Raw genomic sequence first — 72089 nt, forward strand, 5'->3', positions numbered from 1 at the left:
TACTCGACCTGCTGAGGCTTTCAGTGTTCAGATCTGGAGAGAGGAACTCCAGATCTGTTTGTGTGGAGCTATCATGAACCACTTGGAGTTGCTGAACTCTGAGCAGGCGGATCCCTGCTGCCACAAAGACTGTGCTTTGCGTTACCATTTTGTTTTGTTTTCCTGTTTTTGCCCAGAGGGCCGTGTTTTCTCTTATGGACTCAATGTTGGTTTATGCCGCATTTTAATAAAACAAGAAATTTAAATAGACAGCGTACCTGTGTCTACCTCCGTGTGCAGCTGACTGAGCGATCTACCACAACCCCAAGAAACATTGTCAGTGTCTCAATAATTTGTCCCGTGGCTTTGAGCATCAATTACGGCTGACAACGACGTCTCCTGCTGTTCACAAGTGGAGTTATTGTCGCTGAGGCATGGCATCCCGCTCTTCTTGTAGGGCAGCCCTCACGGTCATTGCGGTTCTTGGGTACAGAGTTACGAGCCTCTACACCGCGATTCAGCTGACCCCACAGGTTTTGCATGGGATGGAGAAATTGCCGGCCGCTTCATTTGAGGTTCCCCCGTTCTCCAGCAGCTGTTCCCTATTGACGTGACCTCGATGAGCAGGAGCATTGTCATCCATGAAGATGAGATTAGGCCTGTGGTGGTGCTGGGCCACAATGACTGATTAATGATGTTATTCAGAAGTAGGGGCTCGTCACAAAGTGTAGGGCAGCTCTGTAGTGACTGGACACACCTGCCCACACTGTGACACCACCAAAGGCTCTTCTGGTGACAACAGTGGCTGATACATAGCGCTCTACTTCACGTCTCCAACATCATTGGTGGCCATCATTTCTGCTCAGCGTGAATAGACTTTCATCAGTGACCAGCACGGAGGCCACCGGTCCCTCGTCCAGCGTAGATGACACCTGTGCCTGGTGGTGCGGTCAGGTACCTTGCAGGTGGTGTTGCACGCAGACCACGCTGATGTAAGCAGTTTCGAACGCTCTGATGTGACACTTGGTGCCTCTCACCTCCCTTAAATGTCCCTGGAGTTGCGGCTTTCTTCATCCGGTTCTGAAGGGCATGGTTCACAATGAAGCGGTCAGTGGGGGATGTGGCAGAGGTCGTCCACTTCTCTGCCTTTCTGTGACTCTTTCAGTCTCTGTATCTTTGTTGCACCCCGCTGATGACTCTGACACTTTAAGCTCAGTGGCCTCTTCCGTCTGAGAACATCCTGCTTGAAGTCCTGCAATGGCAGGTACTGTTCCTCAATTGTCAGGTGTCGTCTTGGTCTCATGATGTCACAATGTGAACAGCAACGTGAGGAGGACGGTTTAATACCAATTCTAATTGACCCCCGAAATGTATGGGCCGATTCATGGATCAAACACCTGCTGTGAATTCTGCCATTAAGCTCCTTGATAGAGAACAGAAAGTTGTGCAAAAAGTCCTGAAACATTGAACAGTTGAATGTGTGCATCCAAGAGATGAGACACGTCACATTAAGTTCACCTGAAAAGGTCAGAGGGCAGTGTAGGGTCAACCTGAAATGTCACCCGAAAACCAAATATCTCAAACTTTTTGTAAGTAGTGTATATATACTAAGCTGTTCCCTTTTCCTAGAGCTCACTGTATGTCAACTAGACAGTCACTCCTGCTTCTCTCCCTCTCTTTCCCTTGTCTCTATCTTTGTCTCACTATCATAGGCGGATTATAATGAGGGCAATCCGGGCTACCGCCCGGGGCCCCGAGCCTGCGGGGGGCCCGCGGCTCCGGGCGGGGTGTCTAATGCCGGACTGCCCTCATTATATTTGCGGGCCGCCGTGGCACATACCGGTAGCAGTGGCGGGAGGGGGGGCCCCGGACCGCTCCACCAGCAGCGGCCGCCGCTACTTCTTCATCAGCCGGGCCAGCACTGCAGCAGTTAACTTCCCTGTGCTGGCTCGGCCGCGTCACTGCTAGGAGACACGACCCTGTGCGCGGCCGTGTCTCCTAGCTGTGACGTCACGCAGTGCGCGCCCGGCCTGCACTGCTGCAACGGAGAAGTCAGAGCAGGCAGGAGGAATGGAGCCGGGGGATGGGGAGTCTGTGTGTGTGTGTGTGTGCAGGCAGATATCATTGTGTGATGTCTGTTTATATGTATTTTTTTGTTCCAAATGTGTTTATGCGTGTATGTATGTATATGTCTGTATATGTTTGTGTGTGTGCGTGACTGCATGTGTGACTGCGTGCGGCCTCCTGCTGAGTATAGTTGGCGCCGTGCGGCCTCCTGCTGTCTCTGGGGAGGGCGCCGTGCGGCCTCCCACTATGTATAGATGGCGCCGTGCGGCCCCCTGCTGTGTATAGATGGCGCCGTGCGGCCTCCTGCTGTGTATAGATGGTGCCGTGCGGCCCCCTGCTGTGTATAGATGGCGCCGTGCAGCCCCCTGCTGTGTATAGATGGCGCCGTGCGGCCCCCTGCTGTGTATAGATGGCGCCGTGCGGCCCCCTGCTGTGTATAGATGGTGCCGTGCGGCCTTCTGCTGTGCATAGATGGCACCGTGCGGCCTCCCGCTGTGTATAGATGGCGCCGTGCGGCCTCCCACTGTGTATAGATGGCGCCATGCGGCCTCCCACTGTGTATAGATGGCGCCGTGCAGCCTCCTGCTGTGTATTGATGGCTACGTGTGCTCAATATTGAGTCATACAATTAATGTAAGGCTATGTGCCCACGATACAGAAATGTTCCGGATTTTTTTTGAGCGTTTCTGCATCTCCCTGGCAGAAAAAACGCATGCGGATTTACATGCGGATTGTACATGTGGATTGTGCATGCGGATTGTACGTGCGGATTGTGCGTGCGGACTGTACATGCGGATTGCACATGCGGATTGTGCATGCGGATTGTACATGCGGATTGTACATGGGTTTTTCCTGCCAGGGACATGCGGATGTGACGTGTTCTTCACTTGCATTTCCGCATGCGGGTTGTGATTTTAGCATCACTTGGAAAGTGCTTGACAACTTGGTCACACAATATAAATCCATACAACCGGCAAATATAGTGTGACCGAGAGAAAGGTAAAAAATAATAAATATATACTTACCTTCTGATGGCCTGACGATGTCAGCGGTCGCGTGACCCGTCACATGACTAAATGACGTCACGGCAGGTCCTTCAGTCCACCGCGAGCTGCCGGCAGCCAGGACGCATCGGATAAAGACACCGGGGGCCATCAGAAGGTAAGTATGATATTTATTTTTATTTATTCTTTTTTTACAGGTTCTATGGTACCCGGGTCCGGATGAGAGTCTCCTGTCCTCCACACCCCGGCACCATCCGCACATTGAACGCATGGATTCTGCATGTACAGATGCAGGGATGCGGATTCCATGCGATTCAATGCAAGTCAATGGCGGAGAAAACGCCGCGCTTCCGCAAAATAATTGGTAGTGCTGTGGATTTTTCCGCAATGATAATCCGCAGTATGTGCACAGCAGATGCGGATTATCATTGGGGAACATGGCAGACCTTCTACCAAGCGGTTTATAAGCGTTTCTGCAGCGGAATTGCCACACACAGCCTAAAAAAATATTATAATTAATATTGTGCCAAATTAATTTCACGTGAACTATCACATGATCTATCACAGGGGATCATGTGACATGTCACGTGATACAGCAGGGGTGTGTGTGGGGGGGGAGGGGGGCCTTGCTGCTCTTAATCCACCCCTGCTCACTATCATTTCCCCCTTTTTCTCGCTCTCTTTATCCTTCTTTCTCTTTTTCTCTCTCTCTTGGTCTCTTTATCATTTCCCTCTTTCTATCTTTTAATCTCTGTCTCTTTCTTCTGGCTTTTACACTCCACTTTTTTTCCCTCTCTCTTTCTGTTTTTCTCTCTCTTGTGCTATTTTTTGTCTCTTTGTTTCTCTCCACGTCTATTGCTTCCCTCTTCTTTCTGTCTCTTTCTCTCTATTGTTTCGCTATCTTTATGCACTCTCGTTTTTCATCTCTTTATCTCTCACATCTGCTCTCTTTCGCTCCTCTCCTCTCTCGTTTCCCTCATTCTCTATCTCTTTCGCTCCTCTCCTCTCTCGTTTCCCTCATTCTCTATCTCTTTCGCTCCTCTCCTCTCTCGTTTCCCTCATTCTCTATCTCTTTCGCTCCTCTCCTCTCTCGTTTCCCTCATTCTCTATCTCTTTCGCTCCTCTCCTCTCTCGTTTCCCTCATTCTCTATCTCTTTCGCTCCTCTCCTCTCTCGTTTCCCTCATTCTCTATCTCTTTCGCTCCTCTCCTCTCTCGTTTCCCTCATTCTCTATCTCTTTCGCTCCTCTCCTCTCTCGTTTCCCTCATTCTCTATCTCTTTCGCTCCTCTCCTCTCTCGTTTCCCTCATTCTCTATCTCTTTCGCTCCTCTCCTCTCTCGTTTCCCTCATTCTCTATCTCTTTCGCTCCTCTCCTCTCTCGTTTCCCTCATTCTCTATCTCTTTCGCTCCTCTCCTCTCTCGTTTCCCTCATTCTCTATCTCTTTCGCTCCTCTCCTCTCTCGTTTCCCTCATTCTCTATCTCTTTCGCTCCTCTCCTCTCTCGTTTCCCTCATTCTCTATCTCTTTCGCTCACTCTCCGCTCTCTCCCATTACTTCCCTCTCTCCTCCGGTCTCTCTTTATCTAGTTATAGATTACTTACCGCTTTCTATTCTCTCTCTTTAATTCTAGACATGAAAAGTTAAAAAAAACAACATTTGTTCTAGCAGAAGCTCCGAGATCTGTGTATCCTGATATAGAAATCTGATCAGCCCCATCAACACCAGCTCCACACTGATCGGCCCCATCACCACCCGCTCTACACTGATCAGACCCATCACCACCCGCTCCACACTGATCAGCCCCATCACCACCCGCTCCACACTGATCAGCCCCGTCACCACCCGCTCCACAATGATCAGCCCCGTCACCACCCGCTCCACACTGATCAGCCCCGTCACCACCCGCTCCACACTGATCAGCCCCGTCACCACCCGCTCCACACTGATCAGCCCCATCACCACCAGCTCCACACTGATCAGCCCCGTCACCACCCGCTCCACACTGATCAGCCCCATCACCACCCGCTCCACACTGATCAGCCCCGTCACCACCCGCTCCGCACTGATCAGCCCCATCACCACCCGCTCCAGAATGATCAGCCCCATCACCACCCGCTCCACACTGATCAGCCCCGTCACCACCCGCTCCACACTGATCAGCCCTATCACCACCCGCTCCACACTGATAAGCCTCATCACCACCCGCTCCACACTGATCAGCCCCATCACCACCTGCTCCACAATGATCAGCCCCATCACCACCGGCTCCACACTGATCAGCCCCATCACCACCCGCTCCACACTGATCAGCCCCATCACCACCCGCTCCACACTGATCAGCCCCATCACCACCCGCTCCACACTGATCAGCCCCATCACCACCAGCTCCACACTGATCAGCCCCATCACCACCCGCTCCACACTGATCAGCCCCATCACCACCCGCTCCACACTGATCAGCCCCGTCACCACCCGCTCCGCACTGATCAGCCCCATCACCACCCGCTCCAGAATGATCAGCCCCATCACCACCCGCTCCACACTGATCAGCCCCGTCACCACCCGCTCCACACTGATCAGCCCTATCACCACCCGCTCCACACTGATAAGCCTCATCACCACCAGCTCTACACTGATCAGCCCTATCACCACCCGCTCCACACTGATCAGCCCCATCACCACCTGCTCCACAATGATCAGCCCCATCACCACCCGCTCCACACTGATCAGCCCCATCACCACCCGCTCCACACTGATCAGCCCCATCACCACCCGCTCCACACTGATCAGCCCCATCACCACCCGCTCCACACTGATCAGCCCCATCACCACCCGCTCCACACTGATCAGCGCCATCACCACCCGCTCCACACTGATCAGCCCCATCACCACCCGCTCCACACTGATCAGCCCCATCACCACCCGCTCCACACTGATCAGCCCCATCACCACCCGCTCCACACTGATCAGCCCCATCACCACCCGCTCCACACTGATCAGCCCCATCACCACCCACTCCACACTGATCAGCCCCATCACCACCCGCTCCACACTGATCAGCTCCATCACCACCCGCTCCACACTGATCAGCCCCATCACCACCCGCTCCACACTGATCAGCTCCATCACCACCCGCTCCACACTGATCAGCCCCATCACCACCCGCTCCACACTGATCAGCCCCGTCACCACCCGCTCCACAATGATCAGCCCCGTCACCACCCGCTCCACACTGATCAGCCCCGTCACCACCCGCTCCACACTGATCAGCCCCGTCACCACCCGCTCCACACTGATCAGCCCCATCACCACCAGCTCCACACTGATCAGCCCCGTCACCACCCGCTCCACACTGATCAGCCCCATCACCACCCGCTCCACACTGATCAGCCCCGTCACCACCCGCTCCAGAATGATCAGCCCCATCACCACCCGCTCCACACTGATCAGCCCCGTCACCACCCGCTCCACACTGATCAGCCCTATCACCACCCGCTCCACACTGATAAGCCTCATCACCACCAGCTCTACACTGATCAGCCCTATCACCACCCGCTCCACACTGATCAGCCCCGTCACCACCCGCTCCGCACTGATCAGCCCCATCACCACCCGCTCCAGAATGATCAGCCCCATCACCACCCGCTCCACACTGATCAGCCCCGTCACCACCCGCTCCACACTGATCAGCCCTATCACCACCCGCTCCACACTGATAAGCCTCATCACCACCAGCTCTACACTGATCAGCCCTATCACCACCCGCTCCACACTGATCAGCCCCATCACCACCTGCTCCACAATGATCAGCCCCATCACCACCCGCTCCACACTGATCAGCCCCATCACCACCCGCTCCACACTGATCAGCCCCATCACCACCCGCTCCACACTGATCAGCCCCATCACCACCCGCTCCACACTGATCAGCCCCATCACCACCCGCTCCACACTGATCAGCGCCATCACCACCCGCTCCACACTGATCAGCCCCATCACCACCCGCTCCACACTGATCAGCCCCATCACCACCCGCTCCACACTGATCAGCCGCATCACCACCCGCTCCACACTGATCAGCCCCATCACCACCCGCTCCACACTGATCAGCCCCATCACCACCCGCTCCACACTGATCAGCCCCATCACCACCCACTCCACACTGATCAGCCCCATCACCACCCGCTCCACACTGATCAGCTCCATCACCACCCGCTCCACACTGATCAGCCCCATCACCACCCGCTCCACACTGATCAGCTCCATCACCACCCGCTCCACACTGATCAGCCCCATCACCACCCGCTCCACACTGATCAGCCCCATCACCACCCACTCCACACTGATAAGCCCCATCACCACCCGCTCCACACTGATCAGCCCCATCACCACCCGCTCCACACTGATCGGTCTCAGCTCCTCACTGATCGTTCCCAGCTCCTCACTGATCGCTCCCGGCTCCGCACTGATCGGTCTCAGCTCCTCACTGATCGTTCCCAGCTCCTCACTGATCGGTCTCGGCTCCGCACTGATCGCTCCCGGCTCCGCACTGATCGCTCCCGGCTCCGCACTGATCGCTCCCGGCTCCGCACTGATCGGTCTCAGCTCCGCACTGATCGGTCCCAGCTCCGCACTGATCGCTCCCAGCTCCTCACTGATTGCTCCCGGCTCCGCACTGATCGGTCTCAGCTCCTCACTGATCGTTCCCAGCTCCTCACTGATTGCTCCCGGCTCCGCACTGATCGGTCTCGGCTCCGCACTGATCGCTCCCGGCTCCGCACTGATCGCTCCCGGCTCCGCACTGATCGGTTTCGGCTCCGCACTGATCGGTCTCGGCTCCGCACTGATCGCTCCCGGCTCCGCACTGATCGGTTTCGGCTCCGCACTGATCGCTCCCGGCTCCGCACTGATCGGTTTCGGCTCCGCACTGATTGCTCCCGGCTCCTCACTGATCGGTCCCGGCTCCGCACTGATCGGTCTCGGCTCCTCACTGATCGCTCCCGGCTCCGCACTGATCGGTCTCGGCTCCGCACTGATCGCTCCCGGCTCCGCACTGATCGGTTTCGGCTCCGCACTGATCGGTCTCGGCTCCGCACTGATCGCTCCCGGCTCCGCACTGATCGGTCTCGGCTCCGCACTGATCGGTCTCGGCTCCGCACTGATCGCTCCCGGCTCCGCACTGATCGCTCCCAGCTCCTCACTGATCGCTCCCGGCTCCGCACTGATCGGTCTCGGCTCCGCACTGATCGCTCCCGGCTCCGCACTGATCGCTCCCGGCTCCGCACTGATCGCTCCCGGCTCCGCACTGATCGGTTTCGGCTCCGCACTGATCGCTCCCGGCTCCGCACTGATCGGTTTCGGCTCCGCACTGATTGCTCCCGGCTCCTCACTGATCGCTCCCGGCTCCTCACTGATCGGTCCCGGCTCCGCACTGATCGGTTTCGGCTCCGCACTGATCGGTCCCGGCTCCGCACTGATCGGTTTCGGCTCCGCACTGATCGGTCTCGGCTCCGCACTGATCGCTCCCGGCTCCGCACTGATCGGTCTCGGCTCCGCACTGATCGGTCTCGGCTCCGCACTGATCGCTCCCGGCTCCGCACTGATCGGTCTCGGCTCCGCACTGATCGGTCTCGGCTCCGCACTGATCGCTCCCGGCTCCGCACTGATCGCTCCCAGCTCCTCACTGATCGCTCCCGGCTCCGCACTGATCGGTCTCGGCTCCGCACTGATCGTTCCCGCCTCCGCACTGATCGCTCCCGGCTCCGCACTGATTGCTCCCGGCTCCGCACTGATCGGTCTCAGCTCCTCACTGATCGTTCCCAGCTCCTCACTGATTGCTCCCGGCTCCGCACTGATCGGTCTCGGCTCCGCACTGATCGCTCCCGGCTCCGCACTGATCGCTCCCGGCTCCGCACTGATCGGTTTCGGCTCCGCACTGATCGCTCCCGGCTCCGCACTGATCGGTTTCGGCTCCGCACTGATCGCTCCCGGCTCCGCACTGATCGGTTTCGGCTCCGCACTGATTGCTCCCGGCTCCTCACTGATCGGTCCCGGCTCCGCACTGATCGGTCTCGGCTCCTCACTGATCGCTCCCGGCTCCGCACTGATCGGTCTCGGCTCCGCACTGATCGCTCCCGGCTCCGCACTGATCGGTTTCGGCTCCGCACTGATCGGTCTCGGCTCCGCACTGATCGCTCCCGGCTCCGCACTGATCGGTCTCGGCTCCGCACTGATCGGTCTCGGCTCCGCACTGATCGCTCCCGGCTCCGCACTGATCGCTCCCGGCTCCGCACTGATCGGTCTCGGCTCCGCACTGATCGCTCCCGGCTCCGCACTGATCGCTCCCGGCTCCGCACTGATCGCTCCCGGCTCCGCACTGATCGGTTTCGGCTCCGCACTGATCGCTCCCGGCTCCGCACTGATCGGTTTCGGCTCCGCACTGATTGCTCCCGGCTCCTCACTGATCGCTCCCGGCTCCTCACTGATCGGTCCCGGCTCCGCACTGATCGGTTTCGGCTCCGCACTGATCGGTCCCGGCTCCGCACTGATCGGTTTCGGCTCCGCACTGATCGGTCTCGGCTCCGCACTGATCGGTTTCGGCTCCGCACTGATCGGTCTCGGCTCCGCACTGATCGCTCCCGGCTCCGCACTGATCGGTCTCGGCTCCGCACTGATCGGTCTCGGCTCCGCACTGATCGCTCCCGGCTCCGCACTGATCGCTCCCAGCTCCTCACTGATCGCTCCCGGCTCCGCACTGATCGGTCTCGGCTCCGCACTGATCGCTCCCGGCTCCGCACTGATCGCTCCCGGCTCCGCACTGATCGGTTTCGGCTCCGCACTGATCGCTCCCGGCTCCGCACTGATCGCTCCCGGCTCCGCACTGATCGGTCTCGGCTCCGCACTGATCGGTCTCGGCTCCGCACTGATCGGTCTCGGCTCCGCACTGATCGCTCCCGGCTCCGCACTGATCGCTCCCGGCTCCGCACTGATCGCTCCCGGCTCCGCACTGATCGGTCTCGGCTCCGCACTGATCGGTCTCGGCTCCGCACTGATCGCTCCCGGCTCCGCACTGATCGCTCCCGGCTCCGCACTGATCGGTCTCGGCTCCGCACTGATCGGTCTCGGCTCCGCACTGATCGCTCCCGGCTCCGCACTGATCGGTTTCGACTCCGCACTGATCGCTCCCGGCTCCGCACTGATCGGTCTCAGCTCCTCACTGATCGTTCCCAGCTCCTCACTGATCGCTCCCGGCTCCGCACTGATCGCTCCCGGCTCCTCACTGATCGGTCTCGGCTCCGCACTGATCGCTCCCGGCTCCGCACTGATCGCTCCCGGCTCCGCACTGATCGCTCCCGGCTCCGCACTGATCGGTCTCGGCTCCGCACTGATCGCTCCCGGCTCCGCACTGATCGCTCCCGGCTCCGCACTGATCGGTCTCGGCTCCGCACTGATCGCTCCCGGCTCCGCACTGATCGCTCCCGGCTCCGCACTGATCGCTCCCGGCTCCGCACTGATCGGTTTCGGCTCCGCACTGATCGCTCCCGGCTCCGCACTGATCGGTCTCGGCTCCGCACTGATCGGTTTCGGCTCCGCACTGATCGCTCCCGGCTCCGCACTGATCGCTCCCGGCTCCGCACTGATCGGTTTCGGCTCCGCACTGATCGCTCCCGGCTCCGCACTGATCGGTCTCGGCTCCGCACTGATCGTTCCCGCCTCCGCACTGATCGCTCCCGGCTCCGCACTGATCGCTCCCGGCTCCGCACTGATCGTTCCCGCCTCCGCACTGATCGCTCCCGGCTCCGCACTGATCGCTCCCGGCTCCGCACTGATCGCTCCCGGCTCCGCACTGATCGTTCCCGCCTCCGCACTGATCGCTCCCGGCTCCGCACTGATCGCTCCCGGCTCCGCACTGATCGCTCCCGGCTCCGCACATATCACACACCTGTGCTCCCCCTTCCATCCTCTCTGAGACTCTACCAGGGCAGTGGGCGGGGCGGGGGGCGGGACAGTTGTCATAGTGATAATCATGTGACAGAAGCAGGAAGTGAAGAGACAAAACCTTAAAGGTAAGTGACAGAGAGAGGGAGAAAGTGACAGCGGAGAGGGTGGAGACCGAGACAGCTCCAGAGACCGCAGGAGAGAGAGAGCGAGACAGCTCCAGAGACCGCAGGAGAGAGAGAGCGAGACAGCTCCAGAGACCGCAGGAGAGAGAGAGCGAGACAGCTCCAGAGACCGCAGGAGAGAGAGAGCGAGACAGCTCCAGAGACCGCAGGAGAGAGACCGAGACAGCTCCAGAGACCGCAGGAGAGAGACCGAGACAGCTCCAGAGACCGCAGGAGAGAGACCGAGACAGCTCCAGAGACCGCAGGAGAGAGAGAGCGAGACAGCTCCAGAGACCGCAGGAGAGAGACCGAGACAGCTCCAGAGACCGCAGGAGAGAGAGAGCGAGACAGCTCCAGAGACCGCAGGAGAGAGACCGAGACAGCTCCAGAGACCGCAGGAGAGAGAGAGCGAGACAGCTCCAGAGACCGCAGGAGAGAGACCGAGACAGCTCCAGAGACCGCAGGAGAGAGACCGAGACAGCTCCAGAGACCGCAGGAGAGAGAGAGCGAGACAGCTCCAGAGACCGCAGGAGAGAGAGAGCGAGACAGCTCCAGAGACCGCAGGAGAGAGACCGAGACAGCTCCAGAGACCGCAGGAGAGAGAGAGCGAGACAGCTCCAGAGACCGCAGGAGAGAGAGAGCGAGACAGCTCCAGAGACCGCAGGAGAGAGAGAGCGAGACAGCTCCAGAGACCGCAGGAGAGAGAGAGCGAGACAGCTCCAGAGACCGCAGGAGAGAGAGAGCGAGACAGCTCCAGAGACCGCAGGAGAGAGACCGAGACAGCTCCAGAGACCGCAGGAGAGAGACCGAGACAGCTCCAGAGACCGCAGGAGAGAGAGAGCGAGACAGCTCCAGAGACCGCAGGAGAGAGACCGAGACAGCTCCAGAGACCGCAGGAGAGAGACCGAGACAGCTCCAGAGACCGCAGGAGAGAGACCGAGACAGCTCCAGAGACCGCAGGAGAGAGAGAGCGAGACAGCTCCAGAGACCGCAGGAGAGAGAGAGCGAGACAGCTCCAGAGACCGCAGGAGAGAGAGAGCGAGACAGCTCCAGAGACCGCAGGAGAGAGAGGGCGAGACAGCTCCAGAGACCGCAGGAGAGAGAGAGCGAGACAGCTCCAGAGACCGCAGGAGAGAGAGAGCGAGACAGCTCCAGAGACCGCAGGAGAGAGAGAGCGAGACAGCTCCAGAGACCGCAGGAGAGAGAGAGCGAGACAGCTCCAGAGACCGCAGGAGAGAGAGAGCGAGACAGCTCCAGAGACCGCAGGAGAGAGAGAGCGAGACAGCTCCAGAGACCGCAGGAGAGAGAGAGCGAGACAGCTCCAGAGACCGCAGGAGAGAGAGACCGAGACAGCTCCAGAGACCGCAGGAGAGGAAGCGAGAGATCTTACAGGATACATTAGAGTTAGTTGTAACTAGAAATTGCAGAAAAGAAAGTGGGTTAGTTTTCAATGTTTTAGGAATCAAAAAATAAAGACCGTTACGTAACAACCATTGACGCGCGTGGCTTGAGGCCATATAACCGGCCCCGTTGACGCGCGTGGCTTGAGGCCATATAACCGGCCCCGTTGACGCGCGTGGCTTGAGGCCATATAACCGGCCCCGTTGACGCGCGTGGCTTGAGGCCATATAACCGGCCCCGTTGACGCGCGTGGCTTGAGGCCATATAACCGGCCCCGTTGACGCGCGTGGCTTGAGGCCATATAACCGGCCCCGTTGACGCGCGTGGCTTGAGGCCATATAACCGGCCCCGTTGACGCGCGTGGCTTGAGGCCATATAACCGGCCCCGTTGACGCGCGTGGCTTGAGGCCATATAACCGGCCCCGTTGACGCGCGTGGCTTGAGGCCATATAACCGGCCCCGTTGACGCGCGTGGCTTGAGGCCATATAACCGGCCCCGTTGACGCGCGTGGCTTGAGGCCATATAACCGGCCCCGTTGACGCGCGTGGCTTGAGGCCATATAACCGGCCCCGTTGACGCGCGTGGCTTGAGGCCATATAACCGGCCCCGTTGACGCGCGTGGCTTGAGGCCATATAACCGGCCCCGTTGACGCGCGTGGCTTGAGGCCATATAACCGGCCCCGTTGACGCGCGTGGCTTGAGGCCATATAACCGGCCCCGTTGACGCGCGTGGCTTGAGGCCATATAACCGGCCCCGTTGACGCGCGTGGCTTGAGGCCATATAACCGGCCCCGTTGACGCGCGTGGCTTGAGGCCATATAACCGGCCCCGTTGACGCGCGTGGCTTGAGGCCATATAACCGGCCCCGTTGACGCGCGTGGCTTGAGGCCATATAACCGGCCCCGTTGACGCGCGTGAATTGAGACCATATAACCAGTCATGCCCTTAATTGTAATATGCCTTTGCCTTTTTGGTTCGCAAATAAGTCTCAGAGATATCCCACCACATCTAAGATGTAAAAACAGTGAAGGTCGAGTTGGTGATTCCATATTTTTTCATATTTTTATAAGTTGTAACAATGTAACAGAAATTCAATTACATAGACTGAAGGATAAATGGAGTCATTGAATCTTAACAAAAGGGGAACGGGAAAGTAGAGGTAGAAGGGGGGAGAGGAGAAGAGAGGGGTGAAGGGGGGAGAGGAGAAGAGAGGGGGTGAAGGGTGGAGAGGGGGTGAAGGGGGGAGAGGAGAAGAGAGGGGGTGAAGGGGGGAGAGGGGGTGAAGGGGGGAGAGGAGAAGAGAGGGGGTGAAGGGGGGAGAGGAGAAGAGAGGGGGTGAAGGGTGGAGAGGGGGTGAAGGGGGGAGAGGAGAAGAGAGGGGGTGAAGGGTGGAGAGGGGGTGAAGGGGGGAGAGGAGAAGAGAGGGGGTGAAGGGGGGAGAGGGGGTGAAGGGGGGAGAGGAGAAGAGAGGGGGTGAAGGGGGGAGAGGAGAAGAGAGGGGGTGAAGGGTGGAGAGGGGGTGAAGGGGGGAGAGGAGAAGAGAGGGGGTGAAGGGTGGAGAGGGGGTGAAGGGGGGAGAGGAGAAGAGAGGGGGTGAAGGGTGGAGAGGGGGTGAAGGGGGGAGAGGAGAAGAGAGGGGGTGAAGGGGGGAGAGGAGAAGAGAGGGGGTGAAGGGGGGAGAGGAGAAGAGAGGGGGTGAAGGGTGGAGAGGGGGTGAAGGGGGGAGAGGAGAAGAGAGGGGGTGAAGGGGGGAGAGGAGAAGAGAGGGGGTGAAGGGTGGAGAGGGGGTGAAGGGGGGAGAGGAGAAGAGAGGGGGTGAAGGGGGGAGAGGAGAAGAGAGGGGGTGAAGGGTGGAGAGGAGAAGAGAGGGGGTGAAGGGGGAAGGCGGTCCATGAGTAATATAAATAGATCTTAATACTTAGAGTTATTGACAAAGTGATTAAGGATAGAAAATGATCGGAGTTCCTGTAGGACTGCTGAGGATTCCAGACACGATGGAAGATTCTGGAGAGATACTGCTGCCAATTCTTCGGTATAATTGATCTATTTTGAGGATCAGTTGTTTCTTGTTTGGGATGTTTGACGTACGCCAAAGAGGGGGAATAAGAAGTTTGCCCGCTATTAGCACGAAGGAAGCCATTTTAGATAAGACTATTTCCTAAATTTACCCATCAAAAGTTCTTATCCCCTGAATATTATCTGAGCTGCTACACGCACATAAAGTTTGGGACACAATTTTTCAAAATTCTTGTATAATCTGGCAAGACCACCATAAGTGAAGATAGGATCCCTTACTCTTTTCTCCAGCAGAGATCTGGTGAGGTGGGGATCCATTTGTGGGTTTGGACAGGCGTGGTGGTGTACCAATGAGAAATTATTTTGTAAGAGTCTTCTTGGGTTTTAACGCACTATGAGGGGCCGGGCAATTATTTATATATATATTCAATTTGAGGTTCGGTGAAGGAGGAACCTAAATCTTCTTCCCATTTCATCAAGAAGGCTCTTCTCGGAGAGGATATGATAGAAGGATATGATAGAGGGATGAGAGCGCTTTTCCAGGGATTCTTGTCTGTGAACATATGGTTTCGTAAGCTGTGAGCGCTCTAGTGGGACCCCCGTTAATCATGACTTGGCGTATTGTCTTCTTCGACGTTTCGTAGTGAATGAAGTTGGACATTGTGGGCAAAGCTTTCATTTCTTGAAAGGAAACAAAGGCAGCTTCATTAAACTAATGGTCAATTAAGGGAGATTTATCGGTGGACCTGTCCACGCCGGTCAATGTGGTTTTCACAGTAAGTCAGGTAGCCGGGCTAGTGGAGCGGGGGTCCGGGAGAGAAAGTCCGCTACTGATTTCCAACAATTAACCGGGTGAGGAAGTCTCTAATACACTAGAATACCTTTCGAGTGGTGGGGGAGGAGAGGATGATTGACGGCAGTGGCGGAGGGGACATATGTTCTTCTATAGAGATAGGGTTTCTCTCTTGGTTTCCTGATCCACTGGATAGTTCTAGAAAGTATGGCGGCTAGGTAATAATTATGAATATTGGGGGCTCCCATACCGCCTAGCCTCTTAGGAAGCGAAAGGATATGCGACCGAAGCCTCGGACGGTGCTTGCTCCATATGTAGTTACAAATGTTTTTGGTAGTGAGATAATTATAAAGTATTCTATTACCTAAGTTCATTTCATTATTCCAAATGTTACCTAAGTGTTTCCTGCCCGTCCAGGAAAGATATGGGGTCCTCCACTTTTTGGTATGGTCTGCGATTGATGTAAGACGTGGTTTATAACTCAGATTGAATACATTGTTATCTAGACATTAAGATAAGTACATCCTATAAGTGATATCTTTGTCTGGCCAAGTGAAGGGGAATTGATTTTTAAGGCGAGCTAAGGTGCGCGGGTCCATGTACTCCTAGGCGTTTCTTACGTCAAAGTTTGGAGGCTTTAACAGCGAAAGTTCTTTTCTGTTGTAATTCCAGCTTCTGTATCTCTTCATAGAGACTTTGTGTGATCTTTTTGCGTTGTTTAAAGAAAGTGGGTTAGGATCCAGCAGCAGATCCTTAGGGATCTAAAGAGAGTCTGATCACCCCAGGATTCAGAGAGAGTGAGACCAAGGGATCCAGAGATTACATCCTGTAATAAAGAGATGGACACCAGAAGAGACAGAGACCACAGGATCTCGAGAACCAGAGAGACGCTACGGGATCCAGAAGAAGAGATCACAAGACCTAGAGAAAAATAGACAGCCACAAGATCTAGAGAGAGAGCTCACCGGATCTAGAGAGAGAGAGAGAGAGACCTCACCAGATCTAGAGAGAGAGAGAGAGAGAGCTCACCGGATCTAGAGAGAGAGAGAGAGAGAGCTCACCGGATCTAGAGAGAGAGAGAGAGACCTCGCCGGATCTAGAGAGAGAGAGAGAGAGACCTCACCGGATCTAGAGAGAGAGAGAGAGAGAGCTCACCGGATCTAGAGAGAGAGAGAGAGAGAGCTCACCGGATCTAGAGAGAGAGAGAGACCTCACCGGATCTAGAGAGAGAGAGAGAGACCTCGCCGGATCTAGAGAGAGAGAGAGAGAGCTCACCGGATCTAGAGAGAGAGAGAGAGAGACCTCACCGGATCTAGAGAGAGAGAGAGAGAGAGAGCTCACCGGATCTAGAGAGAGAGAGAGAGAGCTCACCGGATCTAGAGAGAGAGAGAGACCTCACCGGATCTAGAGAGAGAGAGAGAGACCTCGCCGGATCTAGAGAGAGAGAGAGAGACCTCGCCGGATCTAGAGAGAGAGAGAGAGACCTCGCCGGATCTAGAGAGAGAGAGAGAGACCTAACCGGATCTAGAGAGAGAGAGACCAAGGGATCCAGAGATTATTACAGGATGTAAAGAGATGGACACCAGAAGAGACAGAGACCACAGGATCTCGAGAACCAGAGAGACGCTACGGGATCCAGAAGCAGAGATCACAAGACCTAGAGAAAAATAGACAGCCACAAGATCTAGAGAGAGAGCTCGCCGGATCTAGAGAGAGAGAGAGAAAGAGAGACCTCGCCAGATCTAGAGAGAGAGAGAGAGAGACCTCGCCGGATCTAGAGAGAGAGAGAGAGAGACCTTGCCAGATCTAGAGAGAGAGAGAGAGACCTCACCAGATCTAGAGAGAGAGAGAGAGAGCTCGCCGGATGTAGAGAGAGAGAGACCTCGCCGGATCTAGAGAGAGAGACCTTGCCAAATCTAGAGAGAGAGAGACATCGACGGATCTAGAGAGAGAGAGAGACCTCGCCGGATCTAGAGAGAGAAACCTCGCCAAATCTAGAGAGAGTCATACCACAGGATCCAAAAGCAGAGAGCACAGTATGTAGAGAGAATAGGATCACCAGATCTAGAGAGGCTACGGGATTTGCAGGGAGAGTCACACACCACAGGATCCAGAAAGAAAATGAGAGGACAACGGTTCTAGAGAGAGGGGCGTCATAGGATCTAGAGAGAGAGAGACCGCGGGATTCAGAGAATTACACAGACTAAAAGATCATGAGAAAGAAAGACACAGGATCACGAGAGAGAAAGAGACATCCCATGATCTAGAAAGACAGAAATAACAATCCAGAGAGTACAGAGACTGCAGTAGGACTGGAGACCGTCGTGACTGCTGCCAAATATTCTGCTGACAAAGCGACAGCTCAGATCAAAGGTCACCGTTCTGTTTTTTTACCTTGCAGAGGCAGTCGGGGATTGTTGCACACCATAGTGTCTTTTACGTCCACGTATCTCTGTCGTCCTGGTGTCTCTGCCATCCTGGTCTCTCCTACATCCAGGTGTCTCTCCTACGTCCAGGTGTCTCTCCGACGTCCAGGTGTCTCTCCTACGTCCAGGTGTCTCTCCGACGTCCAGGTGTCTCTCCGACGTCCAGGTGTCTCTCCGACGTCCAGGTGTCTCTCCGACGTCCAGGTGTCTCTCCGACGTCCAGGTGTCTCTCCGACGTCCAGGTGTCTCTCCGACGTCCAGGTGTCTCTCCGACGTCCAGGTGTCTCTCCGACGTCCAGGTGTGGTGCGGAGCAGAATGGGGGAGAAGAGGATCCTGTGTGTTGGACTCGTCTGTCTGGATATCATTAATGTAGTGGATCAATATCCAGAGGAGGATACAGACACCAGGTAAGAGCCCCCCCCACCCCAGTCACCAGGTGAGATGTATGTACAGGTGAGATACGGGGGAGGATGAGATGTATGTACAGGTGATGAGATACGGGGGAGGATGAGATGTATGTACAGGTAAGATACGGGGGAGGGTGAGATACGGGGAGGGTGAGATACGGGGAGGATGAGATGTATGTACAGGTGAGATACGGGGGAGGGTGAGATGTATGTACAGGTGAGATACGGGGGAGGATGAGATGTATGTACAGGTGAGATACGGGGGAGGGTGAGATGTATGTACAGGTGAGATACGGGGGAGGGTGAGATGTATGTACAGGTGAGATACGGGGGAGGGTGAGATGCATGTACAGGTGAGATACGGGGGAGGGTGAGATGTATGTACAGGTGAGATACGGGGGAGGGTGAGATGTATGTACAGGTGAGATACGGGGGAGGGTGAGATGCATGTACAGGTGAGATACGGGGGAGGGTGAGATGTATGTACAGGTGAGATACGGGGGAGGGTGAGATGTATGTACAGGTGAGATACGGGGGAGGATGAGTTGTATGTACAGGTGAGATACGGGGGAGGATGAGTTGTATGTACAGGTGAGATACGGGGGAGGGTGAGATGTATGTACAGGTGATGAGATACGGGGAAGGATGAGATGTATGTACAGGTGATGAGATACGGGGAAGGATGAGATGTATGTACAGGTGATGAGATACGGGGGAGGGTGAGATGTATGTACAGGTGAGATACGGGGGAGGGTGAGATACGGGGAGGGTGAGATACGGGGAGGATGAGATGTATGTACAGGTGATGAGATACGGGGGAGGGTGAGATGTATGTACAGGTGAGATACGGGGGAGGGTGAGATACGGGGAGGGTGAGATACGGGGGAGGATGAGATGTATGTACAGGTAAGATACGGGGGAGGGTGAGATACGGGGAGGGTGAGATACGGGGAGGATGAGATGTATGTACAGGTGAGATACGGGGGAGGGTGAGATGTATGTACAGGTGAGATACGGGGAAGGATGAGATGTATGTACAGGTGATGAGATACGGGGGAGGGTGAGATGTATGTACAGGTGAGATACGGGGGAGGGTGAGATACGGGGAGGGTGAGATACGGGGAGGATGAGATGTATGTACAGGTGAGATACGGGGGAGGGTGAGATGTATGTACAGGTGAGATACGGGGAAGGATGAGATGTATGTACAGGTGATGAGATACGGGGGAGGGTGAGATGTATGTACAGGTGAGATACGGGGGAGGGTGAGATACGGGGAGGGTGAGATACGGGGAGGATGAGATGTATGTACAGGTGAGATACGGGGGAGGGTGAGATGTATGTACAGGTGAGATACGGGGGAGGGTGAGATGTATGTACAGGTGAGATACGGGGGAGGGTGAGATACGGGGAGGGTGAGATACGGGGAGGATGAGATGTATGTACAGGTGAGATACGGGGGAGGGTGAGATGTATGTACAGGTGAGATACGGGGAAGGATGAGATGTATGTACAGGTGATGAGATACGGGGGAGGGTGAGATGTATGTACAGGTGAGATACGGGGGAGGGTGAGATACGGGGAGGGTGAGATACGGGGAGGATGAGATGTATGTACAGGTGATGAGATACGGGGGAGGGTGAGATGTATGTACAGGTGAGATACGGGGGAGGATGAGATGTATGTACAGGTGAGATACGGGGGAGGGTGAGATGTATGTACAGGTGATGAGATACGGGGGAGGATGAGATGTATGTACAGGTAAGATACGGGGAAGGATGAGATGTATGTACAGGTGAGATACGGGGGAGGATGAGATACGGGGGAGGATGAGATGTATGTACAGGTGAGATACGGGGGAGGATGAGATGTATGTACAGGTAAGATACGGGGGAGGGTGAGATACGGGGAGGGTGAGATACGGGGAGGGTGAGATACGGGGAGGGTGAGATACGGGGAGGGTGAGATACGGGGAGGGTGAGATGTATGTACAGGTGAGATACGGGGGAGGGTGAGATGTATGTACAGGTGATGAGATACGGGGGAGGATGAGATGTATGTACAGGTGAGATACGGGGGAGGGTGAGATGTATGTACAGGTGAGATACGGGGGAGGGTGAGATGTATGTACAGGTGATGAGATACGGGGGAGGATGAGATGTATGTACAGGTAAGATACGGGGAGGGTGAGATACGGGGAGGGTGAGATGTATGTACAGGTGATGAGATACATCTCATCCTCCCCCGTATCTCATCACCTGTACATACATCTCATCCTCCCCGTATCTCACCCTCCCCGTATCTCACCCTCCCCCGTATCTTACCTGTACATACATCTCATCCTCCCCCGTATCTCATCACCTGTACATACATCTCAGCCTCCCCGTATCTCACCCTCCCCGTATCTCACCCTCCCCCGTATCTTACCTGTACATACATCTCATCCTCCCCCGTATCTCATCACCTGTACATACATCTCACCCTCCCCCGTATCTCATCACCTGTACATACATCTCATCCTCCCCGTATCTCACCCTCCCCGTATCTCACCCTCCCCCGTATCTCATCACCTGTACATACATCTCACCCTCCCCCGTATCTCATCACCTGTACATACATCTCATCCTCCCCGTATCTCACCCTCCCCGTATCTCACCCTCCCCCGTATCTCACCTGTACATACATCTCACCCTCCCCCGTATCTCACCTGTACATACATCTCACCCTCCCCCGTATCTCACCTGTACATACATCTCATCCTCCCCCGTATCTCATCCTCCCCCGTATCTCACCTGTACATACATCTCATCCTCCCCGTATCTCATCCTCCCCCGTATCTCACCTGTACATACATCTCATCCTCCCCCGTATCTCACCCTCCCCCGTATGTACAGGTGAGATACGGGGGAGGATGAGATGTATGTACAGGTAAGATACGGGGGAGGGTGAGATACGGGGGAGGGTGAGATTCACCCTCCCCGTATCTCACCCTCCCCCGTATCTCACCCTCCCCCGTATCTTACCTGTACATACATCTCATCCTCCCCCGTATCTCACCTGTACATACGGGGGAGGGTGAGATACGGGGGAGGATGAGATGTATGTACAGGTGAGATACGGGGGAGGATGAGATACGGGGAGGATGAGATGTATGTACAGGTGAGATACGGGGGAGGATGAGATACGGGGGAGGATGAGATGTATGTACAGGTGAGATACGGGGGAGGGTGAGATGTATGTACAGGTAAGATACGGGGGAGGGTGAGATACGGGGAGGGTGAGATACGGGGGAGGGTGAGATACGGGGAGGGTGAGATACGGGGGAGGGTGAGATACGGGGAGGGTGAGATACGGGGGAGGGTGAGATACGGGGAGGGTGAGATACGGGGGAGGGTGAGATACGGGGAGGGTGAGATACGGGGGAGGGTGAGATGTATGTACAGGTGATGAGATACGGGGGAGGATGAGATGTATGTACAGGTGAGATACGGGGGAGGATGAGATGTATGTACAGGTAAGATACGGGGGAGGGTGAGATACGGGGGAGGATGAGATGTATGTACAGGTGAGATACGGGGGAGGATGAGATACGGGGGAGGATGAGATGTATGTACAGGTGAGATACGGGGGAGGGTGAGATGTATGTACAGGTAAGATACGGGGGAGGGTGAGATACGGGGAGGGTGAGATACGGGGGAGGGTGAGATACGGGGAGGGTGAGATACGGGGGAGGGTGAGATACGGGGAGGGTGAGATACGGGGGAGGGTGAGATACGGGGAGGGTGAGATACGGGGGAGGGTGAGATACGGGGAGGGTGAGATACGGGGGAGGGTGAGATGTATGTACAGGTGATGAGATACGGGGGAGGATGAGATGTATGTACAGGTGAGATACGGGGGAGGATGAGATGTATGTACAGGTAAGATACGGGGGAGGGTGAGATACGGGGGAGGATGAGATGTATGTACAGGTGAGATACGGGGGAGGATGAGATACGGGGGAGGATGAGATGTATGTACAGGTGAGATACGGGGGAGGATGAGATGTATGTACAGGTAAGATACGGGGGAGGATGAGATACGGGGGAGGATGAGATGTATGTACAGGTGAGATACGGGGGAGGATGAGATGTATGTACAGGTGAGATACGGGGGAGGATGAGATGTATGTACAGGTAAGATACGGGGGAGGGTGAGATACGGGGAGGGTGAGATACGGGGGAGGGTGAGATACGGGGAGGGTGAGATACGGGGAGGGTGAGATGTATGTACAGGTGAGATACGGGGGAGGGTGAGATGTATGTACAGGTGAGATACGGGGGAGGGTGAGATGTATGTACAGGTGAGATACGGGGGAGGATGAGATGTATGTACAGGTAAGATACGGGGGAGGGTGAGATACGGGGAGGGTGAGATACGGGGGAGGGTGAGATACGGGGGAGGGTGAGATGTATGTACAGGTGAGATACGGGGGAGGGTGAGATGTATGTACAGGTGATGAGATACGGGGGAGGATGAGATGTATGTACAGGTGAGATACGGGGGAGGGTGAGATGTATGTACAGGTGAGATACGGGGGAGGGTGAGATGTATGTACAGGTGAGATACGGGGGAGGGTGAGATGTATGTACAGGTGATGAGATACGGGGGAGGATGAGATGTATGTACAGGTAAGATACGGGGAGGGTGAGATACGGGGAGGGTGAGATGTATGTACAGGTGATGAGATACATCTCATCCTCCCCCGTATCTCATCACCTGTACATACATCTCATCCTCCCCGTATCTCACCCTCCCCGTATCTCACCCTCCCCCGTATCTTACCTGTACATACATCTCATCCTCCCCCGTATCTCATCACCTGTACATACATCTCATCCTCCCCGTATCTCACCCTCCCCGTATCTCACCCTCCCCCGTATCTCACCTGTACATACATCTCACCCTCCCCCGTATCTCACCTGTACATACATCTCATCCTCCCCCGTATCTCACCCTCCCCCGTATCTCACCTGTACATACTTCTCATCCTCCCCCGTATCTCACCTGTACATACATCTCACCCTCCCCCGTATCTCACCTGTACATACATCTCATCCTCCCCCGTATCTCACCTGTACATACATCTCATCCTCCCCCGTATCTCACCTGTACATACATCTCACCCTCCCCCGTATCTCACCTGTACATACATCTCATCCTCCCCCGTATCTCACCTGTACATACATCTCACCCTCCCCCGTATCTCACCTGTACATACATCTCACCCTCCCCCGTATCTCACCTGTACATACATCTCATCCTCCCCCGTATGTACAGGTGATGAGATACGGGGGAGGGTGAGATACGGGGGAGGATGAGATGTATGTACAGGTGATGAGATACGGGGGAGGATGAGATGTATGTACAGGTGATGAGATACGGGGGAGGGTGAGATGTATGTACAGGTGAGATACGGGGGAGGGTGAGATACGGGGGAGGGTGAGATACGGGGAGGGTGAGATGTATGTACAGGTGAGATACGGGGGAGGGTGAGATACAGGGAGGGTGAGATGTATGTACAGGTGAGATACGGGGGAGGGTGAGATACGGGGAGGGTGAGATGTATGTACAGGTGAGATACGGGGGAGGGTGAGATACGGGGGAGGGTGAGATACAGGGAGGGTGAGATGTATGTACAGGTGAGATACGGGGGAGGGTGAGATACGGGGAGGGTGAGATGTATGTACAGGTGAGATACGGGGGAGGGTGAGATACGGGGAGGGTGAGATTCGGGGAGGGTGAGATGTATGTACAGGTGAGATACGGGGGAGGGTGAGATGTATGTACAGGTGATGAGATACGGGGGAGGCTGAGATGTATGTACAGGTGAGATACGGGGGAGGATGAGATGTATGTACAGGTAAGATACGGGGGAGGGTGAGATACGGGGAGGGTGAGATGTATGTACAGGTGAGATACGGGGGAGGGTGAGATACGGGGAGGGTGAGATGTATGTACAGGTGAGATACGGGGGAGGGTGAGATACGGGGAGGGTGAGATGTATGTACAGGTGAGATACGGGGGAGGGTGAGATACGGGGGAGGATGAGATGTATGTACAGGTAAGATACGGGGGAGGGTGAGATACGGGGAGGGTGAGATGTATGTACAGGTGAGATACGGGGGAGGGTGAGATGTATGTACAGGTGAGATACGGGGGAGGATGAGATGTATGTACAGGTAAGATACGGGGGAGGGTGAGATACGGGGAGGGTGAGATACGGGGGAGGGTGAGATACGGGGGAGGGTGAGATACGGGGAGGGTGAGATGTATGTACAGGTGAGATATGGGGGAGGATGAGATGTATGTACAGGTAAGATACGGGGGAGGGTGAGATGTATGTACAGGTGAGATATGGGGGAGGATGAGATGTATGTACAGGTAAGATACGGGGGAGGGTGAGATGTATGTACAGGTAAGATACGGGGGAGGGTGAGATACGGGGAGGGTGAGATGTATGTACAGGTGAGATACGGGGAGGGTGAGATGTATGTACAGGTAAGATACGGGGGAGGGTGAGATACGGGGGAGGATGAGATGTATGTACAGGTAAGATACGGGGGAGGGTGAGATACGGGGAGGGTGAGATACGGGGGAGGGTGAGATACGGGGGAGGGTGAGATACGGGGGAGGATGAGATGTATGTACAGGTAAGATACGGGGGAGGGTGAGATACGGGGAGGGTGAGATACGGGGGAGGGTGAGATACGGGGGAGGGTGAGATACGGGGGAGGATGAGATGTATGTACAGGTGAGATACGGGGGAGGATGAGATGTATGTACAGGTGAGATACGGGGGAGGATGAGATGTATGTACAGGTGAGATACGGGGGAGGGTGAGATGTATGTACAGGTGAGATACGGGGGAGGATGAGAAGTATGTACAGGTGAGATACGGGGGAGGGTGAGATACGGGGGAGGATGAGATGTATGTACAGGTGAGATACGGGGGAGGATGAGATGTATGTACAGGTAAGATACGGGGGAGGGTGAGATACGGGGAGGGTGAGATGTATGTACAGGTAAGATACGGGGGAGGGTGAGATGTATGTACAGGTAAGATACGGGGGAGGGTGAGATACGGGGGAGGATGAGATGTATGTACAGGTAAGATACGGGGGAGGGTGAGATGTATGTACAGGTAAGATACGGGGGAGGGTGAGATACGGGGGAGGATGAGATGTATGTACAGGTAAGATACGGGGGAGGGTGAGATACGGGGGAGGATGAGATGTATGTACAGGTGAGATACGGGGAAGGGTGAGATGTATGTACAGGTGAGATACGGGGGAGGATGAGATGTATGTACAGGTGATGAGATACGGGGGAGGATGAGATGTATGTACAGGTGATGAGATACGGGGGAGGGTGAGATGTATGTACAGGTGAGATACGGGGGAGGGTGAGATACGGGGGAGGGTGAGATACGGGGGAGGGTGAGATACGGGGAGGGTGAGATGTATGTACAGGTGAGATACGGGGGAGGGTGAGATACAGGGAGGGTGAGATGTATGTACAGGTGAGATACGGGGGAGGGTGAGATACGGGGAGGGTGAGATGTATGTACAGGTGAGATACGGGGGAGGGTGAGATACGGGGAGGGTGAGATTCGGGGAGGGTGAGATGTATGTACAGGTGAGATACGGGGGAGGGTGAGATACGGGGGAGGGTGAGATACGGGGGAGGGTGAGATACGGGGGAGGGTGAGATACGGGGGAGGATGAGATGTATGTACAGGTGAGATACGGGGGAGGATGAGATGTATGTACAGGTGAGATACGGGGGAGGATGAGATGTATGTACAGGTGAGATACGGGGGAGGATGAGAAGTATGTACAGGTGAGATACGGGGGAGGGTGAGATGGATGTACAGGTGAGATACGGGGGAGGATGAGAAGTATGTACAGGTGAGATACGGGGGAGGATGAGATGTATGTACAGGTGAGATACGGGGGAGGGTGAGATGTATGTACAGGTGAGATACGGGGGAGGATGAGAAGTATGTACAGGTGAGATACGGGGGAGGGTGAGATACGGGGGAGGGTGAGATGTATGTACAGGTGAGATACGGGGGAGGGTGAGATGTATGTACAGGTAAGATACGGGGGAGGGTGAGATACGGGGGAGGATGAGATGTATGTACAGGTGAGATACGGGGGAGGATGAGATGTATGTACAGGTGAGATACGGGGAAGGATGAGATGTATGTACAGGTGATGAGATACGGGGGAGGATGAGATGTATGTACAGGTAAGATACGGGGGAGGGTGAGATGTATGTACAGGTGAGATATGGGGGAGGATGAGATGTATGTACAGGTAAGATACGGGGGAGGGTGAGATGTATGTACAGGTAAGATACGGGGGAGGGTGAGATACGGGGAGGGTGAGATGTATGTACAGGTAAGATACGGGGAAGGATGAGATGTATGTACAGGTAAGATACGGGGGAGGGTGAGATACGGGGGAGGGTGAGATGTATGTACAGGTGAGATACGGGGAAGGATGAGATGTATGTACAGGTGATGAGATACGGGGGAGGGTGAGATGTATGTACAGGTAAGATACGGGGGAGGGTGAGATACGGGGGAGGGTGAGATGTATGTACAGGTGATGAGATACGGGGGAGGGTGAGATGTATGTACACGTAAGATACGGGGGAGGATGAGATACGGGGAGGGTGAGATGTATGTACAGGTGAGATACGGGGGAGGGTGAGATACGGGGAGGGTGAGATGTATGTACAGGTGAGATACGGGGGAGGATGAGATGTATGTACAGGTGAGATACGGGGGAGGGTGAGATGTATGTACAGGTGAGATACGGGGGAGGATGAGATGTATGTACAGGTGAGATACGGGGGAGGATGAGATGTATGTACAGGTGAGATACGGGGGAGGATGAGATGTATGTACAGGTGAGATACGGGGGAGGATGAGATGTATGTACAGGTGAGATACGGGGGAGGATGAGATGTATGTACAGGTGAGATACGGGGAAGGATGAGATGTATGTACAGGTGATGAGATACGGGGGAGGATGAGATGTATGTACAGGTGAGATACGGGGGAGGGTGAGATGTATGTACAGGTGAGATACGGGGGAGGATGAGATGTATGTACAGGTGAGATACGGGGGAGGGTGAGATGTATGTACAGGTGAGATACGGGGGAGGGTGAGATGGATGTACAGGTGAGATACGGGGGAGGATGAGATGTATGTACAGGTGAGATACGGGGGAGGGTGAGATACGGGGGAGGATGAGATACGGGGAGGGTGAGATGTATGTACAGGTGAGATACGGGGGAGGATGAGATGTATGTACAGGTGAGATACGGGGAAGGATGAGATGTATGTACAGGTGATGAGATACGGGGGAGGATGAGATGTATGTACAGGTGAGATACGGGGGAGGGTGAGATGTATGTACAGGTGAGATACGGGGGAGGATGAGATGTATGTACAGGTGAGATACGGGGGAGGATGAGATGTATGTACAGGTGAGATACGGGGAAGGATGAGATGTATGTACAGGTGATGAGATACGGGGGAGGATGAGATGTATGTACAGGTGAGATACGGGGGAGGGTGAGATGTATGTACAGGTGAGATACGGGGGAGGATGAGATGTATGTACAGGTGAGATACGGGGGAGGGTGAGATGTATGTACAGGTGAGATACGGGGGAGGGTGAGATGGATGTACAGGTGAGATACGGGGGAGGATGAGATGTATGTACAGGTGAGATACGGGGGAGGGTGAGATACGGGGGAGGATGAGATACGGGGAGGGTGAGATGTATGTACAGGTGAGATACGGGGGAGGATGAGATGTATGTACAGGTGAGATACGGGGAAGGATGAGATGTATGTACAGGTGAGATACGGGGAAGGATGAGATGTATGTACAGGTGAGATACGGGGAAGGATGAGATGTATGTACAGGTGAGATACGGGGAAGGATGAGATGTATGTACAGGTGAGATACGGGGAAGGATGAGATGTATGTACAGGTGAGATACGGGGGAGGGTGAGATACGGGGGAGGATGAGATACGGGGAGGGTGAGATGTATGTACAGGTGAGATACGGGGAAGGATGAGATGTATGTACAGGTGAGATACGGGGAAGGATGAGATGTATGTACAGGTGAGATACGGGGGAGGATGAGATGTATGTACAGGTAAGATACGGGGGAGGGTGAGATACGGGGAGGGTGAGATGTATGTACAGGTGAGATACGGGGGAGGGTGAGATGTATGTACAGGTGAGATACGGGGGAGGGTGAGATGTATGTACAGGTGAGATACGGGGGAGGCTGAGATGTATGTACAGGTGAGATACGGGGGAGGATGAGATGTATGTACAGGTAAGATACGGGGGAGGGTGAGATACGGGGAGGGTGAGATGTATGTACAGGTGAGATACGGGGGAGGGTGAGATACGGGGAGGGTGAGATGTATGTACAGGTGAGATACGGGGGAGGGTGAGATGTATGTACAGGTGAGATACGGGGGAGGATGAGATGTATGTACAGGTAAGATACGGGGGAGGGTGAGATACGGGGAGGGTGAGATACGGGGGAGGGTGAGATACGGGGGAGGGTGAGATACGGGGGAGGATGAGATGTATGTACAGGTGAGATACGGGGAAGGATGAGATGTATGTACAGGTAAGATACGGGGGAGGGTGAGATACGGGGAGGGTGAGATACGGGGGAGGGTGAGATACGGGGGAGGATGAGATGTATGTACAGGTGAGATACGGGGAAGGATGAGATGTATGTACAGGTAAGATACGGGGGAGGGTGAGATACGGGGAGGGTGAGATACGGGGGAGGGTGAGATACGGGGAGGGTGAGATACGGGGGAGGGTGAGATACGGGGAGGGTGAGATACGGGGAGGGTGAGATACGGGGGAGGGTGAGATACGGGGAGGGTGAGATACGGGGGAGGGTGAGATACGGGGAGGGTGAGATACGGGGAGGGTGAGATACGGGGAGGGTGAGATGTATGTACAGGTGAGATACGGGGGAGGATGAGATGTATGTACAGGTAAGATACGGGGGAGGGTGAGATACGGGGAAGGATGAGATGTATGTACAGGTGAGATACGGGGAGGGTGAGATACGGGGGAGGGTGAGATACGGGGAGGGTGAGATACGGGGAGGGTGAGATGTATGTACAGGTGAGATACGGGGGAGGATGAGATACGGGGAGGGTGAGATACGGGGGAGGGTAAGATACGGGGGAGGGTGAGATACGGGGAGGGTGAGATGTATGTACAGGTGAGATACGGGGGAGGGTGAGATGTATGTACAGGTAAGATACGGGGGAGGGTGAGATACGGGGGAGGGTGAGATACGGGGGAGGGTGAGATACGGGGGAGGGTGAGATGTATGTACAGGTGAGATACGGGGAAGGATGAGATGTATGTACAGGTGAGATACGGGGAAGGATGAGATGTATGTACAGGTGAGATACGGGGAAGGATGAGATGTATGTACAGGTGAGATACGGGGGAGGGTGAGATGTATGTACAGGTGAGATACGGGGGAGGATGAGATGTATGTACAGGTGAGATACGGGGAAGGATGAGATGTATGTACAGGTAAGATACGGGGGAGGGTGAGATACGGGGGAGGGTGAGATACGGGGGAGGGTGAGATGTATGTACAGGTGAGATACGGGGGAGGGTGAGATACGGGGAGGGTGAGATACGGGGGAGGGTGAGATACGGGGGAGGGTGAGATACGGGGGAGGGTGAGATACGGGGAGGGTGAGATGTATGTACAGGTGAGATACGGGGGAGGGTGAGATACGGGGAGGGTGAGATGTATGTACAGGTAAGATACGGGGGAGGGTGAGATACGGGGGAGGGTGAGATACGGGGGAGGGTGAGATACGGGGGAGGGTGAGATGTATGTACAGGTGAGATACGGGGAAGGATGAGATGTATGTACAGGTGAGATACGGGGAAGGATGAGATGTATGTACAGGTGAGATACGGGGAAGGATGAGATGTATGTACAGGTGAGATACGGGGGAGGGTGAGATGTATGTACAGGTGAGATACGGGGGAGGATGAGATGTATGTACAGGTGAGATACGGGGAAGGATGAGATGTATGTACAGGTAAGATACGGGGGAGGGTGAGATACGGGGGAGGGTGAGATACGGGGGAGGGTGAGATGTATGTACAGGTGAGATACGGGGGAGGGTGAGATACGGGGAGGGTGAGATACGGGGAAGGATGAGATGTATGTACAGGTGAGATACGGGGAAGGATGAGATGTATGTACAGGTGAGATACGGGGAAGGATGAGATGTATGTACAGGTGAGATACAGGGGAGGGTGAGATGTATGTACAGGTGAGATGTATGTACAGGTGATGAGATACGGGGGAGGATGAGATGTATGTACAGGTGAGATACGGGGGAGGGTGAGATGTATGTACAGGTGAGATACGGGGGAGGGTGAGATGTATGTACAGGTGAGATACGGGGGAGGGTGAGATGTATGTACAGGTGAGATACGGGGGAGGATGAGATGTATGTACAGGTGAGATACGGGGGAGGGTGAGATGTATGTACAGGTGAGATACGGGGGAGGGTGAGATGTATGTACAGGTGAGATACGGGGGAGGATGAGATGTATGTACAGGTGAGATGTATGTACAGGTGAGATACAGGGGAGGGTGAGATGTATGTACAGGTGAGATGTATGTACAGGTGATGAGATACGGGGGAGGATGAGATGTATGTACAGGTGAGATACAGGGGAGGGTGAGATGTATGTACAGGTGAGATGTATGTACAGGTGATGAGATACGGGGGAGGATGAGATGTATGTACAGGTGAGATACGGGGGAGGGTGAGATGTATGTACAGGTGAGATACGGGGGAGGATGAGATGTATGTACAGGTGAGATACGGGGGAGGATGAGATGTATGTACAGGTGAGATGTATGTACAGGTGAGATACGGGGGAGGATGAGATGTATGTACAGGTGAGATACGGGGGAGGATGAGATGTATGTACAGGTGAGATGTATGTACAGGTGAGATACGGGGGAGGGTGAGATGTATGTACAGGTGAGATGTATGTACAGGTGATGAGATACGGGGGAGGGTGAGATGCATGTACAGGTGAGATACGGGGGAGTATGAGATACGGGGGAGGATGAGATGTATGTACAGGTAAGATACGGGGGAGGGTGAGAGACGGGGGAGGATGAGATGTATGTACAGGTGAGATACGGGGGAGGGTGAGATACGGGGGAGGGTGAGATGTATGTACAGGTGAGATACGGGGGAGGATGAGATGCATGTACAGGTGAGATACGGGGGAGGGTGAGATGTATGTACAGGTGATGAGATACGGGGGAGGGTGAGATGCATGTACAGGTGAGATACGGGGGAGGATGAGATGTATGTACAGGTGAGATACGGGGGAGGATGAGATGCATGTACAGGTGAGATACGGGGGAGGGTGAGATGTATGTACAGGTGATGAGATACGGGGGAGGGTGAGATGCATGTACAGGTGAGATACGGGGGAGGGTGAGATGTATGTACAGGTGAGATACGAGGGAGGATGAGATGCATGTACAGGTGAGATACGGGGGAGGGTGAGATGTATGTACAGGTGATGAGATACGGGGGAGGGTGAGATGCATGTACAGGTGAGATACGGGGGAGGATGAGATGTATGTACAGGTGAGATACGGGGGAGGGTGAGATACGGGGAAGGATGAGATGTATGTACAGGTGAGATACGGGGAAGGATGAGATGTATGTACAGGTGAGATACGGGGAAGGGTGAGATGTATGTACAGGTGAGATACGGGGGAGGATGAGATGTATGTACAGGTGATGAGATACGGGGGAGGGTGAGATGTATGTACAGGTGAGATACGGGGAAGGATGAGATGTATGTACAGGTGAGATACGGGGAAGGGTGAGATGTATGTACAGGTGAGATACGGGGGAGGATGAGATGTATGTACAGGTGATGAGATACGGGGGAGGGTGAGATGTATGTACAGGTGAGATACGGGGGAGGATGAGATGTATGTACAGGTGAGATGTATGTACAGGTGAGATACGGGGGAGGATGAGATGTATGTACAGGTGATGAGATACGGGGGAGGGTGAGATACGGGGGAGGGTGAGATGTATGTACAGGTGAGATGTATGTACAGGTGAGATACGGGGGAGGATGAGATGTATGTACAGGTGAGATGTATGTACAGGTGAGATACGGGGGAGGATGAGATGTATGTACAGGTGATGAGATACGGGGGAGGGTGAGATACGGGGGAGGGTGAGATGTATGTACAGGTGATGAGATACGGGGGAGGGTGAGATGCATGTACAGGTGAGATACGGGGGAGGATGAGATGTATGTACAGGTGAGATACGGGGGAGGATGAGATGTATGTACAGGTGAGATACGGGGAAGGGTGAGATGTATGTACAGGTGAGATACGGGGGAGGATGAGATGTATGTACAGGTGAGATACGGGGAAGGGTGAGATGTATGTACAGGTGAGATACGGGGGAGGATGAGATGTATGTACAGGTGAGATGTATGTACAGGTGAGATACGGGGGAGGATGAGATGTATGTACAGGTGAGATACGGGGGAGGATGAGATGCATGTACAGGTGAGATACGGGGGAGGGTGAGATGTATGTACAGGTGATGAGATACGGGGGAGGGTGAGATGCATGTACAGGTGAGATACGGGGGAGGGTGAGATGTATGTACAGGTGAGATACGGGGGAGGATGAGATGCATGTACAGGTGAGATACGGGGGAGGGTGAGATGTATGTACAGGTGATGAGATACGGGGGAGGGTGAGATGCATGTACAGGTGAGATACGGGGGAGGATGAGATGTATGTACAGGTGATGAGATACGGGGGAGGGTGAGATGTATGTACAGGTGAGATACGGGGGAGGGTGAGATGTATGTGCAGGTGAGATACGGGGGAGGGTGAGATGTATGTACAGGTGAGATATGGGGGAGGATGAGATGTATGTACAGGTGATGAGATACGGGGGAGGGTGAGATGTATGTACAGGTGAGATACGGGGGAGGGGGAGATGCATGTACAGGTGAGATACGGGGGAGGATGAGATGCATGTACAGGTGAGATACGGGGGAGGGTGAGATGTATGTACAGGTGATGAGATACGGGGGAGGGTGAGATGTATGTACAGGTGATGAGATATGGGGGAGGATGAGATGTATGTACAGGTGATGAGATACGGGGGAGGGTGAGATGTATGTACAGGTGAGATACGGGGGAGGGGGAGATGCATGTACAGGTGAGATACGGGGGAGGATGAGATACGGGGGAGGATGAGATACGGGGGAGGATGAGATGTATGTACAGGTGAGATACGGGGGAGGGTGAGAGGTATGTACAGGTGAGATACGGGGGAGGATGAGATACGGGGGAGGATGAGATGTATGTACAGGTGAGATACGGGGGAGGGTGAGAGGTATGTACAGGTGAGATACGGGGGAGGATGAGATGTATGTACAGGTGAGATACGGGGGAGGGGGAGATGCATGTACAGGTGAGATACGGGGGAGGATGAGATGTATGTACAGGTGAGATACGGGGGAGGATGAGATGCATGTACAGGTGAGATACGGGGGAGGATGAGATGTATGTACAGGTGAGATACGGGGGAGGATGAGATGTATGTACAGGTGAGATACGGGGGAGTATGAGATACGGGGGAGGGTGAGATGTATGTACAGGTGAGATACGGGGGAGGGGGAGATGCATGTACAGGTGAGATACGGGGGAGGGTGAGATGTATGTACAGGTGATGAGATACGGGGGAGGGTGAGATGCATGTACAGGTGAGATACGGGGGAGGGTGAGATGTATGTACAGGTGATGAGATACGGGGGAGGGTGAGATGTATGTACAGGTGAGATACGGGGGAGGATGAGATGTATGTACAGGTGAGATGTATGTACAGGTGAGATACGGGGGAGGATGAGATGTATGTACAGGTGAGATACGGGGGAGGATGAGATGTATGTACAGGTGAGATACGGGGGAGGGTGAGATGTATGTACAGGTGATGAGATACGGGGGAGGATGAGATGTATGTACAGGTGAGATACGGGGGAGGATGAGATGTATGTACAGGTGAGATACGGGGGAGGATGAGATGTATGTACAGGTGATGAGATATGGGGGAGGGTGAGATGTATGTACAGGTGAGATACGGGGGAGGATGAGATACGGGGGAGGATGAGATGTATGTACAGGTGAGATACGGGGGAGGGTGAGAGGTATGTACAGGTGAGATACGGGGGAGGATGAGATACGGGGGAGGATGAGATGTATGTACAGGTGAGATACGGGGGAGGGTGAGAGGTATGTACAGGTGAGATACGGGGGAGGATGAGATGTATGTACAGGTGAGATACGGGGGAGGATGAGATGTATGTACAGGTGAGATGTATGTACAGGTGAGATACGGGGGAGGATGAGATGTATGTACAGGTGAGATACGGGGGAGGATGAGATGTATGTACAGGTGAGATACGGGGGAGGATGAGATGTATGTACAGGTGAGATACGGGGGAGGATGAGATGTATGTACAGATGAGATACGGGGAAGGATGAGTTGTATGTACAGGTGAGATACGGGGAAGGATGAGTTGTATGTACAGGTGAGATACGGGGGAGGATGAGATGTATGTACAGGTGAGATACGGGGGAGGATGAGTTGTATGTACAGGTGAGATACGGGGGAGGATGAGATGTATGTACAGGTGAGATACGGGGAAGGGTGAGATGTATGTACAGGTGAGATACGGGGGAGGATGAGATGTATGTACAGGTGAGATACGGGGGAGGATGAGATGTATGTACAGGTGAGATACGGGGGAGGATGAGATGTATGTACAGGTGAGATACGGGGGAGGATGAGATGTATGTACAGGTGAGATACGGGGGAGGATGAGATGTATGTACAGGTGATGAGATACGGGGGAGGGTGAGATGTATGTACAGGTGAGATACGGGGGAGGATGACATGTATGTACAGGTGAGATACGGGGGAGGATGAGTTGTATGTACAGGTGAGATACGGGGGAGGATGAGATGTATGTACAGGTGAGATACGGGGAAGGGTGAGATGTATGTACAGGTGAGATACGGGGGAGGATGAGTTGTATGTACAGGTGAGATACGGGGGAGGATGAGATGTATGTACAGGTGAGATACGGCGAAGGGTGAGATGTATGTACAGGTGAGATATGGGGGAGGATGAGATGTATGTACAGGTGAGATACGGGGGAGGATGAGTTGTATGTACAGGTGAGATATGGGGGAGGATGAGATGTATGTACAGGTGAGATACGGGGAAGGGTGAGATGTATGTACAGGTGAGATATGGGGGAGGATGAGATGTATGTACAGGTGAGATACGGGGGAGGATGAGTTGTATGTACAGGTGAGATACGGGGGAGGATGAGATGTATGTACAGGTGAGATACGGGGAAGGGTGAGATGTATGTACAGGTGAGATACGGGGGAGGATGAGATGTATGTACAGGTGAGATGTATGTACAGGTGAGATACGGGGGAGGATGACATGTATGTACAGGTGAGATACGGGGGAGGATGAGATGTATGTACAGGTGAGATACGGGGGAGGATGAGATGTATGTACAGGTGAGATACGGGGGAGGATGAGATGTATGTACAGGTGATGAGATATGGGGGAGGGTGAGATGTATGTACAGGTGAGATACGGGGGAGGGTGAGATGTATGTACAGGTGAGATACGGGGGAGGATGAGATGTATGTACAGGTGAGATACGGGGGAGGATGAGATGTATGTACAGGTGAGATACGGGGGAGGATGAGATATATGTACAGGTGAGATACGGGGGAGGATGAGATGTATGTACAGGTGATGAGATACGGGGGAGGGTGAGATGTATGTACAGGTGAGATACGGGGGAGGATGAGATGCATGTACAGGTGAGATACGGGGGAGGATGAGATGTATGTACAGGTGAGATACGGGGGAGGATGAGATGTATGTACAGGTGAGATGTATGTACAGGTGAGATACGGGGGAGGATGAGATGTATGTACAGGTGAGATACGGAGGAGGATGAGATACGGGGGAGGATGAGATGTATGTACAGGTGAGATACGGGGGAGGATGAGATACGGGGAAGGATGAGATGTATGTACATGAGATACGGGGGAGGATGAGATGTATGTACAGGTGAGATACGGGGGAGGGTGAGATTTGGAGGAGGGTGAGATGTATGTACAGGTGAGATACGGGGGAGGGTGAGATGTATGTACAGGTGATGAGATACGGGGGAGGATGAGATGTATGTACAGGTGAGATACGGGGGAGGATGAGATGTATGTACAGGTGAGATACGGGGGAGGGTGAGATGTATGTACAGGTGAGATACGGGGGAGGGTGAGATGCATGTACAGGTGAGATACGGGGGAGGGTGAGATGTATGTACAGGTGAGATACGGGGGAGGATGAGTTGTATGTACAGGTGAGATACGGGGGAGGATGAGATGTATGTACAGGTGATGAGATACGGGGGAGGATGAGATGTATGTACAGGTGATGAGATACGGGGGAGGATGAGATATATGTACAGGTGAGATACGGGGGAGGATGAGATGTATGTACAGGTGAGATACGGGGGAGGGTGAGATGTATGTACAGGTGAGATACGGGGGAGGGTGAGATGTATGTACAGGTGAGATACGGGGAAGGATGAGTTGTATGTACAGGTGAGATATGGGGGAGGGTGAGATGCGGGGGAGGATGAGATGTATGTACAGGTGAGATACAGGGGAGGATGAGATACGGGGGAGGATGAGATGTATTTACAGGTGAGATACGGGGGAGGGTGAGATTTGGAGGAGGGTGAGATGTATGTACAGGTGAGATACGGGGGAGGGTGAGATGTATGTACAGGTGATGAGATACGGGGGAGGATGAGATGTATGTACAGGTGAGATACGGGGGAGGATGAGATGTATGTACAGGTGAGATACGGGGGAGGGTGAGATGTATGTACAGGTGAGATACGGGGGAGGGTGAGATGTATGTACAGGTGAGATACGGGGGAGGATGAGTTGTATGTACAGGTGAGATACGGGGGAGGATGAGATGTATGTACAGGTGATGAGATACGGGGGAGGATGAGATGTATGTACAGGTGATGAGATACGGGGGAGGATGAGATATATGTACAGGTGAGATACGGGGGAGGATGAGATGTATGTACAGGTGAGATACGGGGGAGGGTGAGATGTATGTACAGGTGAGATACGGGGGAGGATGAGATGTATGTACAGGTGAGATACGGGGAAGGATGAGTTGTATGTACAGGTGAGATACGGGGAAGGATGAGATGTATGTACAGGTGAGATACGGGGGAGGATGAGATGTATGTACAGGTAAGATACGGGGGAGGGTGAGATACGGGGGAGGGTGAGATGTATGTACAGGTGAGATACGGGGAAGGGTGAGATGTATGTACAGGTGAGATACGGGGGAGGATGAGATGTATGTACAGGTGAGATACGGGGGAGGGTGAGATGTATGTACAGGTGAGATACGGGGAAGGGTGAGATGTATGTACAGGTGAGATACGGGGGAGGGTGAGATGTATGTACAGGTGAGATACGGGGGAGGGTGAGATGTATGTACAGGTGAGATACGGGGAAGGGTGAGATGTATGTACAGGTGAGATACGGGGGAGGATGAGTTGTATGTACAGGTGAGATACGGGGGAGGGCGAGATGTATGTACAGGTGAGATACGGGGGAGGGTGAGATGTATGTACAGGTGAGATACGGGGGAGGGTGAGATGTATGTACAGGTGAGATACGGGGGAGGGGGTGGGGGAGTTGTATGTACAGGTGAGATACGGGGGAGTGTGAGATGTATGTACAGGTGAGATACGGGGGAGGGTGAGATGTATGTACAGGTGAGGTACGGGGGAGGATGAGATGTATGTACAGGTGAGATACGGGGGAGGGGGAGATGTATGTACAGGTGAGATACGGGGGAGGATGAGATGTATGTACAGGTGATATACGGGGGAGGGTGAGATGTATGTACAGGTGAGATACGGGGAGGGTGAGATGTCTGTACAGGTGAGATACGGGGGAGGGGGAGGGTGAGATGTATGTACAGGTGAGATATGGGGGAGGATGAGATGTATGTACAGGTGATGAGATATGGGGGAGGGTGAGATGTATGTACAGGTGAGATACGGGGGAGGGTGAGATGTATGTACAGGTGAGATACGGGGGAGGATGAGATGTATGTACAGGTGAGATACGGGGGAGGATGAGATGTATGTACAGGTGATGAGATACGGGGGAGGGTGAGATGTATGTACAGGTGAGATACGGGGGAGGATGAGATGCATGTACAGGTGAGATACGGGGGAGGATGAGATGTATGTACAGGTGAGATACGGGGGAGGATGAGATGTATGTACAGGTGAGATGTATGTACAGGTGAGATACGGGGGAGGATGAGATGTATGTACAGGTGAGATACGGGGGAGGATGAGATACGGGGAGGATGAGATGTATGTACAGGTGAGATACGGGGGAGGATGAGATACGGGGGAGGATGAGATGTATGTACATGAGATACGGGGGAGGATGAGATGTATGTACAGGTGAGATACGGGGGAGGGTGAGATTTTGAGGAGGGTGAGATGTATGTACAGGTGAGATACGGGGGAGGGTGAGATGTATGTACAGGTGATGAGATATGGGGGAGGATGAGATGTATGTACAGGTGAGATACGGGGGAGGGTGAGATTTGGAGGAGGGTGAGATGTATGTACAGGTGAGATACGGGGGAGGGTGAGATGTATGTACAGGTGATGAGATACGGGGAGGATGAGATGTATGTACAGGTGAGATACGGGGGAGGATGAGATGTATGTACAGGTGAGATACGGGGGAGAGTAAGATGTATGTACAGGTGAGATACGGGGGAGGGTGAGATACGGGGGAGGGTGAGATGTATGTACAAGTGAGATACGGGGGAGGATGAGTTGTATGTACAGGTGAGATACGGGGGAGGATGAGATGTATGTACAGGTGATGAGATACGGGGGAGGATGAGATGTATGTACAGGTGATGAGATACGGGGGAGGATGAGATATATGTACAGGTGAGATACGGGGGAGGATGAGATGTATGTACAGGTGAGATACGGGGGAGGGTGAGATGTATGTACAGGTGAGATACGGGGGAGGATGAGATGTATGTACAGGTGAGATACGGGGAAGGATGAGTTGTATGTACAGGTGAGATATGGGGGAGGATGAGATGTATGTACAGGTGAGATACGGGGGAGGATGAGTTGTATGTACAGGTGAGATACGGGGGAGGGTGAGATGTATGTACAGGTGAGATATGGGGGAGGGGGAGATGTATGTACAGGTGAGATACGGGGGAGGGTGAGATGTATGTACAGGTGAGATACGGGGGAGGGTGAGATGTATGTACAGGTGAGATACGGGGGAGGGCGAGATGTATGTACAGGTGAGATACGGGGGAGGGTGAGATGTATGTACAGGTGAGATACGGGGGAGGGTGAGATGTATGTACAGGTGAGATACGGGGGAGGGGGTGGGGGAGATGTATGTACAGGTGAGATACGGGGGAGGGTGAGATGTATGTACAGGTGAGATACGGGGGAGGATGAGATGTATGTACAGGTGAGATACGGGGGAGGATGAGATGTATGTACAGGTGAGATACGGGGGAGGATGAGATGTATGTACAAGTGAGATACGGGGGAGGATGAGTTGTATGTACAGGTGAGATACGGGGGAGGGTGAGATGTATGTACAGGTGAGATACGGGGGAGGGGGAGATGTATGTACAGGTGAGATACGGGGGAGGGTGAGATGTATGTACAGGTGAGATACGGGGGAGGGTGAGATGTATGTACAGGTGAGATACGGGGGAGGGCGAGATGTATGTACAGGTGAGATACGGGGGAGGGTGAGATGTATGTACAGGTGAGATACGGGGGAGGGTGAGATGTATGTACAGGTGAGATACGGGGGAGGGGGTGGGGGAGATGTATGTACAGGTGAGATACGGGGGAGGGTGAGATGTATGTACAGGTGAGATACGGGGGAGGGTGAGATGTATGTACAGGTGAGATACGGGGGAGGATGAGATGTATGTACAGGTGAGATACGGGGGAGGATGAGATGTATGTACAGGTGAGATACGGGGGAGGGGGAGGGTGAGATGTATGTACAGGTGAGATACGGGGGAGGATGAGATGTATGTACAGGTGAGATAAGGGGGAGGGTGAGATGTATGTACAGGTGAGATACGGGGAGGGTGAGATGTCTGTACAGGTGAGATACGGGGGAGGGGGAGGGTGAGATGTATGTACAGGTGAGATACGGGGGAGGGTGAGATGTATGTACAGGTGAGATACGGGGGAGGATGAGATGTATGTACAGGTGAGATACGGGGGAGGATGAGATGTATGTACAGGTGATGAGATACGGGGGAGGGTGAGATGTATGTACAGGTGAGATACGGGGGGAGGGTGAGATGTATGTACAGGTGAGATACGGGGGAGGGTGAGATGTATGTACAGGTGAGATACGGGGAAGGATGAGATGTATGTACAGGTGATGAGATACGGGGGAGGGTGAAATGTATGTACAGGTGAGATACGGGGGAGGGTGAAATGTATGTACAGGTGAGATACGGGGAAGGATGAGATGTATGTACAGGTGATGAGATACGGGGGAGGGTGAAATGTATGTACAGGTGAGATACGGGGGAGGATGAGATGTATGTACAGGTGAGATACGGGGGAGGATGAGATGTATGTACAGGTGAGATACGGGGGAGGGTGAGATGTATGTACAGGTGAGATACGGGGGAGGGTGAGATGTATGTACAGGTGAGATACGGGGGAGGATGAGATGTATGTACAGGTGAGATACGGGGAGGGTGAGATGTATGTACAGGTGAGATACGGGGGAGGGTGAGATGTATGTACAGGTGAGATACGGGGAGGATGAGATGTATGTACAGGTGAGATACGGGGGAGGATGAGATGTATGTACAGGTGATGAAATACGGGGGAGGGTGAGATGTATGTACAGGTGAGATACGGGGGAGGATGAGATGTATGTACAGGTGATGAGATACGGGGGAGGATGAGATGTATGTACAGGTGATGAGATACGGGGGAGGGTGAGATGTATGTACAGGTGATGAGATACGGGGGAGGATGAGATGTATGTACAGGTGATGAGATACGGGGGAGGATGAGATGTATGTACAGGTGATGAGATACGGGGGAGGGTGAGATGTATGTACAGGTGAGGAACTCGGCCTTTCGTGTGAGTCTCGTGCATGTGGGGATTTTCTGCTTGTGCCCCCCGTGCCCCCCGCTCATCCTGTGTCTTTCTGGCAGGTGCCTGTCTCAGCGCTGGCAGCGAGGCGGTAATGCCTCCAACTCGTGTACTGTGCTGTCCCTGCTGGGGGCCCCCTGCGCCTTCATGGGCTCTTTGGCCCCTGGCTACATCGCAGAGTAAGTACTAGACATCTGTGGGGCGGTGGGTACAGATGAGAGTTGGACAGGGCCTCCATAGCCAGCCGTGGCCCAGAGGAGAATCGGGCAGGGACTTGGGCCACCACGCTGATTCAGGAGTGGGTGGGTGTATTCTGCAGATATGGATACGGCCGCTCAGTCACCCCCAGGAGCCCCGGCTCAGACTTCACAGCGGGGTCTCTGGACACCGGGGACGCCGGACAGCGGACACCGAAAACTCCTTTCTCCGTTTTTCTGTGGATCAAAGAAAGCAGACGTTTACCTAAGCCACTCCATTTCCCCCCCAGCCTCCTGGGCATCGGCCTCTGTCCCCCCCAGCCTCCTGGGCATCGGCCTCTGTCCCCCCCCCAGCCTCCTGGGCATCGGCCTCTGTCCACCCCAGGCTCCTGGGCATCTGCCTCTGTCCCCCCAGCCTCCTGGGCATCGGCCTCTGTCCCCCCCAGCCTCCTGGGCATCGGCCTCTGTCCCCCCCAGCCTCCTGGGCATCGGCCTCTGTCCCCCCAGCCTCCTGGGCATCGGCCTCTGTCCCTCCTGGGCATCGGCCTCTGTCCCCCCCAGCCTCCTGGGCATCGGCCTCTGTCCCCCCCAGCCTCCTGGACATCGGCCTCTGTCCCCCCCAGCCTCCTGGGCATCGGCCTCTGTCCCCCCCAGCCTCCTGGGCATCGGCCTCTGTCCCCCCAGCCTCCTGGGCATCGGCCTCTGTCCCCCCAGCCTCCTGGGCATCGGCCTCTGTCCCCCCAGCTTCCTGGGCATCGGCCTCTGTCCCCCCCAGCTTCCTGGGCATCGGCCTCTGTCCCCCCCCAGCTTCCTGGGCATCGGCCTCTGTCCCCCCCAGCTTACTGGGCATCGGCCTCTGTCCCCCCCAGCTTACTGGGCATCGGCCTCTGTCCCCCCCAGCTTACTGGGCATCGGCCTCTGTCCCCCCCAGCTTCCTGGGCATCGGCCTCTGTCCCCCCCAGCTTCCTGGGCATCAGCCTCTGTCCCCCTCAGCCTCCTGGGGATCGGCCTCTGTCCCCCCAGCCTCCTGGGCATCGGCCTCTGTCCCCCCCAGCCTCCTGGGCATCGGCCTCTGTCCCCCCCAGGCTCCTGGGCATCGGCCTCTGTCCCCCCCAGCCTCCTGGGCATCGGCCTCTGTCCCCCCCAGCCTCCTGGGCATCGGCCTCTGTCCCCCCCCAGCCTCCTGGGCATCGGCCTCTGTCCCCCCCCAGCCTCCTGGGCATCGGCCTCTGTCCCCCCCAGCCTCCTGGTCATCGGCCTCTGTCCCCCCCAGCCTCCTGGGCATCGGCCTCTGTCCCCCCCAGCCTCCTGGGCATCGGCCTCTGTCTCCCCCAGCCTCCTGGGCATCGGCCTCTGTCTCCCCCAGCCTCCTGGGCATCGGCCTCTGTCTCCCCCAGCCTCCTGGGCATCGGCCTCTGTCTCCCCCAGCCTCCTGGGCATCGGCCTCTGTCTCCCCCAGCCTCCTGGGCATCGGCCTCTGTCTCCCCCAGCCTCCTGGGCATCGGCCTCTGTCTCCCCCAGCCTCCTGGGCATCGGCCTCTGTCTCCCCCAGCCTCCTGGGCATCGGCCTCTGTCTCCCCCAGCCTCCTGGGCATCGGCCTCCGTCCCCCCCAGCCTCCTGGGCATCGGCCTCCACCCCCCCCCCAGCCTCCTGGGCATCGGCCTCCACCCCCCCCCAGCCTCCTGGGCATCGGCCTCCATCCCCCCATACTCCTGGGCATCGGCCTCCGTCCCCTCAGACTCCTGTTGTCGGCCCCACCTCTTGTGTCCACTGCCTTGGAACAGAAATACATCTGGAAACAATGAAGTCTGATTATTTCTTTTGGAAGTTGAAAGAGAATCCTCCATTTTAATCTGAAGGCTTAAAGGCTGAATCAGTGGAGCAGCCTCATGTTTATTCCTCCGTACACTTCTCCCACTCCATCTCCACTGCACATGGCACTGAAACATTGCGGACCGATACGTGGGCGCAATCTGTGGCCTCTCCTGTACCTCCCCTCGGCCTTCCACCTTCATCTGTGGCTCTGCGACGTCCCCTGTGCCTTCCACCTTCCACCTCCGCAACCTCTCCTGAGCCTCCCCTGGGCCTTACACCTCTAGGCCATGTTCACACTAGGCGTTTTTTCAGCGTTTTTTTATGTAAATTTTCAGCTGCGTTTTACAATACCCTCAAAGTCTATGAGATTTCAGAAATCTCGTGCACACAGGTTGGTTTTTGTGTCATCAGTATTTTGTGCTTTGCATGTGTTTTGCACAATAGAGATGTCACTTCTGTGAGCGTTTTTTTTTGCGTTTTTCACCCGTTGAAAGTAATGGGTTGTGAAAAAACGCATGGTGTGAACATCAGGTTTTGATGCGTTTTTAGTGAAAAAAAAAAAAAGCACAGCAGTATGTGAAACTCATTTATTTTTGTGATTTTACCATCTTGTCTTGGTCACCTGAGAGATGGCAGTTTGGATTAGTACAGTTTAATTAAATTAGTGATGTGTACAGTGTAAACATTGGCTGAGCTAGGTGTGAGATTGAAAAATACCTGTATGGAAAACAAAAACAGTTGGAGTGCCAATGGTGAGGAGCCTGAGGTTTGGGGGGGAAAGAAGGGGGAGATGTTGTGACCACTCACCTGGTCCTGTTGTGCCAAGGAGTCCCGTACAACAAGGGAAAACGCTTCCAGGTGGGAGTCTGTATGATGACCGCAGCTTAACAGAGACTGCTGTAAGGAGTTACTTCCTGCTTCAGCGGTCACATGACTGGGACCGTGTGACTCATGACTGGGACCGTGTGACCGAAGTGGTCTTTCCACAATGACATCACGGCAGGTCCTGTGGTAAGCTAGTTGTAAACAGAGCAGCTTCCACCGCTCTCCACAGGGGAGATTACCAATCAAGAAAGAAAGAATTGTGCGGTGTTAGGGAAGCGCTAGAACAACTAGCTAGACAGGGAGGGGATTAACGTTATAACACACAAACCTTTTATTGTTTAATACGCTCTCTAACGCCACGACGCGTTTCCATACCAGAAGCTATCTTCCTCAGGTAGATTACATCATTCATTCTAATCTACCTGAGGAAGATAGTTTCTGCTATCGAAACGCATCGTGGCGTTAGAGAGCGTATTAAACAATAAAAGGTTTGTATGTTATAACCTTAATCCCCTCCCTGTCTAGTTGTTCTAGTGCTTCCCTAACACCACACAATTCTTTCTTTCTTGAACAATACCTGTGGCCTGGGGAGGTGTGAAATTGAACAATCCCTGAGCAACTCAATGGCAGACCCCATAGTGAAAAAGTAAATAGTGTCCTACAAATTCAATGCACTGCCAATGTCTTAGAAAAACTATTCCTGAACAATTCACCTCCTCCCACTGTTATAATTCTGGTTAAATCCTTGCGAGGAGAAAAGCAGAAAAACAGCACTCACCGTCAGATGCGGGTATGAAGTCCATTATTCTGGATCGGACATTCAGATGCCGCGGTTGGCTAGGGGGTGCGGGGGAGAGGAGTGGACGATGGCCGTTTCGCGCACTGAACTGCGGGGTTGGACCCGTAGAAGCGCAGTTCAGTGCACGAAACAGCCGTTATCCACTCCTCACCTCCGCACACCCAGCCAACCGCGGCGTCTGAGTGTCCGATGTAGAATAAAGGACTTCATACCGGCATCTGACGGTGAGTGCTGTTTTTCTGCTTTTCTCCTCGCAAGGATTTAATTTATTGAACTTTATATAGCACCACCGAGGGAAGATTGCCAACAGCTATATATTCCAGAGAAAGGGTTAACAGACGTACAGGGCTTATTTTTTGGATTTTCTCACAAGACTATAATTCTGGTTAACACTGTTTCACATACGTCTTGCATTGGTGACCTGTGTTCATACTTCTGTGGTGGACGCAAAGCTGAACTTTTGAGATCCTGAAAAACGCACCAAAATACGCATCAAAACCTGCGTTTTTGACGCAGCTTCTTTCCTGCCAGGAGATCAGGTTTTGCTGCAGAAAAAAATGCCTAGTGTGAACAAAACCTTAGCTGTGGCTCTGCTGCCTCTCCTGTGCCTCCCCTGGGCCTTACACTTGTCTTTGTCAGGATTCCTGGTGACACCTTCCCATGTGAAGTCAGTGCTGTTCATTGTGGGAAATGTAGTCCCCGGATGCCTGTGCCCGTGATCCCTACAATCAGAGAGGCTGGGCTTTCCTCCCAGGAGGTGACAGTCATGTTATTAAGGGGCGAAGTGCAGGGGACGGGGATGGCCCTAGTGTCTTCTGGGTTTTCATTGACCACAAACCACTTTCTCTCTGCTCATGGCTCTCTCCCCTCCGCTGTCTGCTCTCTCCCCTCGTTGTCTGTTCTCTCTCCCCTCCGTTGTCTGCTCTCTCTCTCTCCCCCCTCTGTTGTCTGCTCTCTCTCTCCCCCCTCTGTTGTCTGCTCTCTCTCTCTCTCCCCTCCGTTGTCTGCTCTCTCTCTCTCTCCCCTCCGTTGTCTGCTCTCTCTCTCCCCTCCGTTGTCTGCTCTCTCTCTCCCCTCCGTTGTCTGCTCTCTCTCTCCCCTCCGTTGTCTGCTCTCTCTCTCCCCTCCGTTGTCTGCTCTCTCTCTCCCCCTCCGTTGTCTGCTCTCTCTCTCCCCCCTCCGTTGTCTGCTCTCTCTCTCCCCCCTCCGTTGTCTGCTCTCTCTCTCCCCCCTCCGTTGTCTGCTCTCTCTCTCCCCCCTCCGTTGTCTGCTCTCTCTCTCCCCCCTCCGTTGTCTGCTCTCTCTCTCCCCCCTCCGTTGTCTGCTCTCTCTCTCCCCCCTCCGTTGTCTGCTCTCTCTCTCCCCCCTCCGTTGTCTGCTCTCTCTCTCCCCCCTCCGTTGTCTGCTCTCTCTCTCCCCCCTCCGTTGTCTGCTCTCTCTCTCCCCCCTCCGTTGTCTGCTCTCTCTCTCCCCCCTCCGTTGTCTGCTCTCTCTCTCCCCCCTCCGTTGTCTGCTCTCTCTCTCCCCCCTCCGTTGTCTGCTCTCTCTCTCCCCCCTCCGTTGTCTGCTCTCTCTCTCCCCTCCGTTGTCTGCTCTCTCTCTCTCCCCTCCATTGTCTGCTCTCTCTCTCCCCTCTGTTGTCTGCTCTCTCTCTCCCCTCTGTTGTCTGCTCTCTCTCTCCCCTCTGTTGTCTGCTCTCTCTCTCCCCTCTGTTGTCTGCTCTCTCTCTCCCCTCTGTTGTCTGCTCTCTCTCTCCCCTCTGTTGTCTGCTCTCTCTCCCCTCCGCTGACACTCTCCTGTGTACAGCAGCAGGATTTCTTCAGTTTTGCTCTTTTTTTACAAGTCTTCAGGGCCTATAACAGCATACAGCAGATGGCAGAAGCTTTTTTCTGACTGCGCTAAAGTTCTCTGTTTTTCTTGAGCCCTCTATTGTGCCTCCTGGTAATCCCCAGTGGAAGAATACAAGGCTTTCCTGCTGACTGTTTCCCTTTGCTTTGCTGCCATGGTGGCTGGTGAAGCCCCTGGGTACCCGTTCATTAGTCTCTGGGGGTCCTCCCTCACAGCAGCCCACCATGCGCCATCCCTGAGGCTGTAGTCACTGGTCCCTGTTTTGAGTCTGGCCCCGACTGCTGCAGCACATCTTCTTATGACTTCCTGAGTGTGGCGGGCGTGCATGGCCAATCTGCACCATTCTGACGGACTCCTCATCACTGGATTGTCGCCTGGATGCCTTCTGCTCCTCGTGATGCGGGTCAGCGACTGCGTCCTCCCGGGCATGAACATCAGCGTGGAGGATGGGCAGGAGGAAAGGATGAATCTGGAGGGGGAGCCAAAGTTATTTATGATGGGTGGAGTCAGTGTACAGGCGGGGCTAATATAAGAGGTGTGGTAAGAGTCCGGGCTCTGGGGTGCTTCCTTAACTTTAACCCTTTACTGTCCTGTAAGATCCGCAGTGAGCCCGACATTCCCCCCACCCATAATGGAGTCCGCTCACCAGTCACACACGGCCTCCCTATCCTGGCGCCGTCACGGCTTCCTGGACATTTTGACTTTTCAGACTTTTGTGGCCACAGAAACCAAATATGTTAAATCGTAATTCATATTTTTATTTTTTTCTTTATGGGACAAAGGGTGGATTTTTGTTATGAAGGAGGATGGGGTAAGAGATGGAGACTCCCTGTGTCTCACCACCTAGAGGTGCAGTTACGATTGACCGCGGCATCTAAGGGTTAACACGACAGTTGCAGGCGGAGTCAGGTGCACCACAATGTAATGAGCAGGATCGGCCTGAGGTGCTCCCTATACCAGCATTCGGGAATAGGTCAGATCCTTGAACTTGTGCAGTGTCAGGCTCCGCACTGGACGGCACCGGGTATCCACAATACCAGCCCGTTCTCCCTCGTGTCATGCTCCGCACTGGACGGCACCGGGTATCCACAATACCAGCCCGTGCTCCCTCGTGTCAGGCTCCGCACTGGACGGCACCGGGTATCCACAATACCAGCCCGTTCTCCCTCATGTCATGCTCTGCACAGGACTGCACCAGGTATCCGCAATACCAGCCCGTGCTCCCTCGTGTCAGGCTCCGCACTGGACGGCACCGGGTATCCACAATACCAGCTTGTGCTCCCTCGTGTCAGGCTCCGCACTGGACTGCACCAGGTATCCGCAATACCAGCTTGTGCTCCCTCGTGTCAGGCTCCGCACTGGACGGCACCGGGTATCCACAATACCAGCCCGTGCTCCCTCGTGTCAGGCTCCGCACTGGACGGCACCGGGTCTCTGCAATGCCAGCTTGTGCTCCCTCGTGTCAGGCTCCGCACTGGACGGCACCAGGTATCCGCAATACCAGCTTGTGCTCCCTCGTGTCAGGCTCCGCACTGGATGGCACCGGGTCTCTGCAATGCCAGCTTGTGCTCCCTCGTGTCAGGCTCCGCACTGGACGGCACCGGGTATTCGCAATACCAGCTTGTGCTCCCTCGTGTCAGGCTCCGCACTGGACGGCACCGGGTATCCGCAATACCAGCTTGTGCTCCCTCGTGTCAGGCTCCGCACTGGACGGCACCGGGTATCCGCAATACCAGCTTTTGCTCCCTCGTGTCAGGCTCCGCACTGGACGGCACCGGGTATCCGCAATACCAGCTTTTGCTCCCTCGTGTCAGGCTCCGCACTGGACGGCACCGGGTATCCGCAATACCAGCTTGTGCTCCCTCGTGTCAGGCTCCGCACTGGACGGCACCGGGTCTCTGCAATGCCAGCTTGTGCTCCCTCGTGTCAGGCTCCACACTGGACGGCACCGGGTATCCGCAATACCAGCTTGTGCTCCCTCGTGTCAGGCTCCACACTGGACGGCACCGGGTATCCGCAATACCAGCTTGTGCTCCCTCGTGTCAGGCTCCGCACTGGACAGCACCGGGTATCCGCAATACCAGCTTTTGCTCCCTTGTGTCAGGCTCCGCACTGGACGGCACCGGGTATCGACAATACCAGCCCGTTCTCCCTCGTGTCAGGCTCCACACAGAATGGCACTGGGCATCCGCTCTACATGCTCGTGCTCCCTTGTGTCAGGCTCCGCACTGGACGGCACAGGGTATCCACAATACCAGCCCGTGCTCCCTCGTGTCAGGCTCCACACTGGACGGCACCGGGTATCCACAATACCAGCTTGTGCTCCCTCGTGTCAGGCTCCGCACTGGACGGCACCGGGTGTCCGCAATACCAGCTTGTGCTCCCTCGTGTCAGGCTCCGCACTGGACGGCACCGGGTATCCACAATACCAGCCCGTTCTCCCTCCTGTCCGGCTCCGCACAGAATGGCACTGGGCATCCGCTCTACTTGCTCGTGCTCCCTTGTGTCAGGCCCCGCACAGGACAGCACCGGGGATCCACACTACCAGGAACACTCTGTATGTGGCTCTCTCCGTTACGCACATAGTATTTCTCCAACTTTACAACCCATAAGGCCAAAAATAAATATGAGGCAAATATAATTCTTCTCTCGCTTAATCTGCTCCCTACTCCTTGGTGATATACATTTTGCATTGTGTGGTAGATCGGCTCACTCAGCTGCACACGGAGGTAGACACAGTAACGTTTTTTCTGTAAATCTCTCAGTGGTTTATTAAAGCACTGCATAAACCACTGTAAAGTCCATCAAAACAAACATGGCCTTTCTGGCATAACGGGTAAACAAAAAGAAAATGTACAACACAATCCATAGGCCTGCAGGGATCCACCTGTTCAGGGTTAGCAAAACACATGGTTCAGTTTAGCACAAACACGAGGTCCTCTCTGGAGTTAGCCTCTCCAGACACACTGAACAGCTAATTATTCAGAAGGCTGGCTATTTATATCCCACATAACACCCTGGGGTGGAGATATGGTGAATCACCTCCCGCCCGCTCTATGGTTTTCACAAAAACCCAGCACTTTAAAATGGCCGATTAACCCCTCTCAACACATAGTGTGCTGGAGAAAACTTCTAGGTTTCAAATCACTGAAGCTAATAGCCGCATTGAAACATATCTCTCTTCCAGCACTTTGCCAGTGACTTTGTCACATATCGCCCACCCCCCTCTGCCCAAATCCAGGGGTTTTGCCATCTTCAGACACCAAACAGAGAAGTCTAGTCCGGGTATCTGCATTACCCTGTAGCTTCCCTGGCCTGTGGTCCACATGAAAACAAACTAAAGTCCTGGAGGGCTAGAAACCACCTAGTCACCCGGGCATTCTTCCTCTTTCTTTCCCTCATCCATCTCAGGGATGCATGATGTGCCACTAGCCTGAACTTCTGGCCTAATAGGTAGTACCTCAGGGTGTCAATTGCCCATTTGATGGCCAAGCACTCTTTTTCCACTATAGCATAGTTTTTCTCACAGAGAGTTTTCTGCTTAAGTACAGGATGGGATGTTCCTCCCAGTTTACTTCTTGGGACATTGCGGCTCCAAACCCGACATCTGAGACGTCCATCTGGACCACAAATTCCTTACTGAAGTCAGGTGCGATCAAGACCGGCTGCTTACACAGGACGAACTTTAATTCTTGGAACACCATCTCTGCTTCAGAAGACCATTAGACCATCGACGTCTTCGGGCTCTTAAGACGGTCGGTTAGGGGTGTGGCCATCATGGCGAAATTCCAGATAAATCGCTGATAGTATCCCACAATTCCCAGAAATACCCGCACCTCTTTTTTGGAGACCGGTTGTGGCCAATTCTAGATTACCTCTACCTTATTTACTTGCAGCTTGATTTTGCCCCTTCTGACTCTTCTTTCCCGATGGAGCACTTCTTTGGGTTTATAGTAAACCCATGCCTTCCTCAGTGCATCCAGTACCGCCTGGACCTTCTGCAGGTGATTTCCCCAATCCGAGCTGAAGATCACAATGTCGTCCAGATAAACTGCGGCATACTTTTTGTGAGCAGCTAGGATCCGGTCCATGGCCCGCTGGAAGGTAGCTGGGGCTTCCTGCAGACCGAACGGCATCCTGGTGTACTGAAAGCACCTGTCAGGTGTAGAGAAGGCCATCTTCTCCTTGGCACTTGGGGACAGGAGAATTTGCCAGTACCATTTCATTAGATTCAGGGTTGTGATGTATCTGGCTAGTCCCATCCACACCATGAGTTCATCCACGTGGGGCATAGGATAGGTGTCAAACTTGGAAACCTCATTTAGCTTCCGATAATCCTTGCAAAAACGCCATTCTCCATCAGGCTTCGGCACCAGGACAATGGGGCTGGAGCAGCCGCTCTTTGATTCCTCGATGATGCCCAGGCTTAACATTTTTCTCACCTCCTTCGAGATCGCCTTGCTGCGGGCTTCGGGAATCAGATAGGGTTTTAGGTTCACCCACACATGCGGTTCCTTTAGGATTTCATGCTCCACAATCCGGTCCTGCATCTGGGCCACATGCTTGATGACACACCGGTTGGGTGTTACATCGGCTTCCCTCTTCTCCTTTGCAATGTCCAGAAATCCTCGAGGGTGCCGTCTGTATAGCAGCTCAAACGGCTAGAACCCCCGTAGAGGCCTGGGGAACTTCCCTAATCGAGAATAGCAGGTTTGGGAGTAGGCAATCCCAGTCTCAGCCATCCTTCTCCACGACCTTCTTAAGCATAGACTTTAGGATCTTGTTGAACCTTTCCACCAGGCCGTCCATCTGCGGATGGTACACTGACGTTCTGAGTCGTGTAATCTGGAGAGCCTAACACAGCTCCCTTATCACATTGGACATAAAAGGAGTTCCCTGGTCTATCAAGATCTCCTTTGGCAGGCCTGTCCGGGAGAAAATATGTACACTCCTGGCTGGAGTTTCTCAGTGATAACGCCTCCGGGTACCGTGATGTGTAGTCCATCACCACTAGGATGTACTGGTGACTCCTGGCGGACTTAACCAGGGGCAGGCAAGGTCCATGGCAATCCGGTCAAATGAGACCTCTATAATGGGCAACGGCACTAGGGTGCTACGGAAGTGGGATACTGGAGCAGTTATCTGACAGGTAGGGCAGGATTGGCAGAAATTAACAATGTGTCAGTGACATCCAGGCAAGTAGAACCTCTGCAGGATCCACTCTTGAGTTTTGTCTACTCCCAGATGCACACCCAAGACATGCGAATGGGCCAAATCGAATGCCCTATTTCTAGAGGGGCACTGCACCAACAACTACTCTATCACTTCCCCTCTTGGTTTAGTATCTCCGATAAAGCAGCTAGTCATTTAAGGTGAAATATGGGAGCCTGGTGTCAGCCCCCTTCTCTTGAGCAACCCCATTTTTCAAAGTTACATTATCGAATACTCCCTTCAATGTAAGATCCTGCATTTGCGCAGTACCAAAATTCCCCCCCAGAAAACCCCAACTCAGGAATCTCCGCCTCATGGGTCACCGTCTCGTCCTTGTCACCGGCAATGACACACAAATTCATCTGCCTCCGACTGCGACCAGGATTCATCATGGTGGAACCATCTCCTGTCTAAGTCACTTGGTATCCCCGCTTTCTACTATAAGTTCCAAAGTAGGTTAAAGTCCCGCCCTATTTTTACTGGGTGTAGGAGGTCCTTAATCACCCTGACCTCATGGGACTCAGCCCTACATTTAGTTTTTATAACCACTTTGGCAACGGGTGGTAGTCCTTGGCATCCCCGTGAATACAGTGGAAGCCCACGTGTTTTCTGAGGATCAACTGGTGGGGGAGTGTGGCCCTTACCAAAGTCACCAAACTCCCCGAGTCCAAGAGTCCTGACACCAGTACCCCATTTATGGCCATGGGACATGACTGAGGTCCCTCACCGGGCTGATAGTACGATCAGCGCCTCCCTAGGCTGCAGTCCATCTGCTCAGAGGACTTAGGACAAGGGGCGGCTATGTGTCCAGGACCTCCATCTCCAGGCCTTTGACAACCCCTCAGCACCCCCTTGACAAATCTGTCCATGACAACCCTCTCAACCATCTGGGCTGGAGTGGACGACTCTGGCTGCAACCACTTCTGTACAAGACGAAGTGCGTCGAATATTTAGGAGCGAGGGGGTTTATCACCACAGTACGCCTTGTGGTGTACTTTTTGTGCTGACTGACATGTCCTGTAATTCCAGGTCATAATAAGCCTTTTTGGGTTCGCCAGTTAGATAGGGGGCCAGCACCTCCGCCCACTGCTCTGGCGGCAGCTTCTCCCGCTCTTCTACCCATTCAAAATCAGTCAAAAATGGCTCCACATGATCCCCTGGGGTCATCTTTTGCATGCCTCATCTTAACACTTTCCGGAAGTAGGAGTCATCACATGGAATTGGGGAAGAGGCTGCCAGCCTCCCATGAAACATCTCTGCCAGCAGCTCCATCTGCTGCTGTTGGTGGATCTGTTGCATAAGCAGTTTACTTGTCTCCTGCTGTTGTTGAGACATGGGGTCTCCTGTGGGCGTGATACTGAAGAGTCTCTCTTGGCTGTGTTTTTGTAAAGTCTCCTTGATACAGAGGCATATGTTCCTTGAATGTTCCTTGAATAGTTCACAATTGTCCTTTCAAGTACACATCCACAGGTCAAGGATAAGGGATGATGTTATTTCACAGGGCTCGAGTAGCCACAGCTCATCCCACAAGGTTGACTGGCAAACACCCTACAATGGAATTAACATATCTAGCAGACATCCATTGTTCAGAGTCCCTGTGTTGCAAAACTGGCAGACGATACGTTAAAGAAGAACACAAGTTCAAAAATGAACATAAAAATAAAGGTGCATTGTTCCTGTCCTATGGAAAGGATGTCTTGGCTAATTAAGAAGAACAGCTGTGTTGTCATAAGGTGCTTAATCAGGTCCTCCATGCTGGCTGTTGTAGTTTCCTGTTTTATGGCCGCCTGGGTAACCATGACATGCGGTTTGTCCACAGCCGCTACACGTGTTCCTGGAACGTTGCCCGCATTTGAAACACCACCTGCTCTCAGCTGCTCAACGGAGGTAGACACAGGAAAGCTGTTTCTGTAAATCTCTCAGATGTTTATTAAAACACGGCATAAACCACTGTAAACTCCCTCAAAACAAACACGGCCTCTCTGGCATAATGGATGAACAAAAGAAAATGGATAGTACAGTCCAGAGGCCTGCAGGGATCTGCCCGCTCAGCGTCCGCAAAAATACATGGTTCAGGAACAAACAACCACAAGCTCCTTTCTCTGGAGCTATCCTCTCCAGACACCTGAACCACTAATGTCTCAGCAGGCCGTTTATTTAAACCCCAGACCACATGCTTGGGTGGAGATATGGAGAACAGCCTCCCACCCACTCTATGGTTGTTCTCAAAAACGCAGCCCTTAAAATGACTGCTTAAACCCTCTCTACACTTAGCAGTCTCCCCTCTCCTCCTCCCGGTCAGAGATGGGGCACAGAGTGTAATACCGTATAATGCCACAGGCGGCAGTCTCCCCTCTCCTCCTCCCGGTCAGTGATGGGGCACAGGGTATAATACAGTATAATGACACAGGCGGCAGTCTCCCCTCTCCTCCTCCCGGTCAGTGATGAGGCACAGGGTATAATACAGTATAATGACACAGGCGGCAGTCTCCCCTCTCCTCCTCCTGGTCAGTGATGGGTCACAGGGTATAATACAGTATAACGACACAGGCGGCAGTCTCCCCTCTCCTCCTCCCGGTCAGTGATGGGGCACAGGGTATAATACAGTATAATGACACAGGCGGCAGTCTCCCCTCTCCTCCTCCTGGTCAGTGATGGGACACAGGGTATAATACAGTATAATGACACAGGCGGCAGTCTCCCCTCTCCTCCTCCTGGTCAGTGATGGGGCACAGGGTATAATACAGTATAATGACACAGGCGTCAGTCTCCCCTCTCCTCCTCCTGGTCAGTGATGGGGCACAGGGTATAATACAGTATAATGACACAGGCGGCAGTCTCCCCTCTCCTCCTCCCGGTCAGTGATGGGGCACAGGGTATAATACAGTATAATGACACAGGCGGCAGTCTCCCCTGTCCTCCTCCTGGTCAGTGATGGGGCACAGGGTATAATACAGTATAATGACACAGGCAGCAGTCTCCCCTCTCCTCCTCCTGGTCAGTGATGGGCACAGGGTATAATACAGTATAATGACACAGGCGGCAGTCTCCCCTCTCCTCCTCCCGGTCAGTGATGGGGCACAGGGTATAATACAGTATAATGACACAGGCGGCAGTCTCCCCTCTCCTCCTCCTGGTCAGTGATGGGGCACAGGGTATAATACAGTATAATGACACAGGTGGCAGTCTCCCCTCTCCTCCTCCCGGTCAGTGATGAGGCACAGGGTATAATACAGTATAATGACACAGGTGGCAGTCTCCCCTCTCCTCCTCCCGGTCAGTGATGGGGCACAGGGTATAATACAGTATAATGACACAGGCGGCAGTCTCCCCTGTCCTCCTCCCGGTCAGTGATGGGGCACAGGGTATAATACAGTATAATGACACAGGTGGCAGTCTCCCCTCTCCTCCTCCTGGTCAGTGATGGGTCACAGGGTATAATACAGTATAACGACACAGGCGGCAGTCTCCCCTCTCCTCCTCCCGGTCAGTGATGGGGCACAGAGTATAATACAGTATAATGACACAGGCGGCAGTCTCCCCTCTCCTCCTCCCGGTCAGTGATGGGGCACAGGGTATAATACAGTATAATGACACAGGCGGCAGTCTCCCCTCTCCTCCTCCTGGTCAGTGATGGGGCACAGGGTATAATACAGTATAATGACACAGGTGGCAGTCTCCCCTCTCCTCCTCCCGGTCAGTGATGAGGCACAGGGTATAATACAGTATAATGACACAGGTGGCAGTCTCCCCTCTCCTCCTCCCGGTCAGTGATGGGGCACAGGGTATAATACAGTATAATGACACAGGTGGCAGTCTCCCCTGTCCTCCTCCCGGTCAGTGATGAGGCACAGGGTATAATACAGTATAATGACACAGGCGGCAGTCTCCCCTCTCCTCCTCCTGGTCAGTGATGGGTCACAGGGTATAATACAGTATAACGACACAGGCGGCAGTCTCCCCTCTCCTCCTCCCGGTCAGTGATGAGGCACAGAGTATAATACAGTATAATGACACAGGCGGCAGTCTCCCCTCTCCTCCTCCCGGTCAGTGATGAGGCACAGGGTATAATACAGTATAATGACACAGGCGGCAGTCTCCCCTCTCCTCCTCCCGGTCAGTGATGGGGCACAGGGTATAATACAGTATAATGACACAGGTGGCAGTCTCCCCTCTCCTCCTCCTGGTCAGTGATGGGTCACAGGGTATAATACAGTATAACGACACAGGCGGCAGTCTCCCCTCTCCTCCTCCCGGTCAGTGATGGGCACAGGGTATAATACAGTATAATGACACAGGCGGCAGTCTCCTCTCTCCTCCTCCTGGTCAGTGATGGGGCACAGAGTATAATACAGTATAATGACACAGGCGGCAGTCTCCCCTCTCCTCCTCCCGGTCAGTGATGGGGCACAGGGTATAATACAGTATAATGACACAGGTGGCAGTCTCCCCTCTCCTCCTCCCGGTCAGAGATGGGGCACAGAGTGTAATACCGTATAATGCCACAGGCGGCAGTCTCCCCTCTCCTCCTCCCGGTCAGTGATGGGGCACAGGGTATAATGACACAGGTGGCAGTCTCCACTCTCCTCCTCCCGGTCAGTGATGGGGCACAGGGTATAATGACACAGGCGGCAGTCTCCCCTCTCCTCCTGGTCAGTGATGGGGCACAGGGTATAATACAGTATAATGACACAGGTGGCAGTCTCCCCTCTCCTCCTCCCGGTCAGTGATGGGGCACAGGGTATAATACAGTATAATGACACAGGCTGCAGTCTCCCCTCTCCTCCTCCCGGTCAGTGATGGGGCACAGGGTATAATACAGTATAATGACACAGGCGGCAGTCTCCCCTCTCCTCCTCCCGGTCAGTGATGAGGCACAGGGTATAATACAGTATAATGACACAGGCGGCAGTCTCCCCTCTCCTCCTCCCGGTCAGTGATGGGGCACAGGGTATAATACAGTATAATGACACAGGCTGCAGTCTCCCCTCTCCTCCTCCCGGTCAGTGATGGGGCACAGGGTATAATACAGTATAATGACACAGGCTGCAGTCTCCCCTCTCCTCCTCCCGGTCAGTGATGAGGCACAGGGTATAATACAGTATAATGACACAGGCTGCAGTCTCCCCTCTCCTCCTCCCGGTCAGTGATGGGGCACAGGGTATAATACAGTATAATGACACAGGCGGCAGTCTCCCCTCTCCTCCTCCCGGTCAGTGATGGGGCACAGGGTATAATACAGTATAATGACACAGGCTGCAGTCTCCCCTCTCCTCCTCCCGGTCAGTGATGAGGCACAGGGTATAATACAGTATAATGACACAGGCTGCAGTCTCCCCTCTCCTCCTCCCGGTCAGTGATGGGGCACAGGGTATAATACAGTATAATGACACAGGCTGCAGTCTCCCCTCTCCTCCTCCCGGTCAGTGATGAGGCACAGGGTATAATACAGTATAATGACACAGGCGGCAGTCTCCCCTCTCCTCCTCCCGGTCAGTGATGAGGCACAGGGTATAATACAGTATAATGACACAGGCGGCAGTCTCCCCTCTCCTCCTCCCGGTCAGTGATGGGGCACAGGGTATAATACAGTATAATGACACAGGCGTCAGTCTCCCCTGTCCTCCTCCCGGTCAGTGATGAGGCACAGGGTATAATACAGTATAATGACACAGGCGGCAGTCTCCCCTCTCCTCCTCCCGGTCAGTGATGGGGCACAGGGTATAATACAGTATAATGACACAGGCGGCAGTCTCCCCTCTCCTCCTCCCGGTCAGTGATGGGGCACAGGGTATAATACAGTATAATGACACAGGCGGCAGTCTCCCCTCTCCTCCTCCCGGTCAGTGATGGGGCACAGGGTATAATACAGTATAATGACACAGGCTGCAGTCTCCCCTCTCCTCCTCCCGGTCAGTGATGGGCACAGGGTATAATACAGTATAATGACACAGGCGGCAGTCTCCCCTATCCTCCTCCCGGTCAGTGATGGGGCACAGGGTATAATACAGTATAATGACACAGGCGGCAGTCTCCCCTCTCCTCCTCCCGGTCAGTGATGAGGCACAGGGTATAATACAGTATAATGACACAGGTGGCAGTCTCCCCTGTCCTCCTCCCGGTCAGTGATGAGGCACAGGGTATAATACAGTATAATGACACAGGTGGCAGTCTCCCCTCTCCTCCTCCCGGTCAGTGATGGGGCACAGGGTATAATACAGTATAATGACACAGGCGGCAGTCTCCCCTCTCCTCCTCCCGGTCAGTGATGAGGCACAGGGTATAATACAGTATAATGACACAGGTGGCAGTCTCCCCTCTCCTCCTCCCGGTCAGTGATGGGGCACAGGGTATAATACAGTATAATGACACAGGTGGCAGTCTCCCCTCTCCTCCTCCTGGTCAGTGATGGGTCACAGGGTATAATACAGTATAACGACACAGGCGGCAGTCTCCCCTCTCCTCCTCCCGGTCAGTGATGGGGCACAGAGTATAATACAGTATAATGACACAGGCGGCAGTCTCCCCTCTCCTCCTCCCGGTCAGTGATGGGGCACAGGGTATAATACAGTATAATGACACAGGTGGCAGTCTCCCCTCTCCTCCTCCCGGTCAGAGATGGGGCACAGAGTGTAATACCGTATAATGCCACAGGCGGCAGTCTCCCCTCTCCTCCTCCCGGTCAGTGATGGGGCACAGGGTATAATACAGTATAATGACACAGGTGGCAGTCTCCACTCTCCTCTTCCTGGTCAGTGATGAGGCACAGGGTATAATACAGTATAATGACACAGGCGGCAGTCTCCCCTCTCCTCCTCCTGGTCAGTGATGGGGCACAGGGTATAATACAGTATAATGACACAGGCGGCAGTCTCCCCTCTCCTCCTCCCGGTCAGTGATGGGGCACAGGGTATAATACAGTATAATGACACAGGCGGCAGTCTCCCCTCTCCTCCTCCCGGTCAGTGATGGGGCACAGGGTATAATACAGTATAATGACACAGGTGGCAGTCTCCCCTCTCCTCCTCCCGGTCAGTGATGGGGCACAGGGTATAATACAGTATAATGACACAGGTGGCAGTCTCCCCTCTCCTCCTCCCGGTCAGTGATGGGGCACAGGGTATAATACAGTATAATGACACAGGCGGCAGTCTCCCCTCTCCTCCTCCTGGTCAGTGATGGGTCACAGGGTATAATACAGTATAACGACACAGGCGGCAGTCTCCCCTCTCCTCCTCCCGGTCAGTGATGGGGCACAGGGTATAATACAGTATAATGACACAGGTGGCAGTCTCCCCTCTCCTCCTCCCGGTCAGTGATGGGGCACAGGGTATAATACAGTATAATGACACAGGCCGCAGTCTCCCCTCTCCTCCTCCCGGTCAGTGATGGGGCACAGGGTATAATACAGTATAATGACACAGGTGGCAGTCTCCCCTCTCCTCCTCCCGGTCAGTGATGGGGCACAGGGTATAATACAGTATAATGACACAGGCGGCAGTCTCCCCTCTCCTCCTCCTGGTCAGTGATGGGTCACAGGGTATAATACAGTATAATGACACAGGCGGCAGTCTCCCCTCTCCTCCTCCTGGTCAGTGATGGGTCACAGGGTATAATACAGTATAACGACACAGGCGGCAGTCTCCCCTCTCCTCCTCCCGGTCAGTGATGGGGCACAGGGTATAATACAGTATAATGACACAGGTGGCAGTCTCCCCTCTCCTCCTCCCGGTCAGTGATGGGGCACAGGGTATAATACAGTATAATGACACAGGCGGCAGTCTCCCCTCTCCTCCTCCTGGTCAGTGATGGGTCACAGGGTATAATACAGTATAACGACACAGGCGGCAGTCTCCCCTCTCCTCCTCCCGGTCAGTGATGGGGCACAGGGTATAATACAGTATAATGACACAGGGGGCAGTCTCCCCTCTCCTCCTCCTGGTCAGTGATGGGGCACAGGGTATAATACAGTATAATGACACAGGCAGCAGTCTCCCCTCTCCTCCTCCCGGTCAGTGATTGGGCACAGGGTATAATACAGTATAATGACACAGGCGGCAGTCTCCCCTGTCCTCCTCCCGGTCAGTGATGAGGCACAGGGTATAATACAGTATAATGACACAGGCGGCAGTCTCCCCTGTCCTCCTCCCGGTCAGTGATTGGGCACAGGGTATAATACAGTATAATGACATAGGTGGCAGTCTCCCCTCTCCTCCTCCCGGTCAGTGATGGGGCACAGGGTATAATACAGTATAATGACACAGGCGGCAGTCTCCCCTCTCCTCCTCCCGGTCAGTGATGGGGCACAGGGTATAATACAGTATAATGACACAGGCGGCAGTCTCCCCTCTCCTCCTCCCGGTCAGTGATGGGGCACAGGGTATAATACAGTATAATGACACAGGCGGCAGTCTCCTCTCTCCTCCTCCCGGTCAGTGATGGGGCACAGGGTATAATACAGTATAATGACACAGGCGGCAGTCTCCCCTCTCCTCCTCCCGGTCAGTGATGGGGCACAGGGTATAATACAGTATAATGACACAGGCGGCAGTCTCCTCTCTCCTCCTCCCGGTCAGTGATGGGGCACAGGGTATAATACAGTATAATGACACAGGCGGCAGTCTCCCCTCTCCTCCTCCCGGTCAGTGATGGGGCACAGGGTATAATACAGTATAATGACACAGGCTGCAGTCTCCCCTCTCCTCCTCCCGGTCAGTGATGGGGCACAGGGTATAATACAGTATAATGACACAGGTGGCAGTCTCCCCTCTCCTCCTCCCGGTCAGTGATTGGGCACAGGGTATAATACAGTATAATGACACAGGCGGCAGTCTCCCCTCTCCTCCTCCCGGTCAGTGATGAGGCACAGGGTATAATACAGTATAATGACACAGGTGGCAGTCTCCCCTCTCCTCCTCCCGGTCAGTGATGAGGCACAGGGTATAATACAGTATAATGACACAGGCGGCAGTCTCCCCTCTCCTCCTCCCGGTCAGTGATGAGGCACAGGGTATAATACAGTATAATGACACAGGTGGCAGTCTCCCCTCTCCTCCTCCCGGTCAGTGATGGGGCACAGGGTATAATACAGTATAATGACACAGGCCGCAGTCTCCCCTCTCCTCCTCCCGGTCAGTGATGAGGCACAGGGTATAATACAGTATAATGACACAGGTGGCAGTCTCCCCTCTCCTCCTCCCGGTCAGTGATGGGGCACAGGGTATAATACAGTATAATGACACAGGCCGCAGTCTCCCCTCTCCTCCTCCCGGTCAGTGATGAGGCACAGGGTATAATACAGTATAATGACACAGGTGGCAGTCTCCCCTCTCCTCCTCCCGGTCAGTGATGGGGCACAGGGTATAATACAGTATAATGACATAGGTGGCAGTCTCCCCTCTCCTCCTCCCGGTCAGTGATGAGGCACAGGGTATAATACAGTATAATGACACAGGTGGCAGTCTCCCCTCTCCTCCTCCCGGTCAGTGATGGGGCACAGGGTATAATACAGTATAATGACATAGGTGGCAGTCTCCCCTCTCCTCCTCCCGGTCAGTGATGAGGCACAGGGTATAATACAGTATAATGACACAGGTGGCAGTCTCCCCTCTCCTCCTCCCGGTCAGTGATGGGGCACAGGGTATAATACAGTATAATGACATAGGTGGCAGTCTCCCCTCTCCTCCTCCCGGTCAGTGATGAGGCACAGGGTATAATACAGTATAATGCCACAGGTGGCAGTCTCCCCTGTCCTCCTCCCGGTCAGTGATGGGGCACAGGGTATAATACAGTATAATGACACAGGCCGCAGTCTCCCCTCTCCTCCTCCCGGTCAGTGATGGGGCACAGGGTATAATACAGTATAATGACACAGGCAGCAGTCTCCCCTCTCCTCCTCCCGGTCAGTGATGGGGCACAGGGTATAATACAGTATAATGACACAGGCGGCAGTCTCCCCTCTCCTCCTCCCGGTCAGTGATGGGCACAGGGTATAATACAGTATAATGACACAGGCGGCAGTCTCCCCTCTCCTCCTCCCGGTCAGTGATGGGGCACAGGGTATAATACAGTATAATGACACAGGCGGCAGTCTCCCCTCTCCTCCTCCCGGTCAGTGATGGGGCACAGGGTATAATACAGTATAATGACACAGGCGGCAGTCTCCCCTCTCCTCCTCCCGGTCAGTGATGGGGCACAGGGTATAATACAGTATAATGACACAGGCTGCAGTCTCCCCTCTCCTCCTCCCGGTCAGTGATGGGGCACAGGGTATAATACAGTATAATGACACAGGCGGCAGTCTCCCCTCTCCTCCTCCCGGTCAGTGATGGGCACAGGGTATAATACAGTATAATGACACAGGCGGCAGTCTCCCCTCTCCTCCTCCTGGTCAGTGATTGGGCACAGGGTATAATACAGTATAATGACACAGGTGGCAGTCTTCCCTCTCCTCCTCCCGGTCAGTGATGAGGCACAGGGTATAATACAGTATAATGACACAGGTGGCAGTCTCCCCTCTCCTCCTCCCGGTCAGTGATGAGGCACAGGGTATAATACAGTATAATGACACAGGCGGCAGTCTCCCCTCTCCTCCTCCCGGTCAGTGATGAGGCACAGGGTATAATACAGTATAATGACACAGGTGGCAGTCTCCCCTCTCCTCCTCCCGGTCAGAGATGGGGCACAGGGTATAATACAGTATAATGACACAGGTGGCAGTCTCCCCTCTCCTCCTCCCGGTCAGAGATGGGGCACAGAGTGTAATACCGTATAATGCCACAGGCGGCAGTCTCCCCTATCCTCCTCCAGGTCAGTGATGAGGCACAGGGTATAATACAGTATAATGACACAGGCGGCAGTCTCCCCTCTCCTCCTCCCGGTCAGTGATGGGGCACAGGGTATAATACAGTATAATGACACAGGCGGCAGTCTCCCCTCTCCTCCTCCCGGTCAGTGATGGGGCACAGGGTATAATACAGTATAATGACACAGGCGGCAGTCTCCCCTCTCCTCCTCCCGGTCAGTGATGGGGCACAGGGTATAATACAGTATAATGACACAGGCGGCAGTCTCCCCTCTCCTCCTCCCGGTCAGTGATGGGTCACAGGGTATAATACAGTATAATGACACAGGCGGCAGTCTCCCCTCTCCTCCTCCCGGTCAGTGATGGGGCACAGGGTATAATACAGTATAATGACACAGGCGGCAGTCTCCCCTCTCCTCCTCCCGGTCAGTGATGGGTCACAGGGTATAATACAGTATAATGACACAGGCGGCAGTCTCCCCTCTCCTCCTCCCGGTCAGTGATGGGGCACAGGGTATAATACAGTATAATGACACAGGTGGCAGTCTCCCCTCTCCTCCTCCCGGTCAGTGATGGGTCACAGGGTATAATACAGTATAATGACACAGGCGGCAGTCTCCCCTCTCCTCCTCCCGGTCAGTGATGAGGCACAGGGTATAATACAGTATAATGACACAGGTGGCAGTCTCCCCTGTCCTCCTCCCGGTCAGTGATGGGGCACAGGGTATAATACAGTATAATGACACAGGCGGCAGTCTCCCCTCTCCTCCTCCCGGTCAGTGATGGGGCACAGAGTATAATACAGTATAACGACACAGGCGGCAGTCTCCACTCTCCTCCTCCCGGTCAGTGATGGGGGACAGGGTATAATACAGTATAATGACACAGGCTGCAGTCTCCCCTGTCCTCCTCCCGGTCAGTGATGAGGCACAGGGTATAATACAGTATAATGACACAGGCTGCAGTCTCCCCTCTCCTCCTCCCGGTCAGTGATGGGGGACAGGGTATAATACAGTATAATGACACAGGTGGCAGTCTCCCCTGTCCTCCTCCCGGTCAGTGATGGGCACAGGGTATAATACAGTATAATGACACAGGCGGCAGTCTCCCCTCTCCTCCTCCCGGTCAGTGATGGGGGACAGGGTATAATACAGTATAATGACACAGGCGGCAGTCTCCCCTCTCCTCCTCCCGGTCAGTGATGGGGGACAGGGTATAATACAGTATAATGACACAGGTGGCAGTCTCCCCTGTCCTCCTCCCGGTCAGTGATGGGCACAGGGTATAATACAGTATAATGACACAGGCGGCAGTCTCCCCTGTCCTCCTCCCGGTCAGTGATGGGCACAGGGTATAATACAGTATAATGACACAGGCGGCAGTCTCCCCTCTCCTCCTCCCGGTCAGTGATGGGGGACAGGGTATAATACAGTATAATGACACAGGCGGCAGTCTCCCCTCTCCTCCTCCCGGTCAGTGATGAGGCACAGGGTATAATACAGTATAATGACACAGGCGGCAGTCTCCCCTCTCCTCCTCCCGGTCAATGATGGGGGACAGGGTATAATACAGTATAATGACACAGGTGGCAGTCTCCCCTCTCCTCCTCCCGGTCAGTGATGGGGGACAGGGTATAATACAGTATAATGACACAGGCGGCAGTCTCCCCTCTCCTCCTCCCGGTCAGTGATGGGGGACAGGGTATAATACAGTATAATGACACAGGCGTCAGTCTCCCCTGTCCTCCTCCCGGTCAGTGATGGGCACAGGGTATAATACAGTATAATGACACAGGCGGCAGTCTCCCCTCTCCTCCTCCCGGTCAGTGATGAGGCACAGGGTATAATACAGTATAATGACACAGGCGTCAGTCTCCCCTGTCCTCCTCCCGGTCAGTGATGGGCACAGGGTATAATACAGTATAATGACACAGGCGGCAGTCTCCCCTGTCCTCCTCCCGGTCAGTGATGGGGCACAGGGTATAATACAGTATAATGACACAGGTGGCAGTCTCCCCTCTCCTCCTCCCGGTCAGTGATGAGGCACAGGGTATAATACAGTATAATGACACAGGCCGCAGTCTCCCCTCTCCTCCTCCCGGTCAGTGATGGGGCACAGGGTATAATACAGTATAATGACACAGGTGGCAGTCTCCCCTCTCCTCCTCCCGGTCAGTGATGAGGCACAGGGTATAATACAGTATAAGGACACAGGCCGCAGTCTCCCCTCTCCTCCTCCTGGTCAGTGATGGGGCACAGGGTATAATACAGTATAATGACACAGGCGGCAGTCTCCCCTCTCCTCCTCCCGGTCAGTGATGGGGCACAGGGTATAATACAGTATAATGACACAGGCGGCAGTCTCCCCTCTCCTCCTCCCGGTCAGTGATGGGGCACAGGGTATAATACAGTATAATGACACAGGCTGCAGTCTCCCCTGTCCTCCTCCCGGTCAGTGATGGGGCACAGGGTATAATACAGTATAATGACACAGGCGGCAGTCTTCCCTCTCCTCCTCCTGGTCAGTGATGGGTCACAGGGTATAATACAGTATAATGACATAGGTGGCAGTCTCCCCTCTCCTCCTCCCGGTCAGTGATGGGGCACAGGGTATAATACAGTATAATGACACAGGCGGCAGTCTCCCCTCTCCTCCTCCCGGTCAGTGATGGGGCACAGGGTATAATACAGTATAATGACACAGGCGTCAGTCTCCCCTCTCCTCCTCCCGGTCAGTGATGGGGCACAGGGTATAATACAGTATAATGACACAGGCTGCAGTCTCCCCTCTCCTCCTCCCGGTCAGTGATGGGGCACAGGGTATAATACAGTATAATGACACAGTTGGCAGTCTCCCCTCTCCTCCTCCTGGTCAGTGATGGGGCACAGGGTATAATACAGTATAATGACACAGGCCGCAGTCTCCCCTCTCCTCCTCCCGGTCAGTGATGGGGCACAGGGTATAATACAGTATAATGACACAGGCGGCAGTCTCCCCTCTCTTCCTCCCGGTCAGTGATGGGGCACAGGGTATAATACAGTATAATGACACAGGTGGCAGTCTCCCCTCTCCTCCTCCCGGTCAGTGATGGGTCACAGGGTATAATACAGTATAATGACACAGGTGGCAGTCTCCACTCTCCTCCTCCCGGTCAGTGATGGGGCACAGGGTATAATACAGTATAATGACACAGGCGGCAGTCTCCCCTCTCCTCCTCCCGGTCAGTGATGGGGCACAGGGTATAATACAGTATAATGACACAGGTGGCAGTCTCCCCTCTCCTCCTCCCGGTCAGTGATGGGGCACAGGGTATAATACAGTATAATGACACAGGCGGCAGTCTCCCCTCTCCTCCTCCTGGTCAGTGATGGGTCACAGGGTATAATACAGTATAATGACACAGGCGGCAGTCTCCCCTCTCCTCCTCCCGGTCAGTGATGAGGCACAGGGTATAATACAGTATAATGACACAGGCGGCAGTCTCCCCTGTCCTCCTCCCGGTCAGTGATGGGGCACAGGGTATAATACAGTATAATGACACAGGCGGCAGTCTCCCCTCTCCTCCTCCCGGTCAGTGATGAGGCACAGGGTATAATACAGTATAATGACACAGGCGGCAGTCTCCCCTGTCCTCCTCCCGGTCAGTGATGGGGCACAGGGTATAATACAGTATAATGACACAGGCGGCAGTCTCCCCTCTCCTCCTCCTGGTCAGTGATGGGTCACAGGGTATAATACAGTATAATGACACAGGCGGCAGTCTCCCCTCTCCTCCTCCCGGTCAGTGATGAGGCACAGGGTATAATACAGTATAATGACACAGGCGGCAGTCTCCCCTCTCCTCCTCCCGGTCAGTGATGGGGCACAGGGTATAATACAGTATAATGACACAGGCGTCAGTCTCCCCTCTCCTCCTCCCGGTCAGTGATGGGGCACAGGGTATAATACAGTATAATGACACAGGCGGCAGTCTCCCCTCTCCTCCTCCTGGTCAGTGATGGGGCACAGGGTATAATACAGTATAATGACACAGGTGGCAGTCTCCCCTCTCCTCCTCCCGGTCAGTGATGGGGCACAGGGTATAATACAGTATAATGATACAGGTGGCAGTCTCCCCTCTCCTCCTCCCGGTCAGTGATGGGGCACAGGGTATAATACAGTATAATGACACAGGCGGCAGTCTCCCCTCTCCTCCTCCCGGTCAGTGATGGGTCACAGGGTATAATACAGTATAATGACACAGGTGGCAGTCTCCACTCTCCTCCTCCCGGTCAGTGATGGGTCACAGGGTATAATACAGTATAATGACACAGGTGGCAGTCTCCACTCTCCTCCTCCCGGTCAGTGATGGGGCACAGGGTATAATACAGTATAATGACACAGGCGGCAGTCTCCCCTCTCCTCCTCCCGGTCAGTGATGGGGCACAGGGTATAATACAGTATAATGACACAGGTGGCAGTCTCCACTCTCCTCCTCCCGGTCAGTGATGGGGCACAGGGTATAATACAGTATAATGACACAGGTGGCAGTCTCCCCTCTCCTCCTCCCGGTCAGTGATGAGGCACAGGGTATAATACAGTATAATGACACAGGCGGCAGTCTCCCCTCTCCTCCTCCCGGTCAGTGATGAGACACAGGGTATAATACAGTATAATGACACAGGTGGCAGTCTCCCCTCTCCTCCTCCCGGTCAGTGATGAGGCACAGGGTATAATACAGTATAATGACACAGGCGGCAGTCTCCCCTCTCCTCCTCCCGGTCAGTGATGAGACACAGGGTATAATACAGTATAATGACACAGGCGGCAGTCTCCCCTCTCCTCCTCCCGGTCAGTGATTGGGCACAGGGTATAATACAGTATAACGACACAGGCGGCAGTCTCCCCTCTCCTCCTCCTGGTCAGTGATGGGGCACAGAGTATAATACAGTATAATGACACAGGCGGCAGTCTCCCCTCTCCTCCTCCCGGTCAGTGATGAGGCACAGGGTATAATACAGTATAACGACACAGGCGGCAGTCTCCCCTCTCCTCCTCCCGGTCAGTGATGAGGCACAGGGTATAATACAGTATAATGACACAGGTGGCAGTCTCCCCTCTCCTCCTCCCGGTCAGTGATGGGGCACAGGGTATAATACACTATAATGACACAGGTGGCAGTCTCCCCTGTCCTCCTCCCGGTCAGTGATGAGGCACAGGGTATAATACAGTATAATGACACAGGCGGCAGTCTCCCCTCTCCTCCTCCCGGTCAGTGATGAGGCACAGGGTATAATACAGTATAATGACACAGGTGGCAGTCTCCCCTCTCCTCCTCCCGGTCAGTGATGGGGCACAGGGTATAATACACTATAATGACACAGGCGGCAGTCTCCCCTGTCCTCCTCCCGGTCAGTGATGAGGCACAGGGTATAATACAGTATAATGACACAGGTGGCAGTCTCCTCTCTCCTCCTCCCGGTCAGTGATGGGGCACAGGGTATAATACAGAATAACGACACAGGCGGCAGTCTCCCCTCTCCTCCTCCCGGTCAGTGATTGGGCACAGGGTATAATACAGAATAACGACACAGGCGGCAGTCTCCCCTCTCCTCCTCCCGGTCAGTGATGAGGCACAGGGTATAATACAGTATAATGACACAGGCGGCAGTCTCCCCTGTCCTCCTCCCGGTCAGTGATGGGGCACAGGGTATAATACAGTATAATGACACAGGTGGCAGTCTCCCCTCTCCTACTCCCGGTCAGTGATGGGGCACAGGGTATAATACAGTATAATGACACAGGCGGCAGTCTCCTCTCTCCTCCTCCTGATCAGTGATGAGGCACAGGGTATAATACAGTATAATGACACAGGCTGCAGTCTCCTCTCTCCTCCTCCTGATCAGTGATGAGGCACAGGGTATAATACAGTATAATGACACAGGTGGCAGTCTCCCCTGTCCTCCTCCCGGTCAGTGATGAGGCACAGGGTATAATACAGTATAATGACACAGGCGGCAGTCTCCCCTCTCCTCCTCCCGGTCAGTGATGGGGCACAGGGTATAATACAGTATAATGACACAGGCGGCAGTCTCCCCTCTCCTCCTCCCGGTCAGTGATGAGGCACAGGGTATAATACAGTATAATGACACAGGCGGCAGTCTCCCCTCTCCTCCTCCCGGTCAGTGATGGGGCACAAGGTATAATACAGTATAATGACACAGGCGGCAGTCTCCCCTCTCCTCCTCCCGGTCAGTGATGAGGCACAGGGTATAATACAGTATAATGACACAGGTGGCAGTCTCCCCTCTCCTCCTCCCGGTCAGTGATGAGGCACAGGGTATAATACAGTATAATGACACAGGCTGCAGTCTCCCCTCTCCTCCTCCCGGTCAGTGATGAGGCACAGGGTATAATACAGTATAATGACACAGGCGGCAGTCTCCCCTCTCCTCCTCCCGGTCAGTGATGAGGCACAGGGTATAATACAGTATAATGACACAGGCGGCAGTCTCCCCTCTCCTCCTCCTGGTCAGTGATGGGGCACAGGGTATAATACAGTATAATGATACAGGTGGCAGTCTACCCTCTCCTCCTGGTCAGTGATGGGGCACAGGGTATAATACAGTATAATGACACAGGCGGCAGTCTCCTCTCTCCTCCTCCCGGTCAGTGATGGGGCACAGGGTATAATACAGTATAATGACACAGGCGGCAGTCTCCCCTCTCCTCCTGGTCAGTGATGGGGGCACAGGGTATAATACAGTATAATGACACAGGCGGCAGTCTCCCCTCTCCTCCTCCCGGTCAGTGATGGGGCACAGGGTATAATACAGTATAATGACACAGGCGGCAGTCTCCCCTCTCCTCCTCCCAGTCAGTGATGGGGCACAGGGTATAATACAGTATAATGACACAGGTGGCAGTCTCCCCTCTCCTCCTCCCGGTCAGTGATGGGGCACAGGGTATAATACAGTATAATGACACAGGCGGCAGTCTCCCCTCTCCTCCTCCCGGTCAGTGATGGGGCACAGGGTATAATACAGTATAATGACACAGGCGGCAGTCTCCCCTCTCCTCCTCCCAGTCAGTGATGGGGCACAGGGTATAATACAGTATAATGACACAGGTGGCAGTCTCCCCTCTCCTCCTCCCGGTCAGTGATGGGGCACAGGGTATAATACAGTATAATGACACAGGCGGCAGTCTCCCCTCTCCTCCTCCCGGTCAGTGATGGGGCACAGGGTATAATACAGTATAATGACACAGGCGGCAGTCTCCCCTCTCCTCCTCCCGGTCAGTGATGAGGCACAGGGTATAATACAGTATAATGACACAGGCGGCAGTCTCCCCTCTCCTCCTCCCGGTCAGTGATGAGGCACAGGGTATAATACAGTATAATGACACAGGCGGCAGTCTCCCCTCTCCTCCTCCCGGTCAGTGATGAGGCACAGGGTATAATACAGTATAATGACACAGGCGGCAGTCTCCCCTCTCCTCCTCCCGGTCAGTGATGGGGCACAGGGTATAATACAGTATAATGACACAGGCGGCAGTCTCCCCTCTCCTCCTCCCGGTCAGTGATGAGGCACAGGGTATAATACAGTATAATGACACAGGCGGCAGTCTCCCCTCTCCTCCTCCCGGTCAGTGATGGGGCACAAGGTATAATACAGTATAATGACACAGGCGGCAGTCTCCCCTCTCCTCCTCCCGGTCAGTGATGAGGCACAGGGTATAATACAGTATAATGACACAGGCGGCAGTCTCCTCTCTCCTCCTCCCGGTCAGTGATGGGGCACAGGGTATAATACAGTATAATGACACAGGCGGCAGTCTCCTCTCTCCTCCTCCCGGTCAGTGATGAGGCACAGGGTATAATACAGTATAATGACACAGGCGGCAGTCTCCTCTCTCCTCCTCCCGGTCAGTGATGGGGCACAGGGTATAATACAGTATAATGACACAGGCTGCAGTCTCCCCTGTCCTCCTCCCGGTCAGTGATGGGGCACAGGGTATAATACAGTATAATGACACAGGCGGCAGTCTCCCCTCTCCTCCTCCCGGTCAGTGATGAGGCACAGGGTATAATACAGTATAATGACACAGGCTGCAGTCTCCCCTCTCCTCCTCCCGGTCAGTGATGAGGCACAGGGTATAATACAGTATAATGACACAGGCGGCAGTCTCCTCTCTCCTCCTCCCGGTCAGTGATGGGGCACAGGGTATAATACAGAATAACGACACAGGCGGCAGTCTCCCCTCTCCTCCTCCCGGTCAGTGATTGGGCACAGGGTATAATACAGTATAATGACACAGGCGGCAGTCTCCCCTCTCCTCCTCCCGGTCAGTGATGGGGCACAGGGTATAATACAGTATAATGACACAGGCGGCAGTCTCCCCTCTCCTCCTCCCGGTCAGTGATGGGGCACAGGGTATAATACAGTATAATGACACAGGTGGCAGTCTCCCCTCTCCTCCTCCCGGTCAGTGATGGGGCACAGGGTATAATACAGTATAATGACACAGGCGGCAGTCTCCCCTCTCCTCCTCCCGGTCAGTGATGAGGCACAGGGTATAATACAGTATAATGACACAGGCGGCAGTCTCCCCTGTCCTCCTCCCGGTCAGTGATGGGGCACAGGGTATAATACAGTATAATGACACAGGCGGCAGTCTCCTCTCTCCTCCTCCCGATCAGTGATGAGGCACAGGGTATAATACAGTATAATGACACAGGCGGCAGTCTCCCCTGTCCTCCTCCCGGTCAGTGATGGGGCACAGGGTATAATACAGTATAATGACACAGGCGGCAGTCTCCCCTCTCCTCCTCCCGGTCAGTGATGGGGCACAGGGTATAATACAGTATAATGACACAGGCGGCAGTCTCCCCTGTCCTCCTCCCGGTCAGTGATGAGGCACA

The 72089-nt window shown here is 54.2% G+C and overlaps 1 long non-coding RNA gene across 1 annotated transcript; it reads left to right on the plus strand.

The window, feature by feature from the left end:
• Positions 1-11056: 11056 nt before the first annotated feature.
• Positions 11057-41872, plus strand: LOC141257895 (uncharacterized). Its single transcript, XR_012318119.1, has 3 exons — positions 11057-11115; positions 17764-18196; positions 41750-41872. It is a non-coding gene; the product is annotated as an uncharacterized lncRNA (long non-coding RNA).
• The last annotated feature ends 30217 nt before the right edge of the window (positions 41873-72089 follow it).

This window comes from Phyllobates terribilis, unplaced genomic scaffold (assembly GCF_046119375.1).
Source record: "Phyllobates terribilis strain yellow unplaced genomic scaffold, ASM4611937v1 Scaffold_3__8_contigs__length_932513732, whole genome shotgun sequence".
Taxonomy (NCBI): Eukaryota; Metazoa; Chordata; class Amphibia; order Anura; family Dendrobatidae; genus Phyllobates; species Phyllobates terribilis.